The following is a 72089-nucleotide window of genomic DNA, read 5'->3' on the forward strand; positions in this document are numbered from 1 at the left end:
TCTGGTTTGTCCTAACTACACTTCTGCAATCATTGTAAAGGTTGCAGTTCTTTTTTGCCCTTCATTTTTCACATGCCTCCTGGGAAATGAGGAAGGTTGGATATTTAGACTCCAAGGAATCTTGTGTCTCATAAAGCCTTATTGTCTAACGTTGTGTAGGATTTATTGGGAAACTAGAAAAATAAGTGGGCCTTTTTTCTGTATTACAATTAATGAGCATATTTTCATAGAGGCTTTGGGCTCAATATTACTTCTCTCTTTGTATTTTGTGACATGACAGCTTGAATTTAACTGATAATAGTACGGTCCTATGCATACCTAGACTGAACTAGTGTCCAGTTCTGGTTCCCACAATACAGAAAGGATGCTCAGGAACTAGAAACAGTGCAGGCTAAATTGTACAAAGAATGGTTAAAGGAACTTGGTATGTTTAGCCTAAGGAAGAGAAGGCTTGATAGCAGCCATCCAGTACATAAAGGGATATTATGGGGAAGAGGGTTCTGGATTTATTCTCCAGAACACTCAAGGAAAAGACAAGAACCAATGGGCAGAAGCTTTCATAGTGAGAGATCCAAACTTGAAATAAGTAAGTTCCTGATTGTGAGAGCTACTAACCAGTGCAACATTTTAATTTTAATGCTTTTTTTAAACTGATGTAATACAGCTGAACAATAACAGTTGCTTCCACAGTTCTAATTTCAAATTTTCATTTAGACATCTAGTTTCATTTTCTTATTGTTTACTGTTTGCTACATTATCACAGACCCTAGGCTTCACTTCACTGCCAGGCTTAGTATGCTGTACGTGGATATGCTATGTTTTAGTGAGAAACAGTGAGCAGCTGGGCTGGTAAAAAAATATGTTAAGGGCTCCTATTTGAGTTTCATCAGGGAGCCAGCTTGGTGTAATGATTAAAGCATCAGACTAGAAACTGGAAGTCTGTGAGTTCTAGTCCCGCCTTAGGCACAAAGCCAGCTGGGTGACATTGGACCAATCCCTCTCTCTCAGACGTAGGAAGGAGGCAAGGGCAAACCACTTCTGAAATCTTGCCAAGAAAACTGCAGGGACTTGTTCAGACAGTTGCCAGGAGTCAACACATACACAAAAGGCTTTCATTAGACCATCTAAGGAACAGACTCCCTCACTTGCAGAGTTGGGAAGCAAAGGCACTTAAACAGCTGCCGTACAAGAAGCAATGTATCTCACATCTTTGTTGTTGTTTACAATCTAAAATACAGGGAAATGTGGGCTGTAAAAATGCAAACAATCACGTGTAAGAAACAAAGAGTTAATGTTTCCTTTTCCTCTCCCCTCCCCCACCTCCTTTAATGCTTCTGTGAAATTTTTCAGCCCCAATCAGAGCATTTTAGGCAAAAAGGGGATAATATTGAACACTTCAAATGCAAAAATATTGCTCTGGTGAAGGTTTCTATTGCTGCTCTTGTTCTGGTTGATGGCAAAAAAAAACCCTCTGGCAGTTCTTTAGATCACATGTCCATGAATCAATGCCTAAAAGACTGAATCCTGCTGATCCCCCATTCGTTCTTTTGTTATGATCCCTAATCACAAAAAAAGAATATAACTGCCAAACGTAAGCACTTTATCCTCCCTCTCTTCTTAATCTGGCATCAGGTTTATGCTTTGTCTTTTAGTAAACTCTTGGGACAAGGAGGGTTAATTTTCCCAGCCTTCGACTGAAAAATAATGGCATTTTTTCAGCTTCAATCTCTTAACTATTTTTCATACAAGGATCAAGCCTGCTCAGGCGAATCCTCCAGCTCTATTCTGCCATAATGTAATTGTGGAAAGGCGGCTGTAACAGTTCCCAGCAAAACTCATTTTAGCCTTCTTTTCATTTCTGTTGTTGTAAGTTTTTATTTTGATTTCTGACACTCTTGAAATGCTACCATAGTTTTCCATCTGACTGAAATGTCAACATTTCCAGAGTAAAAGACCAGATCCCACATTAAATTCATATCTAGTTTAATGGATCATTTTACTGGTTGAGAAAGGACTTCATTAAAAGGAAAGAAATGCAAGAGAAGACCAGTCTGTTTGCTCATGCATGCATTTGTTTTCTATACTAAATAAATTATTATTATGCATATTACATCACAGTACGAGCATTCATTTACCATGAGCCAGGAAGATTATTACTTTTTGTAAGGATAATGATTTAGAGCTAGTGCCACTCTCTCAAACTAATCTGCCTTGCAAGATTGTTGTGAAGATAAATTGGGAGGATGCGTTAATTGTGCTCTTCCAGTATCTTGAAGGAAAAACAGGATATAAGTGGAATTAATGAATCAATAAACTGTAGCACCACCACATAACACTGTTGCAGCTTATTAGCCTTCCACTTTATTTTCAGATGAAGTTCTTAAGTAGGCAGCCAGAGAAGATCTGAAGATGCCGTGATGCAGACAGTCTACTGAAGCTAAACTGGTTAAGTTTTGCACAATATTTCCTTCACAAAGTTTAAGGAATTTGATCTTTATATATGCCTATGCAAACATTCTGAACCAATGGAATTGGCCTAAAGAACAAAGGATTGCATGCTTTTCCAAATAATCAGCAGTGTATTCATATAAAAATAAATGTTACCAGCTATACACCAATGAAACATATGCATTTAAATAATAAGAAGGAACTTTTAAACAATACAAAAATCTAATGGAGCAGACATTGACCTTAAAACATGTAGAGGTGACACATTGTGTGAATGGATGCTTTTGCCTATTCCTTCACTTGGATTGCTATCCAGCTGGACCATTCTGTTCTATATACATGAAACATGATATAAATATCCTAATTAAAAATGTAACTAAATTTAAAATGCACATGACAGCTTCCTATCTGAGCTTGGCCTAGTTTCCTTCTACCTAGTGGATTTCAGATCACTGTGAAACAGAATATGGAATAAAACTAAAACTTTTTCAGCTGGGAACATTGCTGTGCCATTATAAAGCAAGCTCACAGCATAAAAGAAAAAAACTGGTCTACTTTGTTGATCATTAACTGCTATTACCTTTACCAAAAATTACAGTGAAAATACCAAATGCTTAATTGCTGTGAGTATATTTTAATACTGTAACAACCTGACAGTGGTAATGCTGCCTTAAAATTTCATGAGGTTGTTCAGCATCATTTATGACATGCCCTTTGAACAAATATTTCAACTAGAGGTTTTTTTCAATGGTGGCTGATAAATTTTCTTCACTGCATTGTTTTGCTTAATGTCTTCTCAGAATGAAGTCCACTATTATTCAGAACATTTCCTCAATGCAGAGTAATAGAAAAAAGTAAGTCAATTAACAGTATATGACATGTCTCTTAAGATTTCTACCAATTTAACATAAACATGTCTAAATCCAAATTAGTAATACTATGGCAGTTTCAACTTAATATATGCCCTTGTAAAGATACATTCAGAATTTGAGCTGGCACAATTCTTTTTGCACACTTCCATGAAGCAACTAAAACACAGCCACCAAGATAGATAATAATACCAAAACATCAACTATCAAAAAAAAAAATACTAGTGTTTTTATTTACATTTTTTTACAGAAAGACCTTACCTAATAAGTATTATATACTGTGTTTCCCCGAAAATAAGACACGTCTGGATAATAAGCCCAATTGGGCTTTTCAGTGCATGCAATAATATAAGCCACCCCCACAAAATAAACCCCCCACCACCAATTACTTACACCCATGTGCAGCCAGTCCCGCCATTTCCTCTGGTTGCTTGCCACACAACCAAAATGAGTTGAGGAGGTGAGGCCAGAGGGGGGGAAAGGGGGGACATGCCCTCCCCTCCCTGTTCTTCACACTGGCTGAGCGGCCCAACATGTCCCACCCCACCCCAATGGCAACAGCTGTTTTCCTTCCCCGCTGTCCCTTTATCGAGAGGAGTGGTAGGTGGGTTGGGGGAGAAGCAAGATGCATGGATCAAGATGTGACTCTTGCCATCTCTTCTCCACCCCCTACTTCACTGGCCATGGCAGGGCTCTTGCACCTTGCTTAGTCACCTGCCCCCTTTAGGGATGCAATTTGGGGGTGGCAGGCGGGGCAGGTGAGAAGCGGGACTCAGGTCTTACCTTTCAAGCTCTGTCGCTTTCCTCAGTGTTGTGTCCAGGGAAATACGCTGTCAAAGAAAACCTTATCACGAGTTCAATCAAACTTCTCAAATTTGCACTTTTACAGAGTGTGTCCCTGGAACAATGGTGAGGAACACGATGGAGCTGGAAAGGTAAGATGCATGTCCTGCTTCTCACCCACCCTAGCTGCCACCCCCAAATTGCATCCCTAAAGGGAGCAGGTGGCTAAGCGACAGGCAGGAGCCCTGCCATGCCCGGCAAGGGGGGGAGAAGAGATGGCAAGGGGAGCCACGTCTCGCTCCACGCATCTTGCTTCTCCCCCACCCACTTGCCACCTCTCTCGATAAAGAGACAGCAGGGAAGGGAAGCAGCTATTGCCATTGGGGTGGGGTGAGATGTGTTGGGCCGCTTAGCCGGCACAAAGAACAGGGAGGGGAGACGACGGCAGTGACGGGACATCCAGTCCCATGCTCGCTGCCTCCTGCACCTCCAAAATAATAAGACCCCCTGATAATAAGGCCAAGCCCTTATTATTGGGGGGAGGGTCAAAATAAGACCCTGTCTTATTTTCGGGGAAACACAGTAGTTCCAGCACAGCTCTTTTCTCTGAAGCAATTATTTAAAATGTAGCTTGTTTTCTTGTAAGTTCCACCTAGTATTTATCTGCTTAATTTATCTGTGTTGCCAAATCCCAAGATATTTAAGTTTTTCTCTTATGTAACAATATTGTTACTTTTATTGATTCAGAATAAATATTTGACTTATAGTGTGCTCTTTTTAACCTTTTTCATTTAACCCTATGGGAAGCACCATCACCCAGTGAAAATTCCAACAGGCTTCTCTACTCAACACACGATTAACTTTGGATCACCTGGCTTGGTAATTATCTGCTCAAACTTACTGGAACAATTCTTAAAATATTGCAATATAGGAGCTTTCTTTCTGATTCTGCACTCTATTTTCATGCTCCAGCAATCAAATTCTTAATTTCCTTGAGATTTGCTTGGCATATAAAAGACAGGATTGGAATACTAAAATATAAATAACGCTCCCCTATTACAAGTTGTATATTGCCTTAACTGATTCTGTCTTTTAGAGATGGGATGTATGAAGTATTTAATCTTTAACCCTGAGGGCGTATGCCTCAATCGGATAATGACCACGCTCTCAAGAGGGCATTTACCCTTTTCCTGGGTCTGAACATATTGAAAAATCCTAAATTGAATTCTATAGTTTAAAACAGGAGCTAATTAGGTAGATGAGACATTTCTCAAGCACAGGCATGAGAAATGACTATGCTTGCATAGTACTTTTCAATAAAGAAAGCAAAGGGGCACATTTTCAAGATCATTTTATTCTTATTTGGGAAACCCTGTTCTAAAATGCCCAATTTCTTGTCTCACGGCTTTCCAACAATTGCATTTAAAAATAGAAAGTTTTTCTTCTTTTACAGAAGGATTTTTGAAAGCAAAGACTTTTAAGATGCAACTCTGATAGACTGCTCTTGCTCAGAAACAGTTCTGCAACTGGTCAATTATCTGCTGCTGTTCTCTTTTAGAGGTCTGCAATTTCTTGCTTGCTCCCCAGAGAAGCCTGGGGTTTCTCTGTGTTATGTACTGAGGGAACGAGGCAAGGAAAAACTGTAAGAGCTCCCTCTGCTTGTTCTTATTCTGCCAATTAGCAAGCTGGCATTTGGCTGTTTACTTGCTATCTTGAAAACATGCTGAATATGTGCACGCTGGAACGAAAACATGATTTTAACATTATTTTTATGCATTTCAATGGATTATGTTGTACCCATTTCTGAATCTCAGCCAGAGCAATTTACCACTATCCCCACCTTGTTATCCTCCTGGTTCAAAAAGAGCTTTGGGTCCTGAATCTTGGACTAGGAACCTACATACAAATTGGCCAACTTCCTTTCTCCCACCCCTGCCCTAGTATATCAGAGATTTGAATTCTATTTTCCCACCAGAAAGCTGTTGGAAAGAACTCCATGCAGTACTGTGACAGCTGGGAAGCCCTTCCTAGTTATGCCATTAATTTTATCCCTGTTTACTAGCATTAATTTTAATACCCTTCTTGGACACTAGCTTTCCAGTACAGCAGTTGGAGCAAAATCTTGCTTCATTTGCCTTCTGTAGGACTATTGGGTAATTATTTCATTTTCTGTCCCCTGACACCATGGCACACATGGTTATGATTTAGTTGATTGTGTGTTTTGCTTGGGCCAAACTGCCATAGCTGTCACCACAGTGATAATGCAGACGCATACTCACAGTATTCCTGTTGATTTATTTATTGCTTGCTGGCAGAACTTCACTCTTTATCCAATTTGAAGAACTTACTATTTTTCTAATACAAGATACAAAGTAATTTATTCTGATAATAAAAGAGAAAGCTGCTTTGGTGTGGGAAAAAAAAGTGGGGGGAGAATATATGCAAAAGAGAATATGCTAATGTTTCCTGGAAGAATGAAATATCTTATTGCTCATGTTACCAGCACAATCCCTGTCACCCACCTTTCCTCAGTAAACAGCTGTCTTTTTTGGGGGGGGAGGAGAACCTTTTTTTTAACCTGTTAGAAACAGTTGTGTTTCTAAATTGCCCTGAAAGACCCCAGAATCCTTCAGATCTCAGCTAGACAGCAAAGCAAAAATATTCTTGCTTCTTCTGGAAGGGTTATCCTTTCTAGATGTGGTTGACCTAGTCACATTAAACATGGCCTGCAGTTAACTTATTTGATTGACGGATTGGTGCCCTGTTGTTTCACCATAATGGAGGAGGGTACCAAAATATTATAAACAAAAATAAACACAATAAAAAATGAGTTAAAACATAAATTAAAAATGATACTAAAACCATTTAAAGCCTAATTCAGGAGAAGTGTCTGTTATATGTTTTCTAGAGATGAGAAACTAAGGACCAAACACAACTAACAGTTTAGGAGAAGGCCCGCCCCTCTTCCATATGTCAGAAAGATGACCCTCTGTCCTGGGTGGGGGGACATACTCAATACAGTCTCCTGAAAATCTTAACAGCCAGATATGTTTGTAACAGAACAGATGGACAAGTCCAAATACATGGATTTAAGGCAGGGGTAAAATCCAGCAGGTTCTAACAGGTTCTGGAGAACTGGTAGTGGAAACTTTGAGTAGTTCAGAGAAGCGGTAAATACCACCTCTGGCTGGCCCCAAAGTGGGGTGGAAATGGAGATTTTGCAATATCCTTCTCCTGCCATGCCCACCAAGCCATGCCCACAGAACCGGTAGGGAAAAATTTTGAATTTCACCCCTGATTTAAGGTAAATTAAAAAAACACTGTTGTTAATACAAACTTCTCAAATTGTTCCTGCTAAGCAATTGTAAACCCCTGCAGATCCTTCAACAGAGCATTTTGGAATTCTTTTAACAGTTTGCAGCCTTTGTAGTTGCTTGCATCAGTTGCAACTTCCAGAGACTTTTCAAAAGGTAGCTTCATAAGCACCAAGTTGCATTATCATGACAGGATGCATCTAAGCTTTGGATAACTACTGCCCAATCCACTTCATGCATAGGAAGAACATCAAGCAAGGCACTTTTCATATTCATATTCAACATAAGTTACCCATAGAATGACTAAAACAAGTCCTGCTTCATATCCAACAAAAATGGATCAGATACAGTAATATCATTCAGTTGCATCTGGAGCTGCAGTGTCACTGCGTTTTCAATCATTTTTCCTCAAAGTTGCAATATTTGAGACTAGCCTGTAATTTTATCAATCTCCTAGGTCAAGAGAGGGATTATTTAATACAGAAATAAGAACGGCATTCTTGAAGTGGAAGAGGGAGAACACTGATCACCACCATGTGGTTAGTTCAATTTGTTCAGCCAGTTTGTTCAGCCATGAGTGACTAGAGTTGAAAAATGAATAGGCAGATGGTGGCCTTCATTTTTCCATATACATTGCCTCCATCTTCAAGATCTACAGACTGAAAATAATTCAAAGTAATAATTTCACAGTTGATGAGATTGCATCCTTATAATCTGCCATAACACTGGAGTCCAAGTCAATGTGAATTCATTGATTCTGTCCACAATGAACGATGCAAATGACTCATAATGAGCGGCCACCAGTTTAAGCTCCCTACACTAAACAAGATGCCACACAGAAGAGGAAAGTAATGCCATGGAAGGCAGTGAAGTTCAGAAAGTAGCTAGAAACAGTATACATTTCTTTTGGACCACATTTTGGCAATGTGAATTGTGCGGGGAGTTTAACTAAAAATGGAAAATGTAAAGCAAGCAAAACCATGCAGATAGTAGCAGGAGATATTGTAACTAGGTGGCTTTGGCAAAATACCCTGAAGTAAATTCTAACTGACCTTAGTAAACTTGCACAATTCCTTTAGTATCTCACTGGTCAAAACTAGTTCTTATTTGCCATTGAGGTAAAATTTTTAGACAGTTTGTAGGTGTAAAAATTTTTCTCAAAGAACAAACATAGACTTTTTATGCTGTAACCTTGTCTATTTATTACATGAGAATTTGTTAAACAAATACATATAATGAAAATGTATATATTCTGTTCTTGTATCTAGTCTAGTGCTTTTTATTTTTCTGTAGAAGTGCCAGATTATTTTCTTCTTTTTTAAGGAAATAAGGTCTTCCTGTCAACCCTTGTTGTTGGTTGTTTCCTTTGGGATATTTTCCCAAATGAACTACAATGGTAAGGATTTTGATTCTGACTGGGTTAAGGATGGCAATTTAAAGATTCCTAACCCCATTTTGAGATCGCTGTGCTTATTTTAAAATTTAAAATGATGGATTGGATTGCTTCCCTTTGGGGCCAAGGAGAATACTGCTCTACAACTAGATACTTTTATAATTGTACCTTTGCAAGGAGGTAAATAAATTTGAGGAGTCTTATGGCCACTGATGGAACTAAGAAAGGATTTTTCCCATGCTCATAGGAGAGTTACAGTGTCTTTTCATCCTCCAGACTGGTTGCTATTCTATGTCAGAGTACAATGGGTATAGATTACTTCTGCACCATTGATATACATTAAAATGAGGTCATTTTAATAGTGGGGAGATGGCCAGGGAAGAAGCAGGCCTAGTAGGTTGATTGATTCACGGAAGATTCTGATATCAGAGTGCTCTGGGGCATAAAATAGGATTAATTTGCCAAATTATCTTGGATTTCTATATCGTTGTTTGGATCTTCACATGCCTATGATTGCATATCCTACTGATCTGGTGCCATTCGAACACACTGAATGCTGGGGATAAATACTAGTTGTCAATTGATGAATGATGGAAATAAATGTCAGAAAATATTAAATCCCAGTGTAAATATTTAGGAAATGTGTATAGTCAGAAAAAGTTGGGAGAGTATTTGACACCAAGTATATACTTATTCTGAAGAGGGGACATTTGGGCCTTGCTGAATATTTTCTTCTAATATGGCCTCATCCTTACCAAGTGTTAAAAAATATTCCTAATCAAAAGGAGAAATGGATAATGATTTTTATTTCTGAATTTTTATTTTATGGATCTAATCACAAAACTAGTTGATATCTATAACCAACTTAGTCAACACTACAGCAGGGCCTGTTGTATGGAATAGATATTCACTGAAGTTAAAGTGTGCCCCTTCCTTACTATTATGTAGGAGAGGGTAAAGTAAATAAATCCATACATAAATAGAAATTTACTTTCCAGGATTAGCTTATAATAATAACTTTATTGTCATTGTACGTGTATACACAGTATACCCATACAAAGAAATTCACTTAACACCCAAAGACCAGGTCCAACACACATAACAATCCCCAAACACCCTCCCACCCACCACAATTCCCCACCCCTAAACCACCCAAACATCCACACAACAGACCAAGTAATGCTGTCCAACAGCTCACTGATGGTAACCCTTTAGTTCGTTGTTGAGTGCAATTATAGCTCTGGGATAAAAACTATTCAGAAAATGTGTGGTCCGAGTTTTAATTGTTCTGTATCTTCTGCCAGAAGACAACAGTCCAAAAAGATTGTAAGCAGGATGGGAAGAGCCTTTGAGAATGTTATGCAACTTCCTCAAACAGCAAGATTCGAAGATGTCATCCAGGGCTGGTAGCTGGAGTCCGATGATATTCTGGGCAGTTTTAATGATTCTCTGTAGAGCTTTTTTGTCCGCTACAGAGCTGCTCCCATACCATGCAAGTATTTTATTTTTTCCATGAGAATGTTTTCACTGTATTTTGTAAGTCACACAGTGACATTGAAGGAGTGGGTAATTGATATGCTTTCTAAAGTTTGATTTATTTATTAACATTAAGTAATATAGATGGATAAGTCAGTTCATTCCAACATTTATAATTCTTTTCATGGCACACAAGAAAATAACCATAAGTTTGCAACATCCTAAAATGCAATCTTATTGCTGGCAGATACGATGATGGTGATGTTTAGGATCAGCACACCAGTTGGTACCTAATGGAGTGATGCTTAGCTAAATCTGACTGCAGTAAAGATTTAATGTGGAAATTAATGAAGTTATCACCCAGAACTAACAACCTGTGTCATCATGAGCTGTAATTAAAGAATATGATTCCTGAGCTTTATACGGAACCAACAAAATGCCTGTCATTCATAAGTAGGAACAAAGAGAGGGAGAGGGAGAGGGAGGGGGGAGAGAGAGAGAGAGAGGGAGAGGGAGAGGGAGAGGGAGAGGGAGAGGGAGAGGGAGAGGGAGGGAGGGAGAGAGAGAGAGAGAGAGAGAGAGAGAGAGAGAGAGAGAGAGAGAGAGAATTATGTGCATGTGTGTATGCACATGTATATCTGTGTGTGTCTGTAATGATTATTTTGAGGAATCTGACATCAGGCTTATAAACTTTTTGTTTTGCAAATCTTAGTGTCAAATATTCTCTCAACATTCTCTAATCATACAAATTTCCTATATATTTATACTTGGATATACTATTTTCTGCCATTTGTTTCCATCATTCAGCATCTGACAACTAATATTTCATCTCCAGCATTCAGAGGTGTCCTATTGGCACCAGATAAATATGATACGGGACACGCGAAGTTAGGTATTTGAGGATCCAAAAATGGATGTAAAAAAATCTAAGAAAATTAGTGTTTGTATAACATTACAGAATGTTTGCATGCATTATGTCCCAACTATTATTGTTAACCAATAAGCACGGTACTGTTTTAATCCTCTCACATAGGGAACTGAGACAGTGAGAGAAAGAGGTCACGACTAAAGCAAGATTTTGACTGTGGATTCACCATCACTACCGTGGTACTCTATATTTAAACCAACAGGGAAGGGTGAAAGGTGTTGCCGTAATTCGAGGATCAGACTCAATAATGAATTCAGACTTTTTATATTCAAATAGAAGATTGTTTATTTACAGAAGGCATTCTATATTTACAGAGTGATTGCAGATAGAAGCAAGGAGAATAAGTGTGCATCATCTTTTATACCAGGGAGGCGGGATTAGAAGTAGGGAGTGGTTAGTGAGGAATACATTAGGAAGGGGAGAATAAGTTAACTCTTGACACTCCATGGATATATATTTCTTTCATTCAAGAATGAGGCAAATCCCCCTCTAAATGCCGATTTGACACACAACAATAATTACATTCAGAATTAGAATAATATTGAACATACAATTTTGAGGTTAAATATTTATGTTGTTTGGATTGTAAAGGTTTAGTTAATATATCAGCTATTTGCTCTGTAGTGTCACAATGAATAGCTTTGATGAATCCATTTTGAGATAATTGTCTTACATGTTTGTATTTGATATCTATATGCCTAGATCTTTGGCCAATAGCGTCTGCTCTTGATATTTCTATTGCAGCTTTGTTATCTTCATATATAGTGAAGGGCTGTGATGGACTCTTCCAAACATTAGTCAATAAATCATTGAACCAGATGAGATTGTTAGATGCTTTTGATAGACAAATATACTCTGCTTCAGTGGTTGAAGTAGCTACTAAATCCTGTTTCCCAGTATACCAGTAGACTGGGCAGTTGTTAAGGAAGAATACATAACTGGAAGTGCTTTTCCTACTCTTAGTGTTGCCTGCCCAGTCAGCGTCAGCGTAACAAGTGAGGATAGGCTCTTTAACATTGTTTGGTTCTAACAATAGACAGAAATCTAAGCTGTGTTTCAAATATCTCAACACTCTCTTAATTGCTTCCCAATGGTAAATTAGGGGTTTACTGACAACAAATTAAGGGGTAGAGCAATATCAGGTCTGGTCCAATTAGCAATATACAAAAGAGAACCGATAACTGACCTATAAAGCGTATTGCCATTAAACTCAGGAGATGATTCATTCATATTTTTTATGAAATCAGTCTGCATTGGGGTGTCACAAGGCTTTGCATTATTCATATTACATTTGTTCAAGAGCTCAATTATTTTATCCTTTTGAGATAATCTAAATCCTTTCTCGGTCTTACTAATGTGTACTCCAAGATATTTGTTTACTTTCCCCAATGACTTTAATGAGAAATGTTCTCCTAGTTTTGTTACAAAAATATCTCTCTTGTCTTTATGTTTGCCAATATACAAAATGTCATCCACATAAATTAATACAAATTCTAATGATTCACCTTCTCTTCTAACAAAAAAACAATTGTCTGCCGTTGTGGCATTGAAGTTCATGGTCTTGAGTATGTTGACCAAGCATTCATACCAACGTTTGCCGGATTGCTTTAATCCATACAAACTTTTGTTCAGTAACCATGTTTCATTTCTATTTGTGTTTTTGCTATGTGGAGCTCTTATATATATTTCTTTATCAAGTTTCGCATGTAGATATGCAGTTTGTATATCATATTGAAAAACTTCAAGATTAAGAGCTGAGGCTATCACTAAAGCTGTCTTAACACTTTCAGTTCTCACTGTGGGAGAATATGTGTTGGTATAATCCTCAGGGTATCTTTGAGCAAAACCCTGTGCTACCAATCTTGCTTTATATAATGTGTTACCCCCTTCTAGATTTTTAATCTTAAATATCCACCTAGTGCCTATAAATTGTTTTATCCTTTGGGACTGGTGCTGGAGTGAATACGTTAAGTTCTCGTAAACTGTCCATTTCTTTGGCCATGGCTAGTTCCCATTTGTTTCTTTCTTCCAAAGGGAGTTTTAATACATCTTCATATGTGTTTGGTGTTGGTGTTTCATTATGTATGTGCATTATGTAATCTTTAAATCGTTCAGGTACTTGATTTCTGTTACATCTAATTGTTCTTTCTGGTCTATCATTGTTATCATGTAAATATCTTGCCTCCTTTTGTGTTAATGAATCTATTTTGATTTTGGGACAATTTCCTATCCACGTTTTGGTGTTGTCTTTTTGTGTGTTACAGGTTTGCCCTTCTTGTTTTGTTCTGCCTTGTGTTTTAATATTAGGCCTTGTTATTGGGAGTATTTCGTTGAGATGTATTTTAGACCAGTTGGCCTGTTCGTGAAATACAGCGGTCCTAGAGATTATGAATTTGTTGTTATTGTCAATAAATCTATATTCTTTTGTACCTGTTTCATAACCCATGAATCTAAGCCTTCTGGACACATTATCCCCCTTACGTCTTAATTGTTTCGGTATATGTACATCTGCTGTAACTCCAAACACATGCATGTGGGCTATCTGAGGTTTTTTACTATACATCAGTTCGTATGGTGTTTTGTTTATGACGCTAGACCAAAGTCGGTTGAGTGTATAATTGGAATATAATAGGGCTTCTGACCAGAAATGCTAACCTAACCCAGCATCCTCTAATGTACACCTAATCATAGTTTGTAGTGTCGAGTTTCGTCGTTCTACTACTCCATTTTGAAAAGCAGAGAAAGGACTAGAAATGCAACATTCCCTTTGAGAATATTATATTTATGTTATATATGTTATGCTTAGCTTTATTGCACTGAGAATGTTGTGAGGTATTTTGGGTATTAATAGTACCCCCTCTATTTTCCCTAGACTGGGTAATTCTACATTTCCTCTTCCAATAACTTGGACTTCCTCTTGGTTTGCTACTTTAATTACAAATTTATCTTCGACGAAGGAAGATAATATTTTCTTATCGTGTGTTGTGTGATTTGTTGCTCCGGAATCAATGAGCCAAGCATTGTCCTTTGAGTCTTGATTTTTGATTATTGTGTGTTTATCTAATCCGTACAATGATCCGGACTTCCTGTCCCTTGAGTTGTCTCTGTCCCCTCTATGTTCTCTAAAGTTTGGTGAATTTCTGTGTCTATATCTGTCAATGGATGATTGTCTATCGTGATATCTGTTTCTTGTGTCATGTCTTTGTCTCTCTCTAGGAGGTTTTGGACAGTCTCTCCTATAATGTTCTTTAGACCCACAGTTATAACACTCTATTGTGTCCTGATGCCTGTCTTGGAATACTACCCTTTTGATCTGTCTATGCTCTTTGTGTGTACTGTAGCGGCTTCTTCTCAAATTATCTTCAGCAATTAATCTATTTGATAAACTCTCTATAGATAGATAGCCTAAGTTAATTGTATCTAAATGTGATATGAAGTTGTCCCATGATGGGTCTAATGAATTAATAATAACACTTTTCATTGTCTGGTCAGATATTATTTCTCCCCTTAAATGAAGTTCTGCTCTAGTTGTGTTCAGTAATAGTAAATGTTCACTTATAGTAGTCCCAGGTTTTATCCTGGCTGAGAAAAAGTTTTTAGACATTCTAGTTGTGGTTGCTACACTTTCACTATGAAACAGTTTAAACATACAATGAATTATTTCTGAGACAGTTAGGTTATGCTTAATACTATGATAAATAGCAGGTGATATACTAGAGATTAGTAAATAAAATGCTCTGTGATGTAGACAGTCCAATTTTAGTGTCCATGGTTTTTTAGGAGGGTTAGTTATGAAAAACAATAAATTTTCTTTTAAGAAAACAACCTGGAGTTGCTGACTCCATTCCTGTAAATTAACACCGTCTATTCTCAATTTTGGAAAATCATTAGGCAAATTTCCAATGTTATTTGTTGCATTACTTACAGCTGGAGGCTGTCCATGGTCCTGTATATGCTGATAATTGCAGAATGGTGTAGGGATACTCGCGACTAGTCTGAATGGTTCCCTCTGTGCTTTATTATCTCTATGTTCATCTGGGCGTATTTGCGCATGCGCGTAGATCATTTCGTTCCTGAAGCTGTCGGGGGAGGTTCTCGCCGCTGCAGCTCCCTCGCAGTGCTCTTCCTCTGATGATTCGCTCTCTGGCTCGACTTTAGGTGTCCAGGTGTGGATCGGGGCTTGCTTCTTCTCATCGTAGTCGTCTCGGTTGAGGCTTCTGGTTCCCGGAAGCGTCTGCGGTGTGGGCGAGTACTTGCAAGGCTCTCTGGGTTCGGGCGTTAGCGTTCTTGTCAGTCGAGTCGGAGTGGATAGATGCTGAGATGCTTGCTCATTTGCTTCTGTATCTTTGCTTTTGGATTGTGCAGTTTGTCTTTTCTTTGTTATTTGGTCGACTGTCTTTGGTACTTTCGTTGATTTCTTTGAGATTTTTAGATTCGGGCCGAAGGCTGCGAAGAGTGTTTTCATAGCTGTTTCGATTTGTAGTTCGGTTGATGTTTCTTCGGTGTCTGTATCAGATTCTTCTGATGAGTAGAATTTTTCTTTTTTATTTCTTATGCTGTGTAGAGCTTTTCGCGCCAGCCATTTTGAACTCTGCTTTCTGATTGGTACTGGGTCAGCCATTTTGGTGGGCTGACAAAACCAAGATGGCTGCCATTCAAAATTTTGTGCGGGACCATTAGTCTTTCTTTTAGTTATATTTTCATCTATGGGTAATTCGCTTACCATTTTGTGGTCTTTTGGTTCTGGTGTGTTGATGTGGTTTTCTCTCGCTGCTCCGCTATCTTTTATGATGTCTTGGAGGTTCGCGATGAGATTTTTGTCGTCTTTTTGGCTTTTCAGCAGTCTTAGTATTTCTAATCTGAGCGTGTTGTTTTCTGTCTCGCTCGCTTCTTGGTCGCTGGGTTCATTGATTACCTCTTCATCGTCTGTAGTGAAGTTTTCAGATTCTTTTGACATTTTTATTGTAGATTCATCGATCATTTCTTGATCTGTTTCCATTTCTTTGTTGTGTGCCCTGGTGTTGGGTCTTTCTCTTTTGTTTCTGGAGTTTTCTTTCTTTGGCATGTCTGTTTCTTATTGAGTCAGCCAACCATCCTCTGCTACCAGATTGTTGCCATAATTCGAGGATCAGACTCAATAATGAATTCAGACTTTTTATATTCAAATAGAAGATTGTTTATTTACAGAAGGCATTCTATATTTACAGAGTGATTGCAGATAGAAGCAAGGAGAATAAGTGTGCATCATCTTTTATACCAGGGAGGCAGGATTAGAAGTAGGGAGTGGTTAGTGAGGAATACATTAGGAAGGGGAGAATAAGTTAACTCTTGACACTCCATGGATATATATTTCTTTCATTCAAGAATGAGGCATTTACACATGACAAAAGGTTTTCTCCCTTCATCTCAGTGTGGAGATGAAAAATAATTCCCCCTGATGTGTAGATTTCTATCTTTTCTGCTTCTAGTCTAGATATTTTAGCAGCTCCTGAATTTTTACACCCTAGAATTAACTCCTCATCAGGGCTTAGGCGAGAGGTGTCTTCTCCAGGTGCATGCCAAAAATATATGCATTCCTGAGAAATGATTGCACAAGAAGGGGGTTGGGGAGACGATACATATCAACACACATATATACATATATACATACATACATACATACATACATACATACATGATTTCCAAGAGATTATGAAAATACTGTAAAATGAAACGCCTCTTTTTGCTTGCTCTTTCTTAGCAAGGAGGAAAAAAGAAAACTGCTTTCATCACTCTGCTCCAGTTCTATCTTAAGAGTCAGTTAATAAGTTCTCATTAGGCTAAAACAAACATAATGGCCATTGTGACAAGAAACATAACTTACAACCAGCACGCGGTTGCCAGAGGTACTTATTCTTTCAAACCAGGTAATATATGTCCCACATGAACTGGAGCTATTATTATGCACCCTGGACATGCTGATTTTCATGTCTCCAGGTGATAAGCTGCAGAACTGGTCTTTTAGCCCTTTATGGAACAGTCCATTTTGAAAGTTGCTTTTTGTTCCTTGATGATGATGCAGCCCAGTCCTTCTATATGAGCTGCTTTGCAGGAAATGCTTTTAAATACAGTTTGTTTTCTCTAAGTATCTTTGGAATGATACTTGAGCATGCTAGTTTCTCCCCCACCCCCAATTTTGGATGGAAATATGGCCAACTGAAATTAATGAGACCTGATGCATGAATATCATTTTATTCTTGTGTGTATTTCTTCATTGTGAAATATTCATAATTATTATTCACATTTGTTTTCATGCCCCCCCCACAGGAGTATTTCCTCACCACCACCTTCTTCTTCTCACTACCATCCTCATATTAAGCTGAGAAGGACAAGGTAGCTCAAAATTATACAATCTGCTTCATTATAGTCCAAAACTAAAATTCAAAATGCAGTACATAAAAACACCTATGCGAGACAATCAAGAGTATCCCTACTGCAGATTCCCATTTGCAACGGTAGCCACAAATGCCTATGAGGTTTCAGAGAAACCTGAAAACAATATAACCCTCTTCTGCTATCAGTTTCCAGCAGCTGGCTTTGATCCAAGAAATGGTATAAAGCCATTATAAATAGAAGTCCCTGAAAGTCTGGTTATCTCCCTTGAATTTGTTCAACATCTTTGAAAAAAATATTCAAATCAAAGTTCATCATATTTTTTGACAGTGAATTCTATAAATCTTTGAAAGATGAAGACGTAACTCTAACCCTATTGTCAGTCATTCAAACTGAGTGACCCCAAACTCTGAGAACAGGAAAAAAATGTCTATATTTCCTTGATCTGAACAAGTGCATGGTTTTATAAGTCTCTTTCTTGCCCTACTGTCATACATCTGCTCAAGTAAGCAATTCAGAGTGCACAGAATCTCAAAAAACATTTTCCCCCTAAACACAATTCCCACCTTCTCCAGCCTTGTGGTGATTTCCACATATGGAAGTGTCTTTCACCCCCAGTCATGATCCTTTTCTTCTTTATTTGGACGCCTTTTCTGATTCTATGTTATTTTTGTTGAGATGAGATAAATCTGGATAGGGAAACACATTCTTCTTGACTCCTGGCAACTATATTAACACATGCATGCCTTTTCCACACAGCAATACTGAAGTAGTTTGCCAGCACTTTTTCCCATCTCCCAGTTTGGAATATTTTGAATTGCTGCTACCTTCCAAATAGTGACCAGATCCAATCCTAATTGAGCAGATCAGTCAAGATCTATACGTATTTCCTCCTGCTGAAACAGGTAAGACTGCATCATGCATTTATATGAAGCTGTTATATATGGCTATTGTTATCACTTTCCTAGCTAATATCTTTAGTTGCTGAATTGAAATAATTTATCATTAAATATTATAATATTCAGGGAAGGTATTTTACAGGTCTCAGAAACAGAATTAAGTGTGGAAGCTAGATTGTTTCATTATATGGTTGCCACTATTTCAAAAAACACAAATTTGTTCCAGCTTTCCCCAGTCTGATATCCTCCAGGAGCATTGAATTAGAAACTCCATCATCTCCTATGCACAAAAAGGGTACAAAATTAGGAAGTCTGGCATTCACTGTAAAGAATCAACTTAAGAGATGTACTGAACCCAAGTAGATTCAAAGGCTGTGGCTCCTTCCAAATAAGAAGATAAGCCATAGCAATAAATGCAGGGAAGTAGCCAGCAAAGGAGAGAGGGAGGCCACCTGCTATCTGATACCAGAAAAGAGATATAATTATTGACTTCTCTGCTTTGTAAATCCCTGGCTAATAAGGTTGCGCTGTCAGAGGCAGGCTTAGTAACAGATATGGTGGAGTAATTAGAAGAACAGTCAGTTGGTGTCCACATTTAAATAGCATTTCTTCGTTTTGCTCTGTCTACTTACATCCAGGATCACTGAGAAGCTCTCATTTGAAATATTAGCCAATGTGCCTGCCGAGGCTACAGCACAAGGAGGCCTTTACTACCATTGGGTAGTAATATACAAGACATGATCTTTTCACTCTCTAATAGAGTGAATAGATAGTTATTCAGTAGGGTTTTGTTTTTGTTTTTTTAGTGTGAAGACCATGGTAGCTATTCCTTTCCCAACGGTAGGAAATTTTAACTGGTGCTCAAAAATGGTTCCAACTTTGGAACCTGTTTTCAAGTGGGCAGCTTTGAGCCTGTCATTCTCTTTTAGTCCAACTTACCTGAAAGAATAGTTGCAGTGGGGGGGGGGGGGTAAATGGAGGAAGAAATGCTAGATACATTGCCTTGAGCTTCCACGGGAAAGGTGGAATGTATATCTAATAAAGAAATTGTAGAACTTTGGCCAGGAGTTTGAAAACCGCAAGGGCCATGATAGACTTGCTCATGTGCAAACATTGAAGTAATTTAAGATTCCTTTCAACGCCAAATAATCACTTATAGAGCAGCTGCTTGCAAACTGCACTCTTTTGAACTTGCTTTCTTCCATTTCTTTAGAGACAAATCATTCTGTTGTGTTTTCTCATTAGGTCAAGTGTGTGATTGGATTTTTCAGTCATTCTAACATAAAGGGGATAGAAAACCATGGTCCTAGAAGAGTTATAAATTTCTGCATGAATAACTATCCTGATCTTGCTACTCTCCAATAAAGAGGCATATCCAGGAGGTACTTTCCTTTTATGTTTCCATCAATAGTGAGTTTCCAGTGTCCCTAAAACTTACTGCATTAATTCAGAATGTTAATTGTTTTGCCCTTGAATTCTGTTTTGAATTCCATTTTGGAAATTTCACTTTCAAAATCTAAAGAAAAGCTAATGTTGAATATTTATGATATTATATTGTATTGTGATAAAGTAATTTCAGCTATAATCAACCATTATCAAAATGAAAAAAAAAAAAACCTTGTCCTTATGCACTGCCTGATTTTCAGTTTATAAGAATGGAGATCAAGGGGAAACATTTGAGCCAAAGCCCTCGGATATGATACAGAATAGTACAAATGTCATTTAGTCCAGCCCTGGTGCTCAAATTGATTTTCTGCCGGCATAACTGTTTCAGCCTATTTTCTGTGCCACAAATTAAACCGCTTCCTATTGGAAACTGAATTCCCCCATACCTTAATAATAACTTGAGAGCAAGGAGAGATTAGTTTCACCTCCTGTGATTTTTCTGCTATCCAGTTTTGGAGGCTATATTAGGGCAGGAGAAAATCTCAAAGGATTTACAGTTGCAGGGAGAATAATGCTAACTGCTTTCCATGGTCCAATATTGTGCCCTTGATGTGTGTGTGTGCATAAAATAAAATGTTAAGAGAATTCCACTTTGGGCTTAGCATATCTTATTCTTTTATTAGTGTGGGTCTTAGCCCTGGAAAGCAAGTGACTCTTTGGAGAAACAGATTAACTTATTCAGCATGAGCCAGTCGAGAGTGGATCTTGCCTTGGAGGAAAATGGAAGAACATGCATTCGTGCCATTCAGAAGTTGACAGCAGAAGAAGTCTCACTGTAAAATGCAAGAATAAAAGCTCATATTCCGTATAGTTATTGGGTGGGGGGGAAGAGTTAGCATTAGGCATCCTGTTCAATTGAGCTGGGAAATAACCTTTGCATCTTAGAGGGAAGGCTGAATGAATAGAATCCTGAAAAACTTCTCATTTTAAGTAGGACTGAAAAATGGTCCTACCTAAACTTTTCTTACTAATCTACTTTGAGAAAAACGCATCTGGAAAAATGAAGTGATGCTTTATCATTTTGCAAACTTTGTAGCCACAGCAGAAATAATCTGCAGCCCAGCCCAGTTGCGGAGAGGAAGAAACAGCACTATAGTTCCCTCACCTTGCACAGCAACCAAGTCTCAACCCTATGGAGCAGGTTTGTAGGCACTATGAAGTGGCAACATATATTTTTTTTACCTGTGCCTAATTCAGACAATTTCATTTACCGTAGATTAAAGTTACTTCTACCTTCTATTATAGTTTGATTTACTAATCAAACAATATAATAGAAACTGTTGTGGTGCAGTGGTTAGAATACAGTATTGCAGGCTAATTCTGCTCACAGCCAGAAGTTCAATCCTCACCGGCTCAAGGTTGACTCAGCTTTCTGCCCTTCTGAGATCAGTAAAATGAGGAGCCAGATTGCTGAGGGCAATATGCTGACATTTGTAAACCACTCAGAAAGTGCTGTAAAACGCTATGGAGTGGTGTCTAAGTGCTGTTGCTATGGGATAGTTCTGTAACTATCAAAATGTTGGTGCTCTGACCAGTCCAGTCAGCCAGCTATGATTTGTGTCAGCTTTTGGGCAATTATCCCATAGAGGCCTCATTGCAATGAAAGGAGGATATAGTTGTCCTTGATCTTTTTCATGCTATATTTCCAACCAATGACGCAAACATGAATGATGCTAAAATAGTAAAAAGTTTCTACATCTGCGGATGCATCATGTAGTTCACCACTTATGAAGAATATGCATTGTCCAGGTCTGTAAAAAATGTTGCAAAAAAGAGCTTTGAATTTGTGTGATTTACATATTTGTTCAATAAAAAAAACCCTACCCTGTCTTGTCAAACATGCAAATTTTGACAAGAAAATAAAAACTCATCAAAATCCAGTTGAGCCTTGCTAAATAAAGTTGAAAAAAGGCAGAGGAAGATTGCAGGTCCAATCAATCATACAGTGTCTGTATGGCATGAGCCTGGTCTTTATTTTCCAGATTTTTCTAGCAAAACAATGAAGGCTGAAGTGCGATCTATCTCTAAATTATTGTAATTTTAAAGGTGGCATGAGCTTTACTGTATGCACACAGCAAGAGATGGGGTGAATTAAAAAAAACCCAGAAGTGATGCTCAGATGTTGTTATAAAAAGTGCTCCTCAGAACTATTTCTCTTCATACTGCAGCATCTGTCAGTTCATCTTTATGTCAGGCAAATATAATGTAAAATGTATCTCAACATGAATATTACAGGGAGGTGAGAGATTCTGTTTCTAATTGCTTTTTGAGAAAAGAGGGCTTACGTAAGGCATTTCTGCAAGATATATGCTTCATTTTCAATGAGCTTGGCTAAAACTCACCCATGGAAGTTGTTTTAAAGCTAAAGAACTCAATCTCCCATTCTTCATATTTTTCTCTGTACTCCTAATTTGTCTGCACAATATATTTGTTTTTGTTTTTTACTTAAAAGTTAATTGAACTGGGGACCTAAAATAGGCAGCTTGTTCTGTTTTTAATCTGCCCACATCAGCATGCCAAGTTGCTATTACAGTTACGACAAATGAAACGGTGGAAAAAGACAGCAAACCTAGCAATGATCTAAGGCCATTAAGAGGCCCTGATTCTTAAGTCATACAAATGAAGCCTGCTAATAGAAGATAGTCATAGATAAAGTATCATTCAGAAGAGAACTCACCACATTATTCCCTGACCTATGAAGGGCAAAGGAAAGGGAAATACATCATGGTAAATGTAGACCCTCCCTGCTGTTTTGAATTGAAATGGGCCCAACAGAGTTCTTCTGAAAGTGAATATAGGCATTCTGCTCCAGTGAATTCATGGCTGTGCAAACACAATGTAAATGTAAATGCATCAAACCAAATCCAGCATCTGTCTTTTTTTCCCTTGCAAAGAAGCCTGAAAATCCATGGGAGCAGGTAGTTGTATTGCATTAAGTAACCAAGAATCTTCTTTTTTTAAAAGTCCCTTGAGCAAAAACTTTATCCATTCACAGCAAGGCAGGGTTCAGATAATATGGAAAGCTCAAGAAACCCTATCAGGAAACCCATATTGCCATAGGCATGTTATAACTGCACCCTCTGAGCAAAATTTGTTGTGGATTTAAAATAACAATAATAGGAAAATCTGCCAGACCACAAAATTACACTGCTAATGCAAACAGTGATATGTACCCAACCTAGTTTGAAGCCAATGACACTGAACTGACACCATCTTGCCAGAATGCTGAAAGGAAACAGTGCCTCATCATCATTCTACAGAGCTGTGAGCAAATTGTGGAAATGTTCAGATGGAAAACAAGCTGTAACTAACAAGGATTGGGCCTGGGTACTCCCTATGAAGATGTTATCTGCTCCTAACTTTGCTGATGCCAACTGGACACATTCTGTCAAGATTGGAATGCTTCAGAAGCAACTTGGCAGGAGTTCAAGTTGTGGTTAACTGGGAGTTACCACAACTTGCTACTAGATATTTTCCTTTCTGCTCTGCCCTCCCAACTTTACATGTCAGAAGAGCAATTGCCAATTGCTTTCCTTTCCATGGTTGGCTCTTGCTGGATGCCAATCACCCCCTGGGTCAGCAAGGGGCCAGAGGCCATGCATTGCAGCTGCCATTTTCTCCTCCTGAGCTCTGCAGCTCAGTCTTGCCAGCATCAGGAAGAGGACTTGTTGTTCTGCCTGTGCTGTGGCAGTTGGTGAAGCCCTTATCAAAATGGCCATTGGAGGAGGCAAAACTGCTCACAAGGAGAAGCTGAATGGATAATGCTCCTCCTCCCATTTGAATGGATGGATATAGGCTGGGAACTATAGGCTGGGTGATTTTGCATGGTGGCCCATATTCAACCCCTAGGCTGTAGTTGCTGAGCCCCCCTCCCTCATCTACCTATCTATGGTTAAACTAAATGTATACATACAGAATTATAGATGTGAAATATACATTTATGCATGTACAATAATCAGCTTTAAAACCACATTTGCTTCCCAACATTTTGCCTGTTTTAGCTTTGTAAGGCTTGTTCAGGTTCTCTTGTACAAATTTTCAGAAGCAGGGTGGTTACCACATTTGTCTGACACAAAGAACTTTGCTACTTCAAAATCCTGACAGAAATCCTTTTTTTAAAAAAAAAAAATCACAATTTCCCTTTTTTGAGTTACCTACTTTCCACAGGTCATTGCTGTTTTAAATAAGTCCACTGGTATTTCATCTTGAGGTAATAGAAAAGTTAGTAGTTCAGAGAAGAAAACAGTAATTTTTAAGTCATGTTTTCACTTGTAAGGTAACATTTAGTCAGGCAAGTGTGGTTATTGTGTTATAATCATATGGCAATAAAGATTGGACAATTACAGGATAGTGATCATTGACCCAGATGAGGTGGCTTTTCTGCATCTGCACAGTAACCACTCAGAGTGCAAAGATTTGTTTTTAAAAATATATAAACTGCAGCAAGTTGCAGCATTGCCTGAGCCAACAAGGGATGCAAAACTACTTTCAGCCTAGAGTTGGAAAAGATGGGTGGAGGTCAGGTTCACAGCAAGCTGCAGCTGTGTGGAAGATGATGTTAATTTCTGCCCTCCAGAAATATTTTGGATTGAGATGGTTTGCACTGTTCTCCAGGTAGCGTATGAGTGAGGATGGGTCCTCTGCCTTATTTGTGACAGCAATCTCTGTTGAGATTCTGAGAGGATATGCACTAAGTGGGTCCTTCTGGAATAACTCATATACATGCATTTTATGCATTAGCACGCATTAATGATTTTTCTGAATCATTAAACCAGCTTCATCTTTTATAAGGGTTGCATGACATGGGGCAGAAACCATATCGGATTCTTTCATGCTTTTGTGGGAAATGAATTCGGTTTAACCATCCTTGACTTCTCAATACCCATTGATATCACAGATTCCTTCTGGACTACTGGACTAGTTTAAGGGTTGGGAATTGGAAGCATTATATTACAAAGTTTTACAATGTTAGGGACAGATTCATTCAGGGAGTATGTATATACTTATTTATTTACTTATTTATTTAGATTTAGAGGCTGTTTGATTCCCAGTGACTCTGGGTGATTTACTTACTCAAAAGTAGGAAATAATAAAATGGAAGAAAACCACATCTACATCCAGAATAGACAAGATGACACAGAAAACTAACAGAGGTTCATCAGCTATTCTAAACCCTAACCAGAGAGTGAAAACGGGTTCTCAAAGTTTTGCAGAAGAGTTACAGGGTGGGATACCATTCCTGAGGTCAGGCATCAAGATGGAGAATACACATTTCCTAGATTCCAACAGATGACATTTAATTGAAGGGATCTCAAGTACGCCCACTCAGCTTGACACTACTGGGTGAGCAGAGATGAACAGTTCCTCAAATAGCCAGGCTTTATGCCATGAAGATCATTGCAGATGAAAATCAGCACCTTGAATTGCATATGGAAGCTAACTAATAACCAATGCAACTCACAAAGGAGTGGTGACACATGGTGCCTCAGGGCTTGCCTTTCCCATATCTCATTTAATAGCTATATGAAGCTGCTGGGAGAGAGCCTCTGCCAATTCAGGAAAAAGTATATTCTCAGTAACATACTGAGAATATGGCCTATTGGCCCCAGGGTATACCTCTACCCTGGGGCCAATGGGAGATGCAGTAGGAATTATGTCCCAGGGCCTAGAAATAGTCAAGGTATAGAAAAAGAAAAGATCTATTTGTTGAGTAAACTACTTATTCCAGAACTGTACCAATTAGGACTTTCAAAGGTGCTGGGCTCCCCCAAGGAAGCAGTTTGCAACATTGGGGTCCTTCTGGACTCATGTCTCTAGTAGAAAAGCAGGCAGAAGTTCTGACCAGCTTCAGATAGTGTGAGAATTACCATCACATGGGGATGATTGCTTGTACCTTTGCCATCCTTTTTATTTATTGTAGACTACATGGATCTGGCTTTGAAAGACACCCAAATATGTCAGTTAGTCCAGATGTGTTTCCAAGTGCAGTTGAAGGAGCTGGATGCTACCTTGAAAACCCTTTAACCATGCTTGCCTGCCTGCCTACTCCAGGGAATACAGGCTAAGGATTGCCATCTATCAGGAAATGTATTGAGAGAGAAACATATGGCAGATCTGTACGGACTCCTCTCCTATAGCCCTCTTCTCATGGCAGTCTGAAACGTAGTAAAAAAAAAAAAAAAAACCTCCAAAAGCTCTGGCTGATCAAATTGTTGCTGCCAAATTTAGCTTTAATGTATGTGTATATTACAGTATTTTGTAATTACTGTGATGTTGCTTTATAGTTGTTTCTGGACACTGCCTAGAATCTGTTTGGACTGAGGCAGTGTAAATAAACTGAACCAATGACTTAACATATAAAGAAACAAACCTAGAAAAATCTATCAGCTGCTTGCATGCTCAAAATCAAAGAATTGTTTCGCACACTTCCACGTGTGATAAAAAAGTAAGCATGTCACAGAGCCATTTCATTTCACTCTGTTTCTTTACGCTGATAGTAAAGAAAGAAATGCTAGAGTAACCAGATGCAAAGTAACCCTTTGCATCAAGAATAATTCATTGGAAAGACTGGTGGCAAATATGACAAAGTAGCTATGAACTCACCAAGAAGATGTAGCTATGCCACTATTTTATTCCTGCCAAAGTACAATATGAGGGTATTATCATATAGGGAACAGTATTTGTAAAATCACCAATAAATATATGTTAAAATTATCTTTGATTGTCAAAAAGTGCTGTAAAACTAGGACTGAGCTGAACTAGTTTCTCAGTTCTCATGCCTCTATCTATATTTAAAATTACCTTCAAATTTCTTATACTTTCAACAGGAGAGTGTGAGCTCTTTTGATGCTACTTTTCTTCATGTCATTGTCCTCAACTTCATTTGACAGTCTTGTTTAATCCAGCCAGTTATAACAAGGCATCTGATTCTGTCAGTGGGGCTGGAAATAGCACTGTAATATCATCAAATAACTCACAGGAATTGATGAAAATTGTGCTAGGGAGAGGAATGACACTGGAGGGGACAAAGACCTCTGAAAGCAGTTAAACAGTGTAAATGTTTATCTTTTTATACCTCATTTACCTGCATGCAATTTCTTAATTTAAGATTATGCCAGGGTGAAATTCAGTAGGTTCTGACAGGTTCTGGAGAACTGGTAGCGGAAATTTTGAGCAGTTCGGAGAACCGTTAGCAGAAATTTTGAGTAGTTTGAAGAACAGGCAAATGCCACCTCTGGCTGGCTCCAGAGTGGGGTGGGAATGGAGATTTTGCAATATCTTTCTCCCAGGAGTGGGGAGGGAATGGCGATTTTACAGTATCCTTTCCCTGCCATGCCTACCAAGCCACGTCCACCAAGCCACACTGTGCCCACCAAACCACACCTACAGAACCAGTAGTAAAAAAAATTTAATTTCACCACTGGATTATGCTTAAATTAAAGATCTTGTGCTTCAAAATCAGAAGTGGTCTAGTAGAAAGAGTTCAAAGTACATTGAGCTAGAATATAAGCATGTCTACACACACAAGCATTAATCTCATGTTATTTAATCTTTTACATGCCTCGCAACCATTCAAACATACAGGAGTAGTTGCACCATAAATATACGCATCATTCAACTCACCTCTCTTTCATTCCCACCCACCCACCCTTTCCATTTTGTTTACTCCACCTATCCATTCACAAAGATAAAGCATCGAAACCTGTCTAATTCTCTGCCCCTACTTTCTTCCTAGGAAGAGGAAAAACAAAGTCAAAGAGGGAGTGAGCAAAGTTGTCACTGAGAGTTCAATAGGCTTTCTTATTTTCTGTTAAGTAAGAGGTTCTGCTTTCTTACTGATCAGCACAACAATTTAGCAAGCTTGAAGGAGGGAGGGGAAGAGCTAGGGGAGTTCTAGGTCATGTTCATGGCACTTCTTTTAATCCTGGTACTCCAAGGTTCTGTCTTAGACCCAATATTTGTTACCATCTTCATGAACAATTTAGATGAAGGGATAGAAGGGATGTTAGGTGGATTGAAGAGACTGGAGACAGGCTTCAGACAACAGCTCTTTATTCAGTAACTATCTACAATCCAGCAGCCAGCCTCTCTGACAGCTAGCCCTTTTATAGGGAGCTGTCAGGGAAACCAGCCAATCATGTTTGAGCATTTTTCCCGCTCAAACAACAGACCAGAGGGAAGACTTAGGCTGCCAGTATCTAATACCCCTCCCCTTCTTGATGGAGCAATCCAATCTACATACATAGTCACACAGGTAGGCATGGCATTTGCTAGCCCTACTTGACCTGCGCAGCTCAGTTGGTGTGGCAGCAGCGGGCTGAGAGGTTGTTCCTGCTGCTGCCTCTTGTTCTGCCCATGGAAAGTCCTGGAAACTTTCAGGCGGGGCCTTGGATTCTACAGGAACCAGTTTAGGGGAGGCGTGTCGCTGGAGTCCCGGTTCTTCAGGTGCATTCTCCGGTTCCATCGGGCTTGAGTCTGCTAGGAAGGGTTTAGTATTAAAATTCCTGTTGTTCAACTTCTAAGTTTTCTTTAAGTTGGCTGAGGCAGCTATGTAGTTGGTCTATGTGCCACCTCATTGGCGCCCGTTGTTAAGCCTAACTATGTACGACCTGGGCCCTGTTATTTTTTCTATCTTGCCAGGTAGCCATAGGGGTACTTCGGCAAAGTTTTGTGAGTGAACCAGGTCCCCGATGCTAAAGGACCTGGTGCGGCTTTGCATTTCTATTGTTGTTTCGGGGGCATAATTTGAGTGGACGCGGTCTAAGACCAATCAAAGCCAGTGACCCATTAGGAGCTCTGCCGGGCTTCTTCCTGTGGCCAAACTGGGTGTTATGTGTTGGTACAGGAGAAATTTGTCCACCTGCACTTGCCAATCTCCTGGTGTCAACCTGCCCAATGCCTCCTTGGCAGACCTTACCATCCTTTCAACCTGCCCATTACTGGCCAGATGAAAGGGTGCTGTGAGGGCATGGCCTATCCCTAATTCTGCCAGGAAACCCACAAATTGGGTGGCCGTAAATTGCAGGCCATTATCCGACATGAGGACATCGGGCAGGCCATGTGTGGCAAATACACACGGCACTTTACAGAGCACTTTGAGGGGCCAGCAAAATCAATGTGAACCCTAGACCAGGGGGCTCTAGGGCAATCCCACTCTTGGATGGGTGACTGAGGGGGAGCAGGCCGTTACTCCTGCAAGACTGACACCTCGCTACCCATTCTTATATTTCCTGGTCCACGTTGGGCCACCACACAAAACTTCGGGCTAGGACTTTCATCCGGACAATCCCCGGATGTCCTTCATGCAACGCTTTTAGGATAGAATACCTTAGACTTTGTGGTATGATTACCCGGTCTCCCCATAGTAAACAACCCCCCTGAGCCAATATCTCATGTTGTCAATCTGCAAACGGCTTAAACTCTGCACCAAATGGGCCTTTCAGCCATCCCCTCCACACCCAGTTCAAAAGTGTTTTGAATATAGCATTCTTAGCTGAGTGCTTTGCCACATCAGCAGAAGTCACAAGGCCAGAGTCCAGGCAGTCAATGAGGAGGACAGGAATGCCCAGGGTTGGGTTATCCAATAATTATCCAGGTCGGGTTATCCAATAAGCAGTTACTCATGTGCTAGTCTCCTCCCGTATTGACTACTGCAATGCTCTCTACCTAGGTCTGCCCTTGAGGACCATCCGGAGGCTTCAGCTGGTACAGAATGCAGCCGCGCGGGTCGTGATGGGTGGTTCCCGATACGACCATGTTACACCTCTCCTGCATGACTTGCATTGGTTGCCGGTTGCCCTCTGGGTGAGATTCAAGGTGCTGGTGATGACCTATAAAGCCCTACATGGCTTAGGTCCAGGATATTTGTCGGACCATCTGCAATCAGCAACAGCTCCCCATCGCCTGGTGCGTTCTCACAGGGAGGGCCTACTCAGGGTGCCATCGGCTAGACAGTGTCGACTGGTGACCCCTAGAGGCAGAGCTTTCTCTGTGGGTGCTCCCACCCTCTGGAACCAACTTCCTCTGGGGCTCTGGTTGGCTCCTTACCTCCGCACCTTCTGCCATGACTTAAAGACATGGCTGTTCAGCCTGGACTGGGGGAGGGGTTAACATGTATTTTAACACGCTTTTATTCGGATATTTTATTGTTGTGAGCTGCCCTGAGTCCTATGGAGATAGGGCGACATATAAATCAAATCAAATAAAAATAAATAAATAAGTCAGGCAGGGGGCATCTGCTGAGGGCATCAGCATGTCCCAAAGTCTTTCTGGGCCAGTGCAGCAACTTGTAGCAGTAAGCTGACAAGAATATGGCCCATCTCATAAAACAGGGTGACAAAGTCACAGGCGTGGGGTAGTCTCCTGCCAAGAGTCACAATAGAGGTTTGTGGCCTGTAACCAATTCAAAATCCCTCCCAAACAAATATTCATGAAACCGCTTGACCCCGGCCACCGCAGCCAGTGCTTCCCTGTCCAGCTGGCTATAGTTTCTCTCTGGGCTAGATAGCATCCTGGAAACATAGGCGACCGGGGTCTCGGTTCCCTTAGGGAGTCGGTGGCTAAGCACAGCCCCCATACCAAAAAGAGAGGCATCGCAAACCAATACCAACGGCAAGGGGTCATTGTACTGTATTAAAAAACTGTCAGCAGAAAGAAGGCGCTTAACCGCCAAAAAGGCAGTGGCTTTTTTGTGCCCCCAGACCCAAAGGCTCTTCTTAGCCAGCAGCTTATGGAGCGGTTCAGCAACCCGTGGCCTTATTTTTCAGGAAAACGCTGTAGAAATTGAGCAAACAAAGGAAGGCTTGCAATTCGGTCTGGTTTTGTGGGGTGGGAGCCTCCTGAATCACCCTGACTTTGCTTTGGGTAGGATGGATACCTTCCCCATTGATCCTATAACCCATGAACTCGACTTCGGGGACTCCGATCTGGCATTTACTGCCCTTGACTTGGAGCCCAGCAGACCTAAATTTTGACAAGCATCTCCCTCAAGCGGGAGCGTAATTGCTGTTCATCACTGGCAGTAATTAAAACATCATCAAAATAAGGCACTACCCTGGGAATTTTCTGCAATAGCCTTTCCATTACACTCTGGAAAAGACCCGGGGCAACGCTAATGCCAAAAAGTAAACGGTGACATTTGAACACCCCCCCTATACGTTACATTGGTTTGATCCTCTGCAGTAGCGCCATCTACAGGCAACTGTTGGTACACCTGCTCAAGGTCTAATTTGGCAAAAATTCTCCCCGGCCCAAGGGAATGCAAGAGGTGCTGGACTATGGGTACTGGATATGCACTCTGCTGAAGTGCCTTGTTTAAAGTACACTTATAGTCAGCGCAGATGTGCACAGAGCCATCATTCTTGACCGGGGTAACAATTGGGGTCTCCCACTTGGTGTGGTCAACTGGCTCAAGGATGCCCTACCAGATATATTTATCCAATTTCTTGTCTATCCTGGGTTATAGGGCAAAAGGAACCCTCCGGGGCTTTAATTGGATGGGCGCTACCCTGGGTCCAAATTAAACGAAATGGGAGTGCCCACATACTTGCCGAGTTCCAGGTTAAGCATGTCTTGGAACACCCAAATCAGGTCATCAGTCCACAAGCTGGCAATAGCGTTGATGCCAGTCACCCCTAGTCCGAGGGACTCGAACCACTCCAAACTGAGCAGATTTGGGAGGTCTCCGCCAACAACAGTTAAAGACAGGTCCCCTGGAATTTGTTGAACTGGACATTGAAGGTTCCACAGCCAATTACAGGGATTCGATTCCCTTGGTAGTCACTGAGCCGCAATTGTTGGTGATCTAGCTGCTTTTTCTGGATCCTTGGAACTGCAGCCTTCAATGCCTGCCAGGAAATGATTGTTACTGATGACCCAGTGTCAATCTCCATGTCACAGGGCGACCCTTCAATTTGCACAGTGACATGTAATTTCTTCCTGCAGGGGGTGCTCGCCTGCCCTATTCTTGTTTGGTAGTTTGTTTCAGGCACTTTTGCGTTGACAGTTTCATGCTTTGGCTTTCACATTTCCCACGCAGGTGTTTTGGGGCCTCCGATTGAGGAAAGTCTGGGGCAGCTCGATGATTAGTGGGCAGGTTCGCTCGGCACACTCTTGCCAAATGTCCTTTTCAGTCACATCTCGGCAGATGGCATCCCTGTAACGGCAGGATGCTGTAGGATGTTGACCCCCGCAGCATGGTTGCCTTTTACTCTCCTGCTCTGTGGGTCTTTTTCTATCCGTGTGATAGACCTCGTCCTCACTCCCTTCGGATTCCTCTTCTTGATAGTGTCCTTTATGGACTGTAGCTGTTGGTTTTGCCGCTGCTGGGACAGTAGCAAGCTTCTGATTCAGCCGCTCTGTTTGACAACTCAGTTCCCTTGCCTCGTCCAACATGGCCTGCAAGGTCAGGTTTGTGTGTTTTTTCCCTATTCAGTTTTTAACTACAGGAATAACATCATCAATTCCTACAGTGACCTTTTCAAGATCAGTTTCAAGGTTTTACTCTCACTGGGTCAAAAGAACTTGGATTTTCTATAGATTGTGATTAGGTGCAATTATGTCTTTTTGAAAATCTTAATATTTATATCATATTTCCAGTCCCAGGCCTCCTTTAAAAATGCTTCTCTTCCTTAATATGTAATTAATAGGAGCCTTGTGGTGTGTTATGTTCATCTTTGGTTTGCTTTTTTGTCATATCTTTTTATTTGTCCATTTGACAAAAATTCCAAGTCCCCATTTCAGTTTAGAATAATCTTCACATTTTAATAATCAAACATAGTCTCATGTATTCAAAAATGCTGTACCTACTTCCTTTTGGCTGCAGATATTCTAATAATAACTGGCTGAGTTCGCTGAAGATCAAGCATGATCCTTTCTTGGAGAAAGGCCATATTTAAAATTTGCATCAAGAATGAAATTAAATACTCTTGCAAAAAAATCTGTCAAAGCAAACCACTCTCCATTTCATCTCAGTTTTCTTAAGAAAAGTATCTTGTATTAAAATGACCAGAGAGTTAAATCCACATATGTATGTGTAAAAGTTTCTTCCCTAAACTAGAAAACACATTCAACACAAAATGTAAGGCTCTTTTAAAAAAAAAAAAATCAAATCTGTTCCTTTTTCACTGACTCTAGTGAGATAAGATTTACAGAAGAGAGCTTTAAGCTTTTGAACTTGGACTTTATTATCAACAGAGGCCTCGTGAATCAAAAAGCTGGAAAGGAAGCAGGTTATTATCTTACCTGCTACCCCTAAATCAGGGTCATTTATAAATTAAACTGAAATGCTATTACTCCCTACAGTCTTTTATTTCAATATTATAGAGATACATACATACCTAGCAGCTTCCATCAAGAAATCATCCTTGACCATATGCTGCATAGGTTTGACATTAAGGTTTCTATGAAAACTTAACCTTAGCTTTCTGCACCCTGGTACTGTCAAGATGTTAGGAAACATTGCTTTAACTTCAACCACAGAAACAAGGAGGAAGGAGACTGTTGAATAATGAATTTCAATAAAATACCCCCTCCCAAAAAAAATTGACAGGGAAAGCAAAATTAATCCCTTACCCTGAAGTTCCACTATTCATTAGATGATTGGCCATGTAGTCTATTAAAAGCAAGAACATTGCTTCAATACTGTAAGTACTGAGACTTCTTGTGGAAGCCTGACTCTGAAAGATGACCATAACAAAGACCAAAGGACCAGTATGAACCAAAAGGAGGCTTGGGAAGGTAAGTAGAAGCGAGGGGGGGATCCACTGTGGCGTGTGATTTAGCTTCGCTAGAAAGCAGGATTTCCTGCTTTCTAACAGCTAAACCCCGCTGCTCAGCTGATCATTGGAAATACCAGGTCGGAGGAACTGGTAGCTTTTTTTAACTAAGATTCAGAGGAACTGGTAGCTAACTACCAGTTTGCCTGAACCGGTAGTTTTTATCATTACTGGTTCGCACGAACCAGAGTGAACCAGTAGTATTTCACCTCTGGATTAGCCTCATGCTCACAACTAATGCTAACCTCACTTTCTTAGCACTTTTGAAAATTGCCCATTTAGCTATCTATTAGATGCTTTCAGAATGACAAGTTTGAAAAAAAAACAACTGTACAGAATTTTACAGAATGTACAGAACTGGAAACAAATAGTAAAAAAAATATTAAAACTTTGATCTAAGAAATTATAAACAAATTAAGGGTCCAGACAAATTTTGAATCTAGAGGCTTTTATTATAAGATTTTGGAAATAATGATATAAAAAAGCATGGGACCCAAATTCATAGGAACCGATCTTAAGTCATAACAGAGATCTGAGACTTTATGATTTCAGAAATTGGACACTAGAGGGCATTAATGACTCTAAGGCAGAAAAGGAAAAGGGGTAAAAGCATGAACTTGCCCTTACAAAATAACACAAAATATTATATTTAAAACATTTCAGGAGATTTTCAAAGAAAAGGGCCAGAAATTAGTAACTACAATGTCAGTAATGAAAGCAATGATACATGTTTCTGTGGATACATTATGTCCAAAAGATGTATTTGAAGGAATACATTTGAAGACTGATATGAAACAAAGTTTGCTGGATGCATAAATATTAGAACCAGTGATACTGGATAATAAAAAAAAAAGTGTGGATTATAAATCAGAGAAGAAAACTAAAGTGGAAATACGAAAAACAAGCCAAGAAAAAGATCTAGATAAGAACTTTCTACTGGATATATAAAAGAACTTTGTTAGTTTAACTTTCTTAGTTAAAACTTTGAAAATCAAAGCAGAAATACAAATGGACACCCAGGGGTGGTTCATTAGCATCAAAATCAGGACATTTATTTTGCCCAAATAAGCATGTGTCTAGTGGCTTCCTTCTCTTTCATAACATAGTCCTCATAGTTGAGTAAGGACATCCCATGGTTCTCTCTGGTATTCTTTTAAACAATACTGGCTTTCTTAAAGACAAAGGAAGTGTGGGTGAAATGTTCATTAAGCAAAATATTATAGATAGTCTTCAGGTTGTAACCACAACTGGGACCAGAATTTCCATTGCTAAGCAAAGTGGCTTTTAAGTGAGCCATGCCTGATTACAATCTTTTTTTTTTGCCATGGTTATTAAGCAAATCACTGCAGTTGTTAAGTGAATCATGCATTCATTAAGTGAATTCAGCTCTCTCCCCCCCCCTCCCAATTGACTTTTCTTGTCAGAAGCCAGTTGAGAAGGTCACAAATAGCTATCACATGATCCTGGGATGTTGCAATCATCATAAATGCATGACAGTTGCCAGGCATCTGAATTACGCTCATGTAACTATGGGGATGTTGTGACAGTTATAAGTTGAAGCAGTGGTGAAATTCAAAATTTTTCCCTACTGGTTCTGTGGGCGTGGCTTGGTGGGCATGGCAGGGGAAGGATACTGCAAAATCTCCATTCCCTCACCACTCCTGGGGGAAGGATATTGCAAAATTGCCAGTCCCACCCCACTCAGGGGCCAGCCAGAGGTGATATTTGCCGGTTCTCTGAACTACTCAAAATTTCCACTACTGGTTCTCCAGAACCGGTCAGAACCTGCTGGATTTCACCCCTGAGTTGAAGGCTGGTCATAAGTCACTTTTTTCAGTGCTGTTGTAACTTCAAGTCAAGACCTACTTGTATCATATTAGTGTTAGTATTTTTTACTTATATCCTGAATTTGACCCAATGAGTGATAACATCAAATTTCATAATGATCAAGTATACCATTTGTTCACATGGTGAGTGTGGTGTCATTTCCCCAGAAGTTCGTCTCTGGCTCAGAACATTTCCAGCAGACTAAGTCAAAGGATCAGCAGTTCTTTAATGGTGCACTTTCCCAGGCCAGCCTTCCTATTAAACAAAGTTAAGCAGTTAAGTGATAGATAATGAACTGCAAATCCCTCTCAGTTGTTTCTTCTTGGCTGTTCCTGTCTACTGGAGGATTGAGCTGAAATAAGTCCACTGTGCTAGCCTCTTGTCTCAAATATTATAGAGGATGTTATCCCATCCCCAGTCCAGCCATTTTTTATTTCTAGAAGAAATAGAAGGAGAGAGCGCACCATCTTTTGTTATGCTAATCCCTTTTGACTAATGGAACTAGAGATTGGTAATAATGTAAACTACATAGTGAGACTACTTGCCTAATCAGCCTTCAGTCCATGCAACTGTTATAGGTAATGGCTGCCTTGCATACCCACATTTTGGGCTGTTTAGTTCAGATAAAAGGGTCAGTTGACTTTCCAATGCCTCTTTTCTATTATGAATGGGACTGTTAGAGAGTGCAGATCAGGCACTCAAAGCTATAATTTCCAGAGGGCAGATGTATCAGAGCTGAAAGGGCAGTTCCAGAAAAATAAAATAGGTTTTAGCAGGATGTATGTAGGGAAAATGCAACAAAACAACTCTGACCTACATCTAGAATGAATTGTACAAAATTTGCTCATCAATACAGAGAAAAGTAGTTTTTAAAAGCTTTTAGATTTTATATACTGACTACTTGAATATAATGTCTAGTATTGCAAGGGGGCAGGGGTGAAATCTGAACCGGTTTACTACCGGTTCAGTGGCTGTGCATGCGCGCCACATGCCAAATGCAAGCTGTGCGCATGCACGCACAGTGCGCGCCAAAAGAAGGCTTGGGAAGGTAAGTAGAATAGCACAGGGAGGTGATCAGCTGTAGCATGCGATCGTGGGAACCTTTTAAAAAACTTTTTTAAAGCATTTTTTACTACCAACTCGGGCAAATAGGTAGTAAAAAATCTTTTAAAAAGTAAAAAAAAGGTTCCCACGATCACGTGGCACAGCTGTGATCATCGGAGCCTCTCTTTTTTTACTTTTTAAAAGCATTTTTTACTACCTATTCACCTTAACCTGTAGTAAAAAAATGCCTAAAAATTTAAAAAAATGTTCCGACGATCAGCTGAGCAACACATGATCATTGGAACGTTTTTAAACTTTTTAAAGCATTTTAAAATAGTAGTAAAAAATGCTTAAAAAGTAAAAAAAAAAGACTTGATGATCACACGTCGCTCAGCTGATCATCGGAACTTTTTTTTACATTTTTTTACTACCGGTTCAGGTGAACCGGCCTGAACCGGTAGCATTTCACCCTGGGAGGGGGGGATAAGAATCTATTATGAAAATGACATTCATCTGAATTTTCAAAAGAAGTATTAAAACATCAGATTTGATCCATATATATAAATCATAAAGTTTGAAACAGATCAGAGTTTTAAGTAAGAGATATTAATATGCAAACCATAACTTCTTCATTAATATCTCAGTATTGCCTTCTGCAAGGTTCTTTCAGCAATAGAAATTAAACACACATGTGTATATGTTGCACATATAAGCTCACCTGGAGTCCCCGAGAAGCCTTCTGTTCAAGAGCCAGTCACAAAAGTTGAGGCAGTGAAACCCATAACTCTTCATCTCAGTAATCAGAGGAGAATTATAGACCTGTTTGGAAAATGGCATGCAGGAAATGGATAGCCCAATGCCATCGGAAATGGAATTAATTTCCAACTCATCATAAAAAATGTAGGGCAGGCACTGCTTATGAATGCATTTATAAATCTTTTATTTCCAAAAGGAATGCAGAATGTAGAAAAAAAGCTTTAGTTCAAGCATTGTACAAATGGATGCTTTAGTTCAGGGGTGTCAAACTCACATCGTCACAGTGGCATCATGTGATGTATTGGGACTTTTTTCCCCTTTGCCAAATCAGGCATGGGTGTGGCCAGCATGTGATGCATCCAACCTGTGAGCCGGGAGTTTAACAGCCCTGCTTTAGTTCAAGCATTGTACAAATGGATAATGATAATTAGGGAAAGAGAAACAACTTCTTGAATAAGTAAAATAGCATGCAAAATCAAGATAAGAATCGACTTCCGGTTTCTCTGCCTTCGGCGACGGCGGTGCCTTTCGGAGCTCCGCCAGCCCCGCCGCCCGTAGAGCCGCTTCGCTACTCAGAAGCGGCTTGAAAGCTTCAAAATCCCAAGGATTGAAAAAGTAGAGATCGCAGGGCACAGGTTGAGCCCCCGTTGTCCCCCAGGGAACTGTTTCTGGGGTGAGAACGGGCGAGGCTCCCTCCCAACCTGCGGAAACTCCGGGCGACGTGGGACGACTTTGCTCTCGCAAAACAAGCCGGCTGCAGGAAACGTAATTTGAAAAGAATAAGTTTTAATAAACAGCGAACCTATCGGAACCCTCAAATTTGGAGACGCAAGTATTAGCGCTTTGCTGATTTTTAAACTGAGACATTTGAGTGAGTGAAAGTGCTTTGGGAAAAAACATGGCGCTTAGCCTTAAAGTTAACGAGCCAATGAGTGTGGATTGGTGAAGTTATTTTGTGTTACAAGTCTTCAAGTTGTTGCAAAGTTGCCTTGTTTGTTAGAGAAGCAAGTGAAAAATTTCTCCCTTTCTAATATTGGACTTTGCTCTACCTTAGCTTTTAATTGAACAAATCTGGGGGACTTTTTTAGAAGTCTTTGTGCAGGAGGGAAAGGAAAAGGAACTTCCCTCTTTAGAAAAACTAGATCACGAGCCAGGATGGCTTCAAAGAAGCAGGAAGGGAAGGTATTAGGGGGGGGATCCCCCACACACAAACATGAAACGCAACTTCCCCCTGCTCAACAGTTACAAACTCAGAAAAAAGAATTTGATGTGGGAGATTTAAAAGAATTTATTTCTAAAACTTTGGATGATAAATTTCAAAAATCTCAACAGGAGATAGATGATAAACTTCAAAAATCACATCAGGAATTTATGCAGGAAATTAATGAAGTTAAAGACATGGTGAAACAGAATCAAAATAAGGTGACCAAAAAAATTTCAGAAGTGGCGTCTGGCCTGGCAAAATTTATTGGGACAGTTGATTTTAAAGTTGAAGAATTTAAATCAGAAGTTAATGTTAAAATGAAAGACAATGATTATAAAATTGATGAGGTTGACAATAAAATGCAGAGAATTGAAGATGAGATTGTTATGATACAATTCCGGGCGATGGAATTCGCCATACGGCTTCAGGGAATTCGAGAGGAGGAGAGACAGGATTTGAGACAAGTTTGCTCTGAAGCCTTGGCTAAGATTTTACAAGCTAATCCTGATTTGGTATTTCATAAAATAGATAAAATATACAGAGTGAACTCTTGGGTGGCCAGACAAAGACAACTGCCCAGAGATGTGGTCATATACTTTACTGATAGAGAAATTAGAAATGATATCCTGCAAAAATCTTTTCACACCTCTGTACAAGTGGGGGGTTCACGACTTGAAATTTTTAAAGAACTACCTCCTAAAATGCTGAAAGCTAGAAAAGAATTTGGTTTTCTTGTTAAGGAATTGAAAAACTTACAGATACCCTTCCGGTGGGACGCACCAGCTGGGATAATTTTTAGATATAAGGGAGAAGGATATCGATTGAATACCGTGGAGAAGGCACAACACTTTTATAGTACTATTCTTAAGGAAAGAACACCATCTCCACGTACATCTACAGTTTTGGAGATTAAGGAGAGTGAAGAGAGGCAATTGAAAGAACAGTCTAAGCAGGAATTAGAAATAGTGCAAGGTGCAGAAGGAGGTTTTCTGAGTGAGCCCTTGCTGGATTCTTCTCCAATTTTGGATTTGATTCAGTTGACTGAAGTTAAAGATCAACGTATAACTAGAGCTCAATCCAAGCTACTTAAACAAAAGCAACAACAACAACAGGAAAGACAAGACAAGAAGGCAGTTAAGAGTATCGTACAAGAGAGTGGCGCTATGGGAGGAGCGAGATCGAAGCTCTCGGATGAACTTCAAATATTTTGCTCTGCGTTACAGAAAGAGGCTGATGACCTTTAAATGTCTATCTTGGAATGTTAATGGGTTGAATTCAGCACAGAAAAGGAAGAAATTATTTACATATTTGAAACAATTTAATAATGATATAATATGTTTACAAGAAACGCATATCACAATTCAAGATCAAAAATATTTGATAAATCCAAAACTAGGAGTACATTATATATCTTCAACTTCGCAGAAAAAGAATGGTGTGGTTATTTATGTAAATAAAAAATTAACAGCGAAAGTTATAGAAGCAGATCAAGATGGTAGGTTTGTAGCAATTGAATTGCTTACAGCAAATGGACAAATTCTTTTGATTGGAATTTATGCTCCCAACCAACAACAGGACTATTTTTATAAGATGTTACATACTAAAATATTGCAATGGGACTATAGATCTATTTTAATTATGGGAGACTGGAATGGAGTAATTGATTCTAAACTAGATAAAAAGAGCTTGGCAAAGTCTAGAATTAGACTACCACAGACTTTTTTTGATATGAAAGAAGATATGGAACTAAAAGATGTTTGGAGAATACATAATCCAAATGAATTGGATTACACTTTCTTTTCTGATAGACATAGATCCTTTTCTAGGATTGATTTTATTCTGTTGTCAAATGATCTACTTGTTAAGACAAAAAGAACAAAGATTTTTCCAAGAACTTTGACTGACCATAGCCCTGTATGGATAGAAATTGAGATGGATAAGGTTGAGAGACGTTCTTGGAGATTAAATGAGAACTTGTTTAGATATGAAAAAAATACAATAGAACTTAAAAAGCATTTGAAAGAATTTTTTGAAATAAATTTGAATAAAGGTACCCCAATTGAAATTGTTTGGGACGCAAGTAAAGCCTATATGAGAGGGGTACTTATCTATATGAATTCTAAACATAGACTGCTCCGACAAAAGAAAAGATCTGAGTTGGAAATGGAAATAAAGAATAAAGAACAGTTACTTATTAAAAACCCATCAGATGAAAGAATACGAAGTGCTATAAAACTTTTGAAAGATCAATTTCAAATGCTTATGGCGGAACAAGTTGCAACAAGCCTACAATACGCGAAGCATAACACATTTTGCAACGCTAATAAACCGGGCAGATGGTTGGCTTACACATTGAGGAAAAAACAAAGTGCACGGATTATCGATCGTATTGATATTGGAGGGAAAGAAATCTTTCAACAAAAATTAATTAAAGAAGCTTTTGTGGACTATTATACTAAATTATATGCCAAAGAAGAGGTGCAGAATGGACTTATAGAAAAATATTTAAATGATAAGAGAGTTACAAAAATTACCGATCAACAAAAGGAAAGAATGAATTATCCTATAACAGAGGAGGAGATAACAGCAGCAATTAAACAGCTAAAAACAGCCAAAGCTCCTGGCACGGATGGTTTGACTGCAGTGTACTATAAAACTTTACAAGCTGAAATGGTGGGACAACTTAGAGATTTATTTTGCAATATTCAACAAGGGGGTAAAATACCCCCATCTTGGACAACTGCTTATATATCTTTGATACCAAAAGAACAAGTTGGTCCTAAAAAACCAGAGAATTATAGACCAATATCTCTTTTGAATACAGACTATAAAATTTATGCGAAGGTATTAGCCAACAGGTTGATGCCAGTAATCCAAAAGGTGATTCATGAGGACCAAGCGGGATTTATTGAGGGTAGATATATGAAGGACAATGTAAGGCAAGTAATAGACTTATTGGAATATCTTGATAAGAATAAACAGATTCCTGCAGTGCTGGTTTTCTTGGATGCAGAGAAGGCCTTTGATAGAGTGGATTGGAATTTTCTACTAAAGACTTTAAAAAAGGTGAACTTTGGGGATCAATTTATACAGGCGATTGCAGCAATTTATCAAGAGCAAAAAGCACAGATTATTATTAATGGAAGTTTGACGACAGAGTTTAAAATTGAAAAAGGAACAAGACAGGGATGTCCGTTGTCCCCACTTTTATTTATTTTAACATTGGAAGTCTTGTTAAATATAATACGGGACTCTAAAATTTTGAAAGGCATAATGATAAGGCAAGAGGATTATAGAATAAAGGCATTTGCAGATGATCTGGTCGTTACCCTATCACAACCAATGGAATCAACAATCCTGATGAACGACATTATACAAGACTATGGTAGAGTTTCAGGTTTTAGACTGAATTCAAAAAAGACTAAAATGATAGTTAAAAATATGACACAAGATCGTAAACATGAGCTTGAAAGGAGGGCAGGTTTTGAAATTGTACCTAAGGTAAAATATCTTGGAGTTCAGGTTGCAGAATCAAACATGAAATTGTTTCAAAATAATTATGAGGTGTTGTGGCGAGAGGTTCAGAAGGATATGGAGACTTGGAAAAAGCTGCAACTGTCTCTACTTGGAAGAATAGCAGCAGTTAAGATGAACATTTTGCCAAGATTTCTGTTTTTGTTTCAAATGATTCCGGTGCTTAAAAGTGATAAACAACTGAAAGTCTGGCAGTCTGGTGTGAATAAGTTTGTCTGGAACGAGAAGAAGCCGAGAGTGAAATTGAAAATTATGCAAGATGTTCCAGAAAGAGGAGGTCTTAAACTCCCAAACCTACAGTTATATTATGATGCAGCAGCTTTAACTTTAACAAGTGATTGGTTTGGAAGTAAAAAGACTGGAATATTGAAAGCAGAAAGTTTTGACCTTGAATTTGGATGGCATGCCTACTTATTCTACGATGACAAAGTTGATAAAGTATTTAAAAGTCATATACTTAAAGACTCTTTGATGAGAGTTTGGAAGAAGCACCGACTCAAATGGGATTACAAAATACCGCTATGGCTGGATCTTGGTCATACTTTGTGGAATACAAATATAATGTCACTCGGGGGGTTTTTATACAAAGAGGTTCTTTTTACAGATGCGGGCAGATGGCAGCTGAAGACATTACAGACACTGTTGGATGAAGGGCTTAATCTAACTTGGTTACAATATAATCAATTACAACTGAGATGGAAAGAGGACCAAAAAACTGGTATTATGTTGCATGAGGAAGAATTGGTTAGACATATAAGAGAGAAAGGTCCAATGCATATTAAAAGGCTTTATAATGTTTTGCTAGAAAGAGATTCAGAAACTGAATTAGTTAAAGACTGTATGATTAAGTGGGCACAGAATTTTGAAGAACCAGTGATGCTGGAAACATGGGAAAAAATTTGGGTTCAGAATGTTAAATTTACACAGTCGCAAAACCTGAGAGAAAATTTTTATAAAATGTTTTATAGATGGCATTTAGATCCTAAAAAGTTGTCATGTATGTACCCTAATGTTCAGCCAAAATGTTGGAGATGCGAATGTTTGGATGCTACGTATTATCATGTTTGGTGGACCTGTAGGAAAGTTAAGGCTTTTTGGATAAAAATTTGGTGGGTCATGCAGAATGTTTTGAGGAAAAAAATTCAATTTTCTCCACAGTTGTTTTTATTGGGTATAGTTAAGGGTTTTACACGGGGTGAGATAAAACTGATATTGTATATGATAACAGCAGCAAGATTGTTGATAGGTAAATATTGGAAGAATGAAGCTTTACCCACTATCGAGGAATGGACTTTGAAGATGGCCAGTTTTGCTGAGATGGCGAAGATTTCAGCATATTTAAAAGACTGTTCACAAGAGACTTATGAATGGGAATGGAAAAGGTGGATAGAATATGTTCAGAACAAATACCAAACTAGAAAGTATCAAATAGCTTTTATTTGAAAATAATGTATTAGAAATATTTTAATGTATTAGAAATATTTTAATGTAAAGAGATAAAGAGGAAAAATTATACAGGGGGAGGGATGGGTTTAAGCTTGTTTACTAGTGTTATTAGTTATGAGTATATAATAGGGAAGTCTGGGGGGGGAGGGTTAGGGAGGGTTAGGGAGGTTTTGGGGAGGGAGGTGGGGGGGGGTGAAAAAAGGGGTGAAAATCTAATTGTAAAACTTTTGCAATAAAAAAAAAAAAAAGAATCATCACCAAGTTTAGTCCAATACTAAAATCTAATAACAATAGATAGGAAGAGTATGAACTACCAAGATGCACACACAGAGACACACACAAAAAACCCAGACTACCCTCAAATTCTAAAAAAATGACTTTATCTGTTTATTTGTACAAGACGCCTTACTGTTAGACATACAAATATAAAAGGTAAGTTCTATGTTAGAAGGAAAAATAGAAAAGATTGAGATGAATTAAGTCCAGAACAAAGCTGTATATGATAAGCAGACAATTTCTATCAAGTTTAAGTCAGGCTGATCTTCCCTTCCTGTATTAAATAGCTTTTTTGTCATAATTGTTCCTGAGGGTAACAGATGAGACCAGATGGGTCTTCTCATTTTAACCGTCCTTGGCTCAGTGATAGCTGAACTAAATCAACTAAGTGTTCTCTTTCCTGGTAGAGATGGAGGGTCCAAGCATTGAGCTTGCAATCTGTTTTAAAGTTATTTCTGGGAAGCAGCCTCCTTGTGTCTGATACCAAAAGCCAAAGATTAAATTCAAGATACCACATTAAACCACAGTTATAAGTTGTCTAGAGCATAACTCATTATTGTCCATTGTGCTAAGTCAGAAAGCATGGTTTACAAATCACAGTGATTACACTTGTTTAAAGGCCATGTCATGAACAAGGAAATCATATATTTTAGGCTTTTTAATTATGTGAACCTAGTCTAAATAAGTTTCCTTTCTGTTCCCTACTCCCTGGGATTTCCAAGTGTTATAAAAACTTTCTGTTTCTAATTTTTATTTCATTTTGCTACTTCAAACTGAGTTGGTAGTGCTAATTTTAATTGTATTGTAATGTCCTCTAATCCACAGTCCAGTCACGCAAGATAATCTAATAAAAGGTTTGAGAAGACTGTACTTTCAGATGAAGACTTGTAAGATGATTAGCAGCATTTTAATTGGATAATCATATATAATAATATAGTTGGGATTTGAAATTAAAACAAATACAACCATAATTAAAAAACTCTGCTTTGAATACAAGCCTATTAAGTAGCCCCAAGCCTAAAACTGGTACAGGCTAAGCAAATGGTATCTTCTTCAGAGAAAAATATGTCTTTATTAAAGGAGATATGATGAAGCATACATATTTGGGAACCCAATAACTGCAGGAGGTACATTCCATTGGCCCACATTTTGGCACATGATCTGGAGGCACAGAAAATATCATGTTCAATTCAATTGGTAGAAGCTCCAGCAAAAGAATCTTAAAAAGCAGATACTTTGTCTAGAGACCTTGAGAGTCAAGATATCAATACTGGGAAAGAAGGATCAGAGTTCTGGTTCAGTGTAATGCAGATGTATTCATGCCACTTGTAGTTAATTGATTTTGTTCACATCTGCTACAATTCCACAGAGATGCAGGATAGTGGTACTGAGAAAAGAATTTATCTTCTAGAGTTTCTTGTTTTTTTAATTTTTTAGAAAAGAGCCAATTTCTTGTTCCGATGTTCAGAAGATGTAACTTAAACTTCATAGCACAGACATCACAATAGGGTGAGTTAAAGTTTGCATCAGAATTTCAGTGGCTTGAGAGGAAATTTAAGGCTTTGTTTGTCTTTGCATGCCTGATGTTTATTAACTATGTAAACGGTACCCATCACAAAGTAAAGTATATAGAACAAGAAAAACTATGCACATTTGCTCTATCTACATAATTTATACTACTTCATAATTCACATTTTTTCTGTAGAAGTCTATATGTATGTATTATATACACTGGCCTGACAATACTCCCATATTTATTTTTCATACATCTTTGAAAAGTACTGGGGTTCTTTTTTTCTTTTAATCTAGTGTCAGCAGAAAACACTTTCTCCATTTAACTGATACCAACTCCACCATACATTATCTCCCTATCATTCCCCTGAAAATCTATATTTCCTAAAACCAATACTGCCAAAAGTATCATATAGAATGTTCTCTGCTACATTCTGCCTCTTGCTTTGTTTATGAAGAATCTCAAAGATTTATAGCCATAGCAATGAATTATAGAAAAGCATATAAAATATATTTTACAGATCCATATATTGAGTACTGCAAGACCCATGAACATCTGGAACATTATCTGCTAGAAATTAACCCAGTTTGTCTTTTGTTTGATAACTTCCAATGGCCAATATGAATTCTGTGGAAAATTAGAATAGAATAGAATAGAATAGAATAGAATAGAATAGAATAGAATAGAATAGAATAGAATAGAATAGAATAGAATAGAATAGAATGCTTTCCAGGCCCAAAACGGGGGGGGGGGGCTCCCACGGCCCGTTTTGGCTTCCAGGTTGGTGCAGGAGGCTTTTCAGGCCCAAAATGGACACTTGGTACCAAAAAGGTTAACCATCACTGCCCTATACCATTCCAGACAAATTGCTGACCAATATTTAAAAAAAAAAAAAAAACTTCCAGGGTGGCAACACCCACAACTTCTAAAGGCAACTTCCACTGTTTAATTGTTCTGTCAGGATTTTTTTCCTTTTCTAAGTTGGTTCTCTCTTTGATAAGTTTCCATCTGTAACTTCTTGTCTTGGCCTGAGGTGCTTTGGAGAATAGGTTGTCCCATTCTTCTTTGTGACAGCCTCAGAAATATTGGAAGACTGCTATCATGTCAGCCCTAGTCCTCTTCTTTGTTAGACTAGACATAACCAGTTCCTGCAATTGTTCATCATATTAGGAGCCTTAGTGGCGCAGCGGACTAAAGTGCTGTTAAGTAGCAGTTAGCTGCCAGCTGCCTGCAATTACTGCAAGTTCAAATCTCACCAGGCTCAAGGTTGACTCAGCCTTCCATCCTTCCGAGGTAGGTAAAATGAGGACCCGGATTGTGGGGGCAATAAGCTGACTTTGTATAAAAAGAACACTGCTTGGGGATGGGGGGGGCAAAAGCCCTATTAAGCAGATATATACAAAAGTATGAAGGCTATTGCTTAACACGTTGTAAGCCGCCCTGAGTCTCCAGAGAAGGGCGGCATATAAATTGAACCAATAAATAAATAAATAAATAAATAAATAAATAAATAAATAAATAAATAAATATGTTTTAGCCTCCAGATCCCTAGTCAACTCTGTTGCTCTTTTCTGCACTTTTTCTAGAATCACAACATATTTTATTATCATGGTGACCAGAACTGGATGCAGTATTCCAAGTATGAACTTACCAGAGCAGTATATAGTGGTACTAACACTTCATGTGTTCTTGATCTTGGTCCCTCAGTTAAAAATAGTTCCCACTACTGCCTATTCCCATAAATTTCCTCTGAAAAAAATCTACTATTAAAATCTTCCTGCACTGTTTTAGAATTGTCCCTTTGCTTCTTACAAATGTTTACTTTTAAAATTAATTTGGTTTTATTATTATCATGCCTTTCTTCTAAGGTGGTCTAAGTGGTATACTTTATTTTACTCTTTCCCCATCTCACCCCTGAGACACAGTGACTGATGTACTACCGTGTTTCCCCGAAAATAAAACCCTGTCTTATATTTTTTTTGAACCCTGAAATAAGCGCTTGGCCTTATTGCCATGCGCTCAAAAGCCTGATTGGGCTTATTATCAGGGGATGTCTTATTTTGGGGAAAACAGGTTAGCATAGTCTGTAGTTCAGTGTTGGTTAGAATCAACACTGACAGTCTACTTTTAAAGCAGGGATCTTGTGGCACAGCAGATGTTGCCTGAAGTATGGCTCTCATCATCCTTTGCTGTTGGCAGCATTGGAGGGGCTGGTGGGAATTTTAGTTCAACATTTATAGAATTAACATTATTGTGGCTCTCCTAAATGTGGTAAAGGGCAGGACAAAAATGTGGTCACTACTAGGTCAGGAAATCAATTTGTTTTAAAATTAAGTTATGTTGAAGTGTAAACTGAATTATAGCTGAAATAACCCCTTCATCATTGTGGAATTATTTTTCCCTCATACAAACAAAAATTGCAATTTAACAGCAACTTTGGGGGGGGGAGGAATCCAGTAGGTAACACAAAGGAGTCATGAAATACAACCTGTTTAGTCTATGAAAATTTCCTATTACCATTGTAGAAATGTCCTCAAAGTGGAACTTCTATCTTCCAAGGCAAAAAGAAAGTGTTTTTCCTGGGAAAATTGTAGAAAACCTCCCATCCAGTTAAGCCCTATTCTCAAGTATATTCCAGGTTAAAAGGCAAGAAAGAAAAAAGAAGAAGAAAGCAGGCCAGTTCTCACAATTTCTCAGAGTTGGCAATCTGCCCTGAATGGGCTGGACTCCATCAAATCAGAATCCATTAGATCCTGTGAAACTAAGGAAATGTTTTTCCCCCAAATTATTAAGTAATTGCTAAAGAAAACAAACTGTGTAGATAATGCTGATAATATAAATCAATACAAATTACAAACAGTGCACTACTTCAGTCATGAGATTCTGCTACATTGATTCATTAAGCAATGCTTTTTCATTCAGTCTTAATCGGAAATTTACCTTAATCCAGCTAAGATTAAAATTCTGACATGAAAAAAAATATGCATTAAAATGAGAAGGAGAAATTAAATAGTTTGCACTCACATTTCTGGGGCCAATAAACTTTGACTACATCTGCCTCTGTCAATAAATAATTTATTGAATTCTGATTGAATTAGCGAAAACTTTCTGTCCTCTCACCTACAAATCAAAATAGGAGGTACCTACTGTAAATGTGTCTCCTTTCCCAGAATCATTAAGCAGGATTTATTTGAACTGCTACAACCATACTTCTTATTCCAGAATAAGTTATAAAATAATAACTATTAGAGACACAACTTCAGAAACTTGAAATAAAAGACAAATGTCAACCAATCGCTAATATGCTTAGTCAAAGCAACTTTTTATTGATCTTGATTGTCCAGAATTGCACTTCAAAAGGCCTAGGTGACATTTCCAAGGGGAAACATGATAGTTTCAAGTCAATTAGAGCCATCAGAAGATTTGCGCAAATGGAACGTGTTCACCTTAGAGGAATATCAGAAGAGGATAGAAAATGAATTAAGCATCTTTTATATGCGGTGAACAAATCCCTTAATGGTCCAGAACACTGAAAAGGACACTTGGGGTCTCAAAAAGTGTCTGGATCTAAATGATTTGTTACTGAATAAAGTACAGCTATTGGAATTGCAATGTATTTTTTCTGCAGTGTTTTGTGTAGATCTGAAGCAAGCCATATGATTATGAGGAAAATACTTGTGGAAGAAGGGCTTATACATCACAGAATTTACTTGGTGAATTATCTACTTTGTTCCTCAGAACTCAATGAAAGTGACATGAGATTGTACGTGTCCTTATCTGCATAATTGTGCATTAGGTCTTGCCTCATGGTCATGTTATGACCATGGTATGCTATACTATGGTATGCTATAGGTATGCTACAGCCAAGAAAACCCATCCATCAAGCAAAATTCCTAGCATGATTCAAAGAGCAGTTTGTTCAAAAAGAGAAGGTACTTTCCTTGAGGAATCCAGTGGAATTGAAAATAAATAATAGCATCAGAATCTTATTAAATATGCTTATTTCCAGGTTCTTGTCTTCTAGGCATAAGGCATTTATCTATTCAACAGTATGGGTCATCTGAGCAAAAAAAAAAAAAAATTACATGTGTGCTGTCTAGTAGGAACATGCCATGGAACTAAGCATGCAGTGATGCTAATGTGAACTGTGGGAAGCATTGTTAACTACTAAATAGGCAGACTCACCAGAGGCAAATAAATGAGTTAGGCAGATGCAACTTCTAGAATTGCACTTAGTAGAAATATGAACAGAGTCTCGATGTAATCTATAATATGGGATGGAGGCATTATATTCCAGCAACAACTAGATAATATTTTCTCTGGGCTGGATAACTGCATGGGTAGAAGTAATATTTCTGACTTCCATAGAGGACTAGCCTCATCATTAAACATAATAAGTTGATTGAGGCATATAATGAAGCAGAGCAAGTCCCTACCTGCTACTGTAATACGCTTCCAAGGAGCCACTTCACTGTGCCTGAGGCATACAACTCTCCTTGGATCAATTTGCCACCTGGGCCACTGATTGCATATTTATCATTCTAAGAAAATCCTTGGTGTGACAGCTTGTGGTTGCCTTTCTGCAGGAGAGCCACCATCTCATAATATATTGCTCCAAGGACCACCTCAGAAAAATAGTATTTCTTTCAATCAGAGAAACATCACTGCTGTTGCTATCTTCCTAATTCTGTCCTTCCATCCCAGCAATTTCCTGTTGCTTTTGTGGCCAGGTCCCACAGAAAGGGACTCTGCCTTTAAGGCTCAGAGGAACTCAAGTAGAAATGTTCTCAGCTGAAGAAGGAAACTAGTGTGTTTATAAGTTTTACCATCACCCATGCAATAAATAATTCTTCTACAAAAAAATCTTATTGGGAGGACCTAAGAACTTCTTTGGCAACAAACATAAGAGATGCTTCAACTGGAGGGAGTTTTTTTTAAAAAAAAAAATCATAACATACATTTCTTATATTTGTACGTCTCCAAAGATCTCTTGAATTCTAGGTAGAGTAGCAAATAAGCCCAAGAAAAAAAATCTGAGATTTGGAATCTATTGATGCCACTTTCCTTAAACCTAAAGGATAAGCAAACCTGACAAGTTTAATGTGGCTCAATTTCTGATTTTTCCAATCTGCAGTTGATTCCTTGCTATACCAGTTTAAATGAAAAAGTTCCAAATCAATTTTATAAAGATTTTGCATGGAGATATACATATAGTTTATTCTAACATGTTTTGTATATATTTTCTCCTAATACTGTACATACATTTTGGCATATATATCCATAGCATATATATTGTTTTTCATACTTTTTCCCCCCAGTACTGAGCTGCAGCACTGCAACATTCAGAAAAGTGTGCGTATCTATTCCAACATGGATTCTGGTTTTCATGTAGGTTCAGAAGGTGAAAACAGGATAAATTATATGGACATGTGTATCAAATTTCTTTCCTAGTCCTATTTGAACTTTTTTATTTGCCTTAGTCCAGTCGATCCAGAGAAGAGCATAGGAGGCATACTTCACAGAAAATATTCAACAGTTCCTAGCATTCTTTAGAGGAATTTATGAAAATCAAATTTGCATCCTATAAAATATACAAAAATGTAGACATTGTATTTGTGTTTTGGGGGCAAAAAATCCGTGTTAATAAGAGAGTTATATAAAAATAAGGTTGACATTAAGATAAATATTCTGGTACTTTGAGCTCCATACCTTCAGTTCTTGGTATGGATATCTAAATTAATTGAGTATTTCTTGAGTTTCCTGCAGGCATTCTATAACTTCCAAGGATATCTACATTTATTTAGAACTCTGCACCTCTACCTGGAAATGAATAGAATCTGAAATATGACATATTTATAATGCCGTATAACTTTTAATTTAAAAACCCTTAAACTGTCAGTCCTTCCCATATTCATAATTTATAGTTTTGTAGAAAACTAAAATGTTCTGCTTTTAATAGATATTTATTTTACTGAACATCATACTTCCAGATTTTAAAGGGATATATGTCAACCACACTATTTGGATTACAGAATTTATTGAGTAGCCCATGCCTATCGTACTGTTTCTGTTATGTTTCATAAAGTTAGAAATTTGGGGCAGTGCTATGATATATATAAAAGATATGTGCTTATAAGATTACTGCCTGATAGTCATAGAATCATAGAGTAGGAAGAGCCTTGATAGTATTGAACCCTCTGCTTAGACCATATCCAGACTAAAACATCCTGGACAAATAATTATCTAACCTCTGCATGGAGACATCCAGTGAAAGAGATCCCACCACTTCTCTGGTTCCAGTATTGTTCTATTAGAATTTTTTTTCCCTAACATTCAGTTCAGTAGTGAGTTGTTCCCGGTTCGCACAGGTTCTATAGAACCGGTAGTAAAACCGGTGGGAGGCCCCACCCACCAACCCCGACCTCATCAAAAGGCTTCTGTGCATGCGCAGAAGAACGCGCACATGCAGCCCCGCTGTGAACCAGTAGGAAAGGTAAGTAGAACCCACCCCTGATTCAGTCGGTATCATAGAATCTATTATTCCACGTTCTTCACTCTGGATCACTGGAGAACTTTCTTCTGTGCAATAGCCTTTCTGGTACTTGAAGTGTGTTTTATCCTTCTCAGTTTTCCTTCAATCTCTCTTCATGTGATTTTGTAATAAACGTTGTTTACCAGCATTTCAGAAATGCTGTTACCAAGTCAATTAGCCTCCAACCTATTTGATTTATGTTTTCTAAAATAAAAAAAATTACATTTGTCTCCAACAAATTTCATTCTATTATTTTTAGAATAATATTTTGATAGCACCAGTGGTGGGTTTCAAAAATTTTTTACTACCGGTTCTGTAGGTGTGGCTTGGTGGGTGTAGCATGGCTTGGCTTGGTGGGCGTGGCAGGGGAAGGATACTGTAAAATCTCCATTCCCACACTACTCCAGGGGAAGAATACTGTAAAATCTCCATTCCCTCCCCACTCCAGGGGAAGGTTACTGCAAATTTCCTCCCGATCAGCTGGGACTTGGGAGGCAGAGAATAGATGAGGGCAGGGCCAGTCAGAATTTTTACTACCGGTTCTCCAAACTACTCAAAATTTCTGCTACCAGTTCTCCGAACTACTCAAAATTTCTGCTACCGGTTCTCCAGAACTGGTCAGTACCTGCTGAAACCCACCTCTGAATAGCACTTAGAGGTATATACTGTTCCACAGTGCTTTACAGCACTCTCTGAATGGTTTACAGAATCAGGATACTGCCCCCAACAATCTGGACAATTCTGACCTTTATTTCTGCCTTCTGAGGTATTAGCTATCCCACTCAAATGTTATATCATTTCATTTTATGTCATCCATAAAATTATTGAAGAGTTCTGGACCTAGGGCTGATTCTTGTGGCACTTGATTTGATACATGAGTCCAATTTCTTAATGAAACATTGATGAGCACCCTCTGAATATTATTTTGTGAATCAGATATGTCTCCACTGAATTAACATGTCATTATTAATTTATTCTTCAGAATTTCAGGCAGAGGTGGTATTCAGCCAGTTCGTAGCTGTTCAGGTGAACCGGTAGCAGAGATTGTGGATGGGCCTATCCACCCGGCCACCCACCCTGGCTCTATTCCATCCTATTTAGGCATGGTTTTGAGGCCGAATGCATACGCGGAAGGCACACATGTGAGCAAAGCACATGCGTGGAAGGTGCGTGTGCACGTGAAGTGAGCATGTGCACAGTGAATCGGTACCAAGAAAATGTGAAACCCATCGCTGATTTCAGGGATTACTTTGTGATATACTTCACTGAAATAAAAATATATTATTTCTCATGTAGACCCTTAATTTAAGAAATGAGCCAATTAAAAAATGGAGTGGAATGCATAGCTGAAGAAATGTGTAGGGGGGAATGTCAGCTGTAGCACTGTGGCTTGCCAGGGAGGAGGCAACATAGCAGGGAGGAGTACAAAACAAGTGACTGCACAATCCTGAACTGGATAAAGGAGGGAGAAACAGGTTCGGGGTAGCCACATCCTAAAATTTCCCAGGGTAAATCTATTAGGTTTGAAGATTATAGTCTGGCAAGTTTTTGTCTATTAAGGGTAAGCAAATGAAGAACTGTATTTGATGCTGTCTTTGGGCCTAGGCCTGACAAAAAAGGAGTCTGGCAAAACTTGTTCTTGATAACCTATGATAACTTGCAGTAATGATCTTATTGTTTTCAAACTGCTTAGATATTGTTTTATTATGTATTCTAGTATCTTGTCAGAAGAATGTATAGTCAGTTTCCTAGAATCTTTTTTTACCCTTTCTGAAGACAATGGCAACATGTGCTCTCCTCCACTTATCTGTTACTTCATCCATTCTCCAGGATTTCTCAAAGATAAAATTTTTCACCTGACCCTTGACAAGTTTGTTCATTGCAATCATTCATGTACGAAAGATCTCCAGGCTTCCTTGGACACTTGATTAAGTTTTATATGCATAATTATACTTAAATGGCCTATTGCCTACAGTGTATTGACATATTGTTGTAAGTCACATTGAATATATGGTTGACCTCTGTCACCAGGGATTGAATTTCTGCTCTGGTGTTTACTGTAGCTTTTTCTTCCATCTGCTTGCCTTCTCCTGTAGGACTGTCAGAAATAATAGCTCAGGACTATTAACTGGTTCACATGGCAACTCTTCCATAGTATCCATAGTGACTTTTTTTCTCTAAGAACTGGACCAAGCGTCACTCAATAGAACTTATTTACTTTCCTCAAAAAATACTGGGATGGCGAAGCCCATTTTATATATGGATTTGCAAAAATTGTTCAAGGAATATTCTCTATATATGTCTACAGCCTAGTTTAAAACTCCCTAGTCCTTTGTTCTTAATCATCAGTGTAGATTCTGAATTCATGTGTAAACAATTATATGACTGCAGAATCATATACTTACTCTACCATAATCTTCTACATTTTTAGGAGGAGGGTTACTACATTCTTGCTACCCACTGGACTTATGGCTACCTACATGTTCAAGCAGTTATTTCATATTCACACACAAAAAAACCCTCCTTTCAATAGCCTCATATTCCCTCAGAGGATGGAACTTAAATCTGACAAGTGATATTATATGCATCTCTATTCATTATAATTTGGAACAGAACTTCTCTTTCTTAAGTTCCTCAAGCAGTTCTCAAAAGAGCTGGATCTATTAAATGCTTTGATAAAACTTGTCCCAGCCTCATCCAGCATCTCATACATCCTAATTAATGTCAACTGCTTAATCCATTTTTAGGATTACCAGCCAATCTTACTCTGAATAGAAACCAATAGTCCATAATCTTTTTTCAGTAGCCCCTAGAACTATCTAATCCATTGTAACCATTGTAGCCCTTTAACTATCAGCCAGAACCTCCATTACAGGTAGTCCTCAACTTACAATCACAAGTGAGCCAAAACTTTCTGTTGATAAGTAAGACATTCGTTAAGTTAGTTTTGCCCAGTGGTGGGATTCAAGTAATTTAACAACCGGTTCTCTGCCCTAATGATTTCTTCCAACAACCAGTTCTCCAAACTGCTCAGAAAGTTAACAACCGGTTCTCCCGAAGTGGTGCGAACTGGCTGAATCCCAGCACTGGTTTTGCCCCATTTTATGACCTTTCCTGTTAGAGTTGTTAAATGAATCAATGTGGTTGGTAAATTAATAATCCGGTTGTTAAGTGAATCTGGCTTCCCCATTGACTTTGCTTGTCAGAAGGTTGCAAAAGGACTACTTGTTATGAGGTTCTGGCTGATAGTTAAAGGGCTACACGACCACAGCAATGGTCATAAGTATGAACCAATTGCCAAGCATCTGAATTTTGATCACATGATCATGAGGATGGTGCAAAGATTGTAACTGTGAAAACAGTCATAAGTCACTTTTTTCAGTGCCATTGCAACTTTAAATGGTCACTAAATGAACTGTTGTAAGTCGAGGACTACCTGTATTACTGTAGCTTCTTCTCCCCAGAATCCTATTTGATTTTGACATATCCTCCTGGAAGTTTCTAAGACATTCTCCTTGATGCCATAGTCATATCCACACTGGGAACTAAGCTAATAAATACCTTATCATCAAGCAAAGTACATATCAAAAGGAAACGTAATTTTTTTTGGGGGGGTGTCATTTTTCCACCTCCCAATAACTCCTGTAAACACAACTACAGTGATCCAAGAGTGGTCATCACCGAAACATGGCTGACCACTGGCTTGCTACAGTTCCAATTATCTTTTTAAGAAAAGAGCATTCTGTCATCGTAGATAATACTGGGCACTCTTTTTTTTTTCTATTTCCCTTCTTGCTGTATTTCTCCTTCCCTTGTTTTATAGAGTATAGCGGTGATGATCTGACACTGTGGGGCCTTTTCTTACTGTAGCTCCTGTTCTCAAAAGGCTAGTGACAGGGTTATTACAACTTGCCTCTCAAGAATGCTGTTGATTCTAAGAGGATGAATGATGGTGAAATAAAAGGCAGGAACTTTCATGGCCTTTTCAGCTGTTTGATATAAATTGCCACAAGAAATGAAGATATCATTCTGAGTCATTATTCTTTTTAAAGCAAAGGGTATTCGGAAACTAGGATTTCTCTGCTTTATTTTATTTTACATCTCTTGTCACTTCTTTCTTCACCCTCCCACCCCCTCATGAAAACTATTTCCTTCCATTGTTTTTCAATAAACCTTTTGCTATAGGAACACAGAAAAAAACAAGAAGTTGATTTATATTATTAGTCCATTTAATCAGAAATACACAATTTTTGGAGGGCTCAGTGCCACACTGAATTTTGGAGTAGCAATCTTGCTGTTTCTTTCTAGTTCCTTCCACAAAGCAAAGCTACCAGCTAATTAATAATAGGATTTAAAACCACACTTTAAAACCAGCTGCAAACCACAGATTGCTTCTTGTTGTCTAAAACATGTCTTGTGGTTTTATTTTTGTTCTTAATTTTATTTATAGTATAGCGAGTAGTGTATAAAATTTTGCGATCTAAAGTTAAATATTCTCAGGGCTCATTGGAGAAAATTAATTTGCTATAGATGTTGACTTGCACACATGTGAGTTAATGTGATATAAGACTGTAAGGATGCTCAATAAGTCGTACTATGTATTAAGTAGAGGTTTTTACTGCGGCAGAATTGACTGCACATTGATTGTCATATCCATCTATGTATGGTAGAATGGTAGGTTTATCATACCACAATGAAGTAAATGGCATTAAAGTGTCTTTCAGCCTTCCTATTACTTGCCTTCATCTCTGTTAATTTTGTATTTCCGTTGATCCAAAGTGCAGCTAAGTTTGACGCTAAGTTTTAAAATTACAGCCAAAGGTCAGCCTACATAATTTGTCAGTCATTTGTAAAGTACATCCTATCCATCTCAGCTAAACTTAATCAATGATCTCTTTACTCTATAATAGATAGCTGGTTTCCTGGTGGAGGAAAAATACTCAGCAGAAAAGAAGTGAATTTGCTGTTGTCCTTTTTACGCTCTATTGCTAATAGTTGCATTTAATATACTAATAAATAATTTATTAGTTTCATTTTTCATCAACAATATACTGAGCCCTAACTGTACAATCTTGACAATTTTTGTGTTCACCTACAGATATTATATTTTTGATTTTTTTTTTCTTTTTTCCTTTTGCTTGCTTGTTTTCCTCTCCTTTTTTAAACAAACAATTAATTGAAAACAACAAGAGGAGAGCAGGCTTGGGATTGCATTTGGTTATTGGGTCTCTTTCCAAACCCACATGATCTCCATTTTATATCCTTCCTTTGGGGAAAAATACCCCCCCTTCCAATATGAATTAAGGAACTAGATCAAAATTATATGAACTAAAACGCAATACTCAGCACCAGAGTGTACAGCTGACAGAGCTAATCAGCGCAAGAACATTTCACCTTGCCTCTGTGATCAAGTATAACCATATTTCAGTATTTGGCGAGGTACGTACATGCTATCTTTTCCTATTAACACTTATTAACAGGATCCACAGAGATTCTCAAAGGGAAGGAACATTGAATAGAATTAATTCCTGAGATGGAAAATGTAAAGCAGCATCAGAATGGAGGAAATCACCCTGTAAATATTCCCTGAAGGGCTTTTTAAATGGAGAGTCATTAGAATGCTTAATTTTGTGGCCATTTCTAGAACTAAAATATGTCACTAGGCTAGCAGACCCTGGCGGCATGGTTCAAAAATAGATTTGCTTCCACATGCTTTGAAAACAGTAGATGCCTATGCAGAACAAAACAGATTTTATGGTGATTAAGAAGGGAACATTGGGAGAGGGAAATTAGGATAACATGTTTAAGGAAGTGAGGCGCCATGGCTTAACAGGCAAAACCGCATATCAATAACTGCTGTTGAAAAGAACAGTCTTTCAAGGACTATAATTTTGACTGACATCAAATATGAAAACTTCTAAAAATATTCAATTATTCTGAAAACATTTCATCTCAAGGTTTACAACAGGTAATTTATGAGTCCTTTTTATTTCTTCACTTTTATTTAACAATGATAAGCAATTTTAACTACCCTGCCATCTTTTGGGACATAACATCTGCCAGAAATTGGTCATATCAAGCAATTCCTCACCAGCTATTCATCATTTTCTCCTTTAGAGAGTGGAAGATGGCACAAAAGCGTCTGTCACTCTTCACTTATTCTTAACCAATGGGGAAGATTTAGCTGATAACATAGGGGAAAAAAGACATTCGAGAACATTGGGGGAAAGTAAGTGTACTGGAGTTGTTAAAGAAAATAAAAGCTGGACTTCAAAAAACCAGATTTTAATTAATTCAGAACAGTGATATGTAGGATTCCACATCAGGTGATAATAATGAGAAAAGGAGATCAAAATGAGTGGGAATTCTTAGTAGGTGATTCTAAATTCATAATTGAAAATGGTTCCAATGAATCTGTGATAAAGGAGAAGGACAAAAAACTGGAAAGGAAGGTACAAGAAACTACAGGACAATTGGTCTGGCACTGATACCTGAGGAAATTCTAGCAATTACGGTAATCTGTCAGCATCTTGAAAATAGTGCAGCAATTATCAAGGGTTAGCATGGACTTATCAAGGAAACATTTTGCCAGATTAATTATATCTGATCCAATCTAAATAGATCATAGGAATACTGTAGACATAATATACCTTGATTTCAGAATAATACTTAACAAGCGTGGCATTATATTTTGATCAGTATGCTAAAGTGTGGGCTGGACATCATAATCAGTGAGATGGGTGGCATAGACATTTAATAAATAAATAAATAAATGCAAACACACACACACATACATTATAGACTGCTGATAACAGTTCCTTATCAAATTGAACTGAGATACTGAGTGAAGGTCAAAAGGTTGAGTCTTTCACTCTATACTCTTTAACGTTTATCATCATAATAGCTTGATCCTCACATACAATGAAGTACTGTATAATTGTTACTGTGAACTTGGTCTGTCTGAACATCATATTCAAGCCAGGTTCTACTACGCTGGGCCAAGATCTCAAGTTTTCTTCCTGAATATGTGAAGGCTCAACAGAGGGTCTTCCAAAATCATTTTACTCCCTAATTTCTTGTACAACTGTCCTTACTTCTTCACTCTCTGTCCTTGTTGTATTGAAGCAAAATAAGCAGAAATTCTATTCATATCCCCCTACTGATGTCTGGCATTGTACAGGATTAGAGTGAATGAACACAAAGAATAGTTGAGTAATAGAAGAGCCTTGGTAGTACAAGGGTTTAAGGCACCCTGTTATTAAGCTGCTTAAGACCAGCTGCCTGCAATTACTGCAGGGTTCGAATCTCGCCAAGGCTCAAGGTTGACTCAGCCTTCCATCCTTTCTAAGGTAGGTGAAATGAGGACCCAGTTTGTGGGGGCAATAAGCTGACTTTGTATAAATATACAAAAGGATGAAGGCTATTGCTGAGCACATTGTAAGCCACCCTGAGTCTTCGGAGAAGGGCGGCATATAAATCAAATTTAAAAAAAATAAATAGTGCATTGTACCATTTGCAAATGATTGGCTAAGCAGGGGTCCTCAAACTTTATAAACGGGGCCAATTCACTGTCCCTCAGACTGTTGGGGTGGGCGGACCGGCTAGGGAGGGGCGTGGCTAGGTCACGTGACTAGATAGTCATGGCCAATTTAACAGTCCATTAAACAATGCACACAAATTAAACTTTAATTTGTTTTGCTGCTGGGGGTGTTTTATTCGCTTTTGTTTGCATGTTGCTCTTTTGGTTGACTTTTCTTTTTACTAGATCATTTTTTCAGTTGTTTAGGAGTTTAGTGATCCACTTCAGAAAACTCAGTTTTTCAGCAATTCTTCTCAGCCCCAAGGAGCTTGAGAAATCTCTCACTCTTTCTGTCTCTCTGTCTCTCTCTCTCGCTTTCTGTCTCTCTCTCTCTCTCTCTCTCTCTCTCATTCTGCCTCTCTCTCTAACCATCTCTTTTTCTCTATCATCTGGAGGTGGAGGAGGTGAAAAACAGGCCATTTTCACCTGGTTTTTGACCTACTGGGGCATCTGTGTGCCCCATTTTTCACCTCCCCTGCCTCCAGAACGTCTCCGCAGGCCAAAATTGTTGGCCTTACCTTTCAGTTCCAGCCTGCGGGGCTAGCGAAGGTAAGTCCTGCGCTCGGCCAAAGGGTAGGCGATGTGGGCGAGGCAGCCTCATGGTCCTGCACGGGCTGGATTAATTGCTTCAGTGGGCCGCATGCTGCCTGCGGGCTGTAACTTGAGGACCCATGGGCTAAGCTATTGAGGAGAGAAACTCGCCTGCAACAGGACCTTCAGACTGAAATTGGCTCAGCTGCTTTAATAAGGAAAGTTGAGGGTCATAGTGAAGGAGGCATTGACAAAGTGTCAGTCTAGGAAACAAGATCTAAGGAGGCATTAAGCAAAGTGAATTTGCAGTGACTAGGAAAGGAGAACTCAAAGAGAAAATGATACATAGGAATGAAGGGGGAAAGAGAAAGCCAGACTCTCATGTTTCAGATGAAAGGGGAAACCAAGAAAGTGAAAAAGCAATGGAAAAATGTTGCCTTCTGGCAGAAGATACAGAACAGTTAAAACTTGGACCACACGTTTTCTGAATAATTTTTATCCCAGAGCTATAATTGCACTCAACAATGAACTAAAGGGCCACCATCAGTGAGCTGTTGGACAGTATTACTTGGTCTGTTGTGTGGATGATTGGGTGGTTTAGGGGTGGGGAATTGTGGTGGGTGGGAGTGTGTTTGGGGATTGTTTTGTGTGTTGGACTTGGTCTTTGGGTGTTAAGTGAATTTATTGTATGGGTATACTGTATATATATGTACAATGACAATAAAGTTATTATTATTAAAAAAGGCAAGACTATTAGGACCCAAACTGTTGAACTTCAGATGTATTTGAAATAATAAGCAAGCAAATCTATGTGTACAATCTGTTAGGCTAGTCTCTGTGTAAATGCACATGCATCTTCAAAAAACTGTATTCTCTTCAAACCATCAGAATGTAGAAGCAGTTAATGTTTAAATGAAAGAATGTTTTAAAATGAAATCTAGTAGCAAAAGGTGGTGGTGGGAGCCATCCCAAAGGAATGATCAACACTTTCTCCTAGACAACAGATTGTGAGTTGCATCTGCACCTCCTGGCTATAGTTTCACACCAAATAAAGCAGAAATAAATACTGAAGTTAGCCTAAATCTGAAGCCTCACTCGGGAGAGGAAGCCTGTTGCTAATAAACAGATGACTTTATGGTCAGAGTTGCAACTAATCTATCACATGGAACTTCGACTTACCTATAATATACTGTAATTCACAAAGAGAAATAACTAGATTTGGATATTTGGTGGCTTTTATTTCAGTAGTGTCAGTTTTGTAAAATGAAGGTAGAGTTGCACCTTCTGGTCAATTTGGAAGCGCTGTGTCAAATGATCTCCTCGCTGACTGCATTGGAGTTGCAGTTCAACACATCAGGAGAGCATCTGGTTGGGCCAGGTTGTTCTCTTTCTTATTTTGTAGTACAAGTTGCAGGTTTATAAATCACCTGAGACCACGGAATCTGCCAAGGTTCATTTAGGATCCAAACCCCAGAGTATTCACAGATTTTGAGACCTGAATTGTAGAATACGCCATGGAATAATGATGTAGTAAAAATAGAAGGGAAACACTATTTTCTACTCCTCTGAATAATCGTAACTTTTAGTACTTCTGCAGAGTACTAAAGAAATCAAGCATTTTAATACAAGTTTTTAAAAATAAATCATATATCAAATATGTGGGATGGGTTGAAACATTTATCTCACTAATCCTCCTGCACCACAAATAATACTTTATTGAGAACCTTTAAACATTAAAACTAGTGTAAGGTAAATAATCAAAGGAAATCCACAGCTTCTGCTTGGTTACGGGTTGCGTTTATATTGTCCTTAAGCAAGGCACTGATGATTTTTCAGTCCACTGGCAGTTCATCTTTATTGCTTTGTGGCTAGTTTTAGAGCCTCACTCTGCCCACTGCTAGCTGCTCTAAATCCCAATTTCAACAATAGAGTCAATCCAAAATGAAATATAGATATTACAGAATAAACTTCAAGGGAAGAGGAAGAGGTTTGCTGTACCTCAGGGATGAGTATCAGATGTTTTTGAACTAGAACTACCTGCAACCCCAGCCAGTATATATAAATTAAAGGAATATTGGAACATCATCCTTTCAATAATAATTCATAGAAATATGGTGGACAGAGAACGATAAGGGATGTTGCTCTGATGTAGATAACATTCAGAAGAGGTGTACTTCACTGTCATTGAGATACCAGGAAGACTTTGCCTAGAGACAGAGCAAACTATGTAATCAAGAGAAACTTTGGAAGAACTCCAAACAATTCTCCTTGTTCTATCCCCGGATCACCTTTTGCTTCAAAAACTGAAATAATATAACTTTACTTAATTTATTTTCCTTTCTGGTTTACTTCTTGATTTTTATGAATAAAAGCAGATGAATAGATTAACAGAAGATTAAAAATAGCCCTTAAGATTACAGTTCAAGGCATTAGAGGTAGTCCTTGTTTTATGACCACAACTGAGCCCAAAATTTCTGTTGCTAAGCAAAACAGTTGATAAGTAAATTTTGCCCCCATTTTATAACTTGCCACAGTTGTTAACTCTTGCTGTTAAGTTAATAGTGTGGTTGTTAAATGAATCTGGCTTCCCCGTTGACTTTGCTTCTCAGAAGGTTGCAAAAAGTGATCCCATGACCCTGGAACTCTGCAATGGTCATAAATAGGAACCAGTTGCCAAGCATCTGTATTTTGTTCACATGACTATGGGGATGCTGCAATGGTCATAAGGGTGAAAAATAATTATAAATCACTTTTTCAGGGCTGTTGTAACTTCAAATGGTCACTAAATGAATTATTGTAAATTGAAGATTATCAGTACAGAAAAAAAAGAAAGGAAAGGAAAACAAGAGGAAAAGTGTCAAAACACACACTCTTAGTACTTATCATAAGAATTCTAGTCATTCTTATAATGACTAGAGATGGAGGAAGGCTTATAAAGACCACCACTACTGTTGTAGTCCACCGGCAGCCTGCGGAGGTTGAGAAGGAACATGGGTCAGTCCTGGAGTCTGGGGAAGGCTTGGATAAGGGCTCTGTGTCGGAGGCAGAGAAGGGGCCAGGACCATCTGATAGTTATGTGCTGCCTCTGGAGCCTCCAGAATCTGACATCAGCGAGGCAGAAGAACAGTGTGAGCCTGTTCTCAGTGTGCGCATGCGCAGAGCTGCCAGAACACAAGAACAATTAAGGAAAAAAGGGTGACTCGGGAGTAAGGCTTGGAGTTGATTGGCCTCTCCCATAAGACATAAAAGAGGAGCAAATGGACATAAGCCTTTGCAGGAAGCAATTAGTTCATATAGTCAATTCAAGCTCTGAGAAGTCCATTTGACTCTGTGCTCCGCTTGGCCTTGCAAAACTAATTGGCAATTAGGTCTCTGGCAGTTTTCAAGGGAGATAAAGGTGGGTGCTTATCAACATTACCCTGAAAGCAGGGGTGAAATGCTTCCAGTTCAGACCGGTTTGGCCAAACCGTAGTGATGGCGACTGGTGGTTCAGAGAACCAGTAGCGATGGTGGCGTGAGGCTCCGCCCACCTGCCCAGTCGTCGTTACTTTCTGGTTTTAACCAGGAAGTAACCAGTTTTTTACCCTCTGCGTATGCACAGAAGAGTTTGCGCATGCGCAGAGGGTCCGTGTGCACACGTGACATGCACGCGCAGTGCGTGCATTTCCAAACCGGTTGGGAAGATAAGTAGATTTCATCCCTGCCTGAATGACTGTGTCAACTCGAGCAGACATCTGTCAGAATCTTCACAGACTGTGAATCATTAGGGGCTGTGAATGACCATAATTCACAGCTGTCTCAATAGAAGAGGGTTTTTTTGGGACTAAAATTGTGATTTATGCTTTCTCAGGAAGCCTAGGTCTGAACAGCCTCCATCTACTCAGATTCCATTCCAACTCAGAGCTTTTACCAGTAACTACATTCTGGGAAAGTTCTTAAAACCCTGTATTGTGAAGTCACCCTGGGCTGAGAGAACTCCACTGCATACCAGATAGACCGCAGATATTCTGAGTATGTTTTCTCTTGGGTGGCCATGGGCTTCCACACATACACAAAAGTTGTGAACTCATGCCAAATTGTTTTGTTGGGTGATTGCAGGGAGGAAGAAATTGTCTCAAGATTGGGGGAGGAAGGGTGACAGAAAAGTCTATTAACAATTTCCAACCTCTGATTAAAGCCTAAAGTTTCCTAGAAAAAAAGGAATTCCAGGTAACACTTGAATCAAAAAGAGAGTTTGATTCAAGGATATGCTGATCTATAGAGGAATAGGAAAGTAATTCAATAAGAACTATAGCAAGTTTAACCTTTACATTCTGTGTTCTCCAATAAAGTTAAGCTTTTCGTCTAAGTAGATAGCTTTATGAAACACACAAAAACTACATTAAAATTGGAGCCTAATCATCCAGATTCTATTTTACTCTTTAATGATTGAGGAATTTAATGGTTGCAAACACAGAAACAAAGAAAAGTAGTTTGAATGCCACTCTATTTTTCCCCATAGCGGGAGGGAATAATACCTTGGATACCTTGGATGCCAAGCCCTAGTGGTGTCACTAATACTTTTTTTTTTCATTTTGACTTTCTAATTGATGAAGTATAACTCAGATTATTATGGGAGGCTTATCTCTCTCAGACACATCAGATTATGCAACAGAGATGTCAGCAGCCAGAACAACTGTGCCTTTGTCCCCCCAAAAATAGGAGTCAGAGTAAGAGTAAATATCCAGAGCTGGGGTCTACAAGTCTTAAAAGTTGCCAAGGTTGGAGACCCCTGTCCTAAAGGATTTCTGAGAGAGATGGTTTAAAATCTCCACATTTCAGCTATCTACTATGTAATAATGATAATAACTTTATTGTCATTGTATGTGTATACAGTATACCCATACAACGAAATTCACTTAACACCCAAAGACCAGGCCCAACACACATAACAATCCCCAAACACCCTCCCACCCATTACAATTCCCCACCCCTACCCCACCCAAACCCCACCCAAACATCCACACAATAGACCAAGTAATGCTGTCCAACAGCTCACTGATAGTGGCCCTTTAGTTCATTGTTGAGTAAAATTATAGCACTGGGATAAATTCAGAAAATGTGTGGTCTGAGTTTTAATTGTTCTGTATCTTCTGCCAGAAGGCAACCGTCCAAAAAGATTGTAAGCAGGATGGGAAGAGTCTCTGAGAATGTTATGCAACTTCCTCAAACAGCGAGATTCAAAGATGTCATCCAGGGCTGGTAGCTGGAGCCCGATGATATTCTGGGCAGTTTTAATGATTCTCTGTAGAGCATTTTTGTCTGCTACAGAGCTGCTCCCATACCATGTGAGGATGCCGTATGTCAGGACACTCTCAATGGTGCTGCGATAGTAGGAGTAGATGCTGAGATAGATTTATCTTCCTGAGCATTCTCAGGAAGTACAGCCTCTTCTATGTCTTCTTCACAAGCATGTTAACATTCATAGTCCATGAGAGGTCCTTCAAGATATAAATGCCCAGAAATTTAAAATGTATTTATATATTTTAAATTATTATTATTGTATTAAATAAAATTGGTTAAACTCTAAACTACTTTGAGAATGTTATGCTTCATTTCATTATAAACTCCATATATATATATATATATATATATATATATATATATATATATATATATATATATATATATATATGAAGTAAGAAGTAAGAAAATTGATACTGTACCTTTACAGGGAGGATACATAAGATATGGGTGTGGCCTACTGATGAAAGCAAACGAGCTAGAAATGGATCTATTTAGGTCTCCCACCTAGCAGTTAGAGCTTGCTAGCTGTTAGAAAAGAAAAAAGCCCAGAACCTATATATATATATATATATATATATATATATATATATATATATATATATATATATATATATATATATATATATATGTAGAAGAAGCGATAGACATCACGATCTCCGGAACGTTTAAAAGTTTAAAAAAAAATTATTTTAAAACTTGTGCTAAGCTTTCGTCAGCTCCTACCGACTTCATCAGAGTGTAAAATCACCATTGAAGAGCTGCTTGCTTTTATGTAATGCTGATCAATTTGGTCATTGCGTGTGTAACAGGCCCACACCCTTGCCTTCCCCCTGTAATTATCTTATTTTCTGCCTTAGTCATGCTGACAGATGATGATGCACTTTCCCCTGCCTCCTGCCCCATTGTGTGTTGCCTCTTTCTCTCCCTGGGGGGTAATGCAGGGTTATCAGGCATTGCTTTGAAGGTATTACTCCCGGCTCCCTCTCCCTCATTGTTATGCCTTTCCCTTTTAGGCGCACACGTTGCTTCCTCTAAACCCATTTGTTTTACCCATGATCTTGTGATGGGTCTGCATGTTCCTCCTTACCCCCCTCTATCTCCCTCATTCTGCTGTTTCCCTAACCTACTCTCTTTCCCTCTGTCAGAGTTTGTCACCCCTCCATTGGGCCAATCTCTACACCTAGAGGAGGAAATTTGTCCCTGATCTCCATTCAGTCTTAGGATCAGTCCTCCTTAAGTCTTTCCTGGTGCCGGCAGCCCTGGAATCAAACATCCATCAGCTTGGGACCACTGAGGAAGTAAAAAACTCCATCAGACAGCATCTGGTAGGGCTCCTCACTAGCCATAGGCAAAACAATACGCTATCAAAATCAGAAGCATTGGCCCTCCACCAATTGAGGAAGGACAATTCCATTGTAGTGTTGCCAGCAGATAAGGGCAGGGCAACGGTGGTCATGGACAAGATGGATTACAACAGCAAAGCCCATGACCTCCTTGGTGACAGGAGTGCCTACCAACTCCTGGATAAAGACCCTATGGTGTCATTTAAAAACCAAATTAATAAGGTAGTTGATAAACTCAAGAGTCAGGGAAAAGTGGATGAGGAGGGGCTAAGAATGATCCGGCCAAGAGATTCAGCCATGGCATGATTCTATGGGTTGCCAAAGATCCACAAGACGGAGGTACCCCTTCGCCCCATCGTTTCCCTCCGTGGCACCCCCACATTTGGCCTAGCCAAGTGGCTATATGGCCAATTGCAACACCTGGTTGAAGGGACCACCACCATCGTAAGATCTTCTATGGACTTTTTACAACGGCTGGAAGGAGTGGTGGTGGAGGAGGATGAGATAATGGTGTCTTTTGACGTAGTATCACTATTCACATCTATCCCCCAGGGGTTAGCAATACAGACCATCCAGGATTTATTATTGACAACAGAACCGAGAAACCCCAAAACCCCCAGCACGGATGACCGCATTCACCTACTGAAATTTTGCCTTAAAACTTATTTCACATTTAATGACCAAATGTATGAACAAACCAAGGGCACACCGATGGGATCACCAATCTCGGGGGTGATTGCAGAGGCAGTCCTCCAGCGGTTAGAGCAGGAAGCGATGAAAATATACAAACCCAAGTTTTGGGCACACTATGTCAATGACACATTCGCCATCATTAAACAAAAGGATAGCACCAGTTTTATGGGAACCCTCAACTCCATATACCCGGATATCCAGTTCACGATGGAAGAGGACGCCAATAATAAACTAGCCTTCCTGGATGTGCAAATCAGCTGCAACCCAGACGGGAGCATCGACACAGAAGTATACCGAAAGACCACAAGCACAGATCACATTTTACACAACGAGAGCAATCACCCTAATGCACACAAAGTTAGCTGCATTCGGGCATTATTTAGCAGGATAGATACCCATTGTAGCACACGGGCAGCCAAAGCAAAAGAACGTGCACATCTTCACCGGGTCTGCACTCTCAATGGCTATTTGAGGGATTTTATCCATCAATGTATTACACCTAGGGCCCGGCAGCCCATGGAGGGCGCATGCGGAACATCAACATGGAGGGTGCTCCCATACATACAGGGGATGTCCGAAACCGCGGCATGCATCCTTGCACCACATGGGGTTAAAGTGGCACACAGACCTGACCAAACACTGAGGAAGAGAGTAATGCGCCCGAAAGAAGCTTTGCCGAAGGAGGAGACTTCCTCAATAATCTACCGTATTAACTGCAGCAATTAAGCAGGTCATTACATAGGAGAAACATCAAAACAACTGAAAATGAGGGTGCATGAGCACAAACTAGCGGTCAGACGTAAGGAACAGCGCTCCCAGATTTGGATGCATATGGAGGAGCATGGTCACGAGTTCAACTTCCAAGAGACCGAAGTCGTTGCCCACGATGAAACAAAAGGAGGGCGCCTCTTGAAAGAAGCCTGGTTCTCTAACAACAACTCCCTCAATAGACATATTGACATACCACCAGCATTCCAGGCTTTATGGCACTAGGAAAGACTTAAGGAGGACCGATCACTAAGACTGAATGGAGATCGGGGACAAATCTCCTCCTCTAGGCGTAGAGATTGGCCCAATGGAGGGGTGACAAACTCTGACAGAGGGAAAGAGAGTAGGTTAGGGAAACAGCAGAATGAGGGAGATGGGGGGGTAAGGAGGAACATGCAGACCCATCACAAGATCATGGGTAAAACAAATGGGTTTAGAGGAAGCAACGTGTGCGCCTAAAAGGGAAAGGCATAACAATGAGGGAGAGGGAGCCGGGAGTAATACCTTCAAAGCAATGCCTGATAACCCTGCGTTACCCCCCAGGGAGAGAAAGAGGCAACACACAATGGGGCAGGAGGCAGGGGAAAGTGCATCATCATCTGTCAGCATGACTAAGGCAGAAAATAAGATAATTACAGGGGGAAGGCAAGGGTGTGGGCCTGTTACACACGCAATGACCAAATTGATCAGCATTACATAAAAGCAAGCAGCTCTTCAATGGTGATTTTACACTCTGATGAAGTCAGTAGGAGCTGACGAAAGCTTAGCACAAGTTTTAAAATAAAAATTTTTTAAACTTTTAAATGTTCCAGAGATCGTGATGTCTATCGCTTCTTCTACAATTATTATTATTATTCTACAATTACCTGGAACTCGCATTTTTAGGACAATTCTTAATATATATGTATATATATATATTGGAATCATTTGGAGGACACCAGATCAAATCAAGGCAGTGTTTGGTTACTTCGAATATCCCTCCTTGTAAGCCATCCCAGCCTTCCTAGAACTCCTCTAACCCCTTGTCTTCAAATGGGTGGCATGGATTAAAGACTAGAGCATATTTTTTTATATTTTTTTTTAATTTTTTAGACAAACAAACATTTAATACATCAGTTATCTTTCCCCTGCGACATTTCGGTGTTGTCTTCCAAAGTTCTTTCTTCTTCTATGTAGTTGTTATTTCTTCTATCTTGATCCTTATCCAATCCATTATATCAATTCATCACTAACATAATATTCTACTCATCACATATTTATACATACTTATATAAATGTCTAATTATAGAGACATTTCTATAATCTTCATCTTCTCTAGCCAATAAAAAAATAATTCCATATTTTAAAATATTCTGAGTCTTCTTTATCCTTAATCATCAGGGTTAATCTATTCATTTCTGCACAATCTAAGATTTTTTTTTATTACCTCTTCTTCCAGAGGTATTTTCTCTACTTTCCAATTTTGTGCATAGACAATCCTTGCAACTGTTATTACATGTATTATCAAATAAACATTTTCCTTGCTAATTTTTTCAGGTAGGATACCCAATAGGAACAGCTGTGGTTTAAATTTGATACGTTTCTGTATCATTTCCTCCAGCCAAGTCTTAATTCTACTCCAATAGTTTTTAGCTTCCGGACATGTCCACCATATATGATGATATGATCCTGTTGTTTGATGACACTTCCAACATTTGGCTGATTTTTCTTTAAACATTTTTGCTAGTTTCTCAGGTGGCATATGCCATCTATAAAACATTTTATATTGATTCTCCTTATATGCAGTGGACATCGTTAATTTATAGTTCCTTTCCCAAAGTTGTTGCCATTTTTCCAAATCAATTGAATATCCAAAGTTTCTTCCCCAAGCTATCATTGTTTCTTTTACTTGCTCCTCCTCTAATTCAATGCCAAGTAAGAAATTATTTTAAAAATATTAAGTTATCATCTGTTCCTGTGAGTATCCTATCCAACTCAGAAAGACTAGAGCATATTGTAGTGTCTCAGGCAATGTTTAAAAATTAAGATTCCTGATGAATTTATATGATGAAGCCTAATATATTTTAGTAAATTCAATTTTGCTTTTTACTGCTACTGACTATTTTAATTCTTCTCTGCTGGATTCTTTAATAAATGCATGGAGGAGAAAAAAATATTTATTTTGCCTGCTCAAGTGTTAGGCTTTACTAATTGGTGTAAATCACTTAAGTGTTAGCAGCACATCTACCTCTAGAATACATATCAAAGAGGAGTTAATCCTATCCTATCCTACAGAGTTTGTTGTCACAGATGTTCCTAGGCAATGGAGAAATGAAAGAAAACTGAATGAGTTAAAGACTTCTCTATATTTCTCCACTTAATTAGGGAGAATAACCATTTATCAGATCCATTTTTGTGGTCCTGAGAACCCTTTAAATAGCAAAAAACTTAATTTTTAACATGCAATTATTTTATATTAACCCTTCCTAACTTCCCTGACATCAGCCAATTTCTCCTTTAATGTCATCATACCTTTGACCATCAAATACAAACAAAACAACCAAACACAAACAAGATTGCAGCCTCAAACCACAAAAGATTACATCCCAATTCATATTTCAGAACAATATCCTGTTCTTTTTGCATCTGTAATAATACTTATAGTCATTTGTATTTAGCAGTGAACTTTGAAAGAGTCTGTAAAATAATTCTGCCTATAGATTCACAGCTCACAAATAAAGCACTAAAGGTCTGTGGGGCATGAGATCTCTCTTGGCTCTTTCTCTCCATGCAGCAATTAAGTTTATTTTTAAAAATTTAATTGCCATGCCAGGAAGATTTTCAGAAGAATTACAATTCAGAGAAAAAGGTTAACACTTCCTGAATGTGATGATGATCCCCTTCCACAGATCCTTCAATGGCAATTAGTCCTTTAAAAATAATTTAAATACCAATATTATTGGGAGGGGGTTTAAATGAAAGAGTAGTAGGACAGGCTATTTTTTGGTAGTGTCTACAAAAATAAGTCATAGGAAAATGGACATGGAAAAAAAGCAAGATGGAAACAAATTAAAGTAGAATAATTTTCTGCAGAAACAGAAAATATAAGTCTTATATAAGCTATTAAAATATAACCCATCTCTCAGAAAAATAAACATAAAGCAGACCGAAAGGAAGAAGATATGGAAACTGTTTGGAATAGATTGGCATCAATTGTGTTTTAAAGTGCCTCTGATAATGGGTGGTTTCTTGTGAGTTGTTCATATATCCATGTAGACACTTTGTGCTAAGTAACTAAGAGAAGTTGAAATTAGAAGGTAGTTTAATTTCCTCTGGGAAAATGTTCCCATGCAAGAAAGAAGTAGAGTCCTAAATAATCAGAGGACTGCTGGCAAGGCATAGAAAGAACTAGAATGGAGGTGTCATCCATTAAGATGGATCTAGATAGAATAGGTGGTTGAAAGTGGCTATTAGTTAATGGGCAATCATGGCTGGTAAATCTGTAATAGAGGGGATGCTAAGGGATAAGGGATTTTGGCCCAAAAACCATTTGGCAGAGAATTGCTAGTCTGCAGAAGAATGCTGAAGACTTCAAAGAGAGAAAGGGGCATCACAGAACATGGTCCACCTTTCAAATATGATACTTCAGGGATTAAAGATGACAATTTTCTTTACCAGCATGAGGAAAACTATACTTTCAAACCCTTTCTTAATTCTAATTAATGGCAATATGTATAAACATAGAAGGGGTTATATACACTAAGCTAAAAGTATGCTTTGTAAACATATAGGCTGTTAGGGGAACCTTGAGCATAAAGGAAGAAGTTCAGCTCTGCTGCTGTTTAAAATCTCAAGCAACTGTGCTTTTCTTCAAATGAGCATAAGGAGAAGGGTGCATGGAAATGTACTTTAGTTGTATATTCTACTTGCAAAACTTTGCAGAGAAATGGAATTAAATGCTATTTGCTTGCTAAATAAAAAAAAAAACATTATGAAGTGGTTTTCTGCACTGAGCTTTCACTTTTTGCAAGCGATATAAGCACTAGTATCCAAGAAAGATGCAATGAACAAGAAA

This window comes from Pituophis catenifer, unplaced genomic scaffold, assembly GCF_029215685.1.
Source record: "Pituophis catenifer annectens isolate HBS135680 unplaced genomic scaffold, rPitCat1.0.hap2 SCAF_3, whole genome shotgun sequence".
NCBI lineage: Eukaryota > Metazoa > Chordata > Lepidosauria > Squamata > Colubridae > Pituophis > Pituophis catenifer.